At 42.2% G+C, this 72,089-nt stretch overlaps 1 protein-coding gene and 1 pseudogene across 2 annotated transcripts; one reads left to right on the top strand and one right to left on the bottom strand.

Moving 5' to 3' along the window:
- Positions 1 to 15,764: 15,764 nt before the first annotated feature.
- On the bottom strand, positions 15,765 to 17,256 carry LOC136513081 (uncharacterized; annotated as a pseudogene).
- An 836-nt stretch (positions 17,257 to 18,092) lies between these two features.
- Positions 18,093 to 29,275, top strand: LOC136511887 (sec1 family domain-containing protein MIP3-like). 2 transcript variants are annotated; one of them, XM_066505906.1, is made up of 7 exons: positions 18,093 to 18,465; positions 18,914 to 19,057; positions 19,751 to 19,903; positions 20,458 to 20,967; positions 21,064 to 22,596; positions 22,666 to 22,734; positions 28,728 to 29,275. In XM_066505906.1, the coding sequence occupies exons 1-7, from the start codon at positions 18,418 to 18,420 to the stop codon at positions 28,854 to 28,856; spliced, it is 2,586 nt and encodes an 861-aa protein (XP_066362003.1). In that variant the 5' UTR covers positions 18,093 to 18,417; the 3' UTR covers positions 28,857 to 29,275. The 2 variants fall into 2 exon arrangements, with proteins under 2 accessions (XP_066362003.1, XP_066362004.1); XM_066505907.1 differs by lacking the exons at positions 18,093 to 18,465; positions 18,914 to 19,057 and having other exon boundaries at positions 19,771 to 19,903; positions 20,433 to 20,967.
- The last annotated feature ends 42,814 nt before the right edge of the window (positions 29,276 to 72,089 follow it).

Here is a 72,089-nt window from a genome sequence, read left to right as displayed (position 1 = left end):
TCAGAACTTGAGGAATAAACTAAGCCCAAGATTGACCATCATCTGTTGGAGTCCGAAGAAGATCGGCTACTGACCGAAATGATTTCCACAAAGCATTCCAGTTCTCAGTAGCCATCTCCAACTTGCAGTCAAGACTTCAACAGTTTTTTGGACCTGCACAAGATCTCTATCAGCTCCACGCCTAATCAACTTGGCAAACGCGAGTTCTTTTTCAGCACGAGTAATTACCTCCTCAGCCCTGTTGTGACTATTGTGAACAAGTATCTTTATTTCCTCAATACCCTCCGAGAGCTTCTGCTTTTCAACTCGGAGAGCTAGACCAGGCACCAAAAAACAAGTTAGTTGAAAGGGAAATTTGAATACAAAAGGAAACAAAAGGAACACGCAATACCATTGCACTCATTCTTCATGGCCTCCACATTCTTCAAGGCCTCCTAGACAGCAGCATCCCTCCGCTTTTTTGCCTCAACCACCCAGGCATGGAGAGCATGTTCCTCCCTTTGGTGTGTTTGACGCTCGGTCTCCATCTCAGCTCGACAGAGGTCAAGCTCTGTTTTTAGGGCACTAACCTCAGAAGACAACTTTTTCTCAGTTTCAGACGATAAAAAGAAGCCGGTATGATCCCGAGAAAAAGACTAAATAAAAAGAGAGAGAGAGAATAAGAACAGAAGAAAGACGAACATCCAAAGAAAGAACTTCAGAAAAACTAACCTGGAGTTTTTCCCCAAAAGAAGTCACAAAGGTTCCCTAGGTAGCGGTCAGCTCTAACAACCGATAAGTGGCATCGAATTGTTGCAACACATCATCATCTAAACGCTGACCGCTAGTAGCAAGAGGAGCAGAGGGAGAAGCCAGCCGATGCAAAGAAGGCAAGACCAGGGCTGTATCCTAGGAAGCCCTGGCTACCTCCTCAGATGGATCCACCGCCATGGCCACGGTCACCCTCACAGCCACCTCGCCGACCGTACATTCCGGGTCCTGAGACTTAGTACACAGGGGCGCACCAGAAGATTGACAAGAGGTCGACTAAGTTGTTAAGGGAAGGCAAGGGTCTGCAAGATGATAAAAAAAACTCGACGATAAGAATATGAATTAGAAAAGGGGGGAAAACAGAAGCAAAGAAACATAACCAGGATTCATTCACTTAGCTATCTTCTTCTTCATAAAACCCCCAAGACCAGAGGGGGAACTATAGCAGCAAAAATATTACCACCACTCTACGACAGGAGTGGCATGGTCGGTACCGGAGTCCCAGAAGAACTCGAGCTCGACGACCGCTTACTACAAGAGAACAAGGCCAAAGTTAGAACAAAAAGAGGTGTTCAACAACAGAAAAACAAGAAAACAACTCACCGACACATGACAAGGGCCGCATCATCATCCTCATCTACCTCACTCTCAAACAAGCCAACCACAGCGCCATCTGAAAAAGGAGAAAAGTACTCGGTTAAAGGCACAAACAAACAACAAAAAGATAAAACATATTAATATGCTCACCTAGGAGCACGCTACCTATAACTTGAGTACCTAGACGAGTACTCGACTGGAGAGACTTCTTGTAGCAGACAAACCAGAAGAAGAACAATCCGCTCGCCCCCTTTTTCTGACACTACGAGGAGCTCGAGGAACTGGACGAGGAACATACTCTACATATGCATCAAGAACTGTGGAAGAAACACCAGGAAACATCGTGGTGGTTTGAAACTTACTGGTTAAAGATGCCCCAGCAAGATTCTCCCCAGTCTCCACCATGGCAGGGCGGTCATCAAGGGGGATCGGATCAACAAAGTTACACCCTAATTCCTATAAAAGAGTAAAACAACCAGACAAGAAAGATTAAGCAAAAAGTGGAGACAGCAAAGGAAATACAAAAAGTACCCGCATAAGAAAAAACAACTCACAGTAGGAGGTGGGTTGTTAGCACAATACTCAGGGATAGCATACGGGATGATGCTTACTCCTTTCAACATCTTCTCAAGGCGCTCGAGCACCTCCTCATCAGTCAACTCAAGGGTAGGGACCATACGAGAAGGGTCCTCCGCCCCAGAGTACTCAAAACCATAATTCTCTTGCTCCTTCAGAGGTTGAACACGACAGCGAAGAAAACTAGAAACGATCCCGAAGCCGGTCAAGCCTTGCTGTTTCAGAGTACATATCCTCTCAAGAAATAGCTTGATCACCTAGAGCTCATCCATCGTTAGGATATTTTTATCCCATCGGTCATTAACCATGGGACCAGAACTGGAATGAACAGCAAGAGGAGGAATCATATTGGCGGCATAAAATCAGTCGGCACGCCAATCCCTCATAGAATCAACCAAGTCATAATCAAAGAATTTACTCTTATGACCCTAACAAAACTGAATCCCGCAGCCACCAAGAACATAGATGTCATCGCTACGGGGTTGGGGCTTCAGACGGAAGAAGTAACGAAAGAGAGAAAGAGAAGGAGGAATTTCAAGAAAAGTTTCACAAAGATGAACAAAAATAGAAAGATGAAGGACATCATTGGGAGCAAGATGGTTCAAGCTAATCCCAAAATAACTGAGAAATTGATGAAGAAAAGCAAAAGCAGGAAGGTAGAGTCCAACACGGATAAAGGAGACAAAAAGAACAATCTCACCAGGGCCTGGAGTTGGGACCCGATGCTGGCCTAGAGCTTTCCAATCAGCAAGCTCCTTGCCCTGGATCAGACCATCATTGACAAGCTCGCGCAATTGATCCTCAGTCATAGTCGGAGCCGGCCAGATATTCTGAGCAGCCCTCATGGCCATGAATTGTTGATTTTCAATCACAGAAAGCGATGCCTCCTCGTCTACAAAGGTTGCCTGGGACTTGCTCGCTGATTTCTTCCTACCCATATACTAGCGAAAGCAATAAAGCACTAAGAAACGATGATGCTCTGATGGCGGCGCTCAGATGACAGCAACAATGGCGATGGCGGAGTTTTGAAGACTAGGGTTTCAAGGCAAAAGCAGGGCAACAAAGAAAAAGAAGAAGAAAGTCCTTTAAATAGATTTTTACAGCAATAAAAATACGGCCCACTAGGCCCATTTAAACATGGCATGAGAACGCAACGATCCATTTCTTAACACAACTGACACAGCTGAAATGATGAACGGCACACTTCTACACAAAGGTACAGTTCAATGGGCAGATTTCAGACTTATCCATCCAGCACCATGGCAGAGTTATCATATTGCTACAAAAAGAACTCATCAACCATGAAGCAACGAAGGGTTACCTCACAAGGAACACAAGAACTCGGTTCTTATAGAAAGAACTCGGGATTCTCATAAACAACTAGGACATCAGCAGAAAAAAGAATGATAACTCAGAAGACAAGATTCTTTCCATTATAAATGGCTTAAAAAATACAAGATTACACATCTTATAAGACCCAACGAACTCGATACTATGACAAGCAAGGTAGCAAAAAGAAACCCAGACACAACTGAGCTCTAGAACGACTACATGTTCCAAATTGCTACTCGGTAGAACAAATCACACTTGGCTACACTATTTTCTTCAAAGGACGAACGTAGTACATCCAAGGCGGAAATCAGCAGCATGGCAGGACAACATAGACCAGGAAAGGCCTATAGGCATCTGTCTACCCAAGTTCAATGTGATGTCGGATCAGGCGTTGATCTGCACCAGGTAGTCGTAGGGTAGGCAAGGAGGATCAACCCAGAACTGCTGGATGAAGGAACGTATCCCACATCACAAGACTTCCTCCAACTACCGCCATGTACTTCCAGGTACAATACCACTGTGAGATTAGTCTACCTCTAATCCCTATCATAAGATTCCCTCCAGCTATGACAAGATATACAAGAACTACAAAATACGCCTAGGGGCTGCTCTACTTCAGAAACTATCATATTCATGACTACAGAGATTTCAGACCACGCAACAAAATGCTCGATGAATCAAAATAGCACACTAGGAGGGTATTTATAGACTAAAGAAGCAGTGCACATGGACTGGGAGCACCAATGGAACAAACCTAACAAAGGACACAGTGAAAAGACATAATTCAATGAAAGAGGACTCAGGCATAAAGGAACATTACTCAAGAACAAGCATATTCGGAAGAATATACCAACACTGTACAACTCGTGAATAAACAGCATTTACACTCAACCACCATGAAACAACTACATCTAACAACAGCAGACTACTAGAGAATATGCCAAGATCCAGTTCTTTTTGAATAAAAGAACCCAGATATATGCTCGGGGGCTACAACAGGAGAGGTTTTCAGTTCTTTGAACAACTCAGATTCAAGACCCTCCAACTCTTTGTTCCAAATAGCAAGAGGCTCGAGGGGCTACACCCAGTGAGTGCACTTTTTCTTCAAAAAAGCACACATCACTCAGAAGAATTCTTCAAGACAGGAGTTTTCAAAAAACATAAGATTCAAGACCCTCCAACTTTTTGTTCCAAATAGCAAGAGGCTCGGGGGCTACACTCAGTGAGTGCACTTTTTTTTTGAAAAAGCACACGTCACTAAGAAGACTTCTTCAAGATAGACCACTTCAAGGCCTCAAGACAAAAAGAACCCGGACTGAGCTATATCTGAGTTCTTTTTAATAAAGAACCTGGGTATATGCTCGGTAGCCTTTCGACAAAGAATCAGAGCAATTTCAAGATAAGACCCTCCAGCTCCTTGTTCCAAATAGCAAGAGGCTCGGGGGCTACACCCAGATGGGACTACTTTTTCTTCAAAAAAAAGGTACACACCATCTGAAGATCTCATGAAGCGCTACACGGTTTTGCTCAAGAAAGCACTCGGATGATGCATGTTCCTACTCGGCAAGACCTGAAGGAACAAGACGAGGCTTCTAGAGCTCAACCATGAAGTGCTCGGGGGCTTGTCGATGTGGGACCCATGGGATACCTCTCAAAGAAGGGAGAAGATCTAGTCTAACTAGGATTCTTTCCCTGTAATCTTAGTAGTAGTATTATTCTGTAATCCTACAAGGAACTCTCATTGTAAACTGACTAGGACTCTGGCCTCCTGACTATATATAGGAGGGTGGAGTTCCTGGAGAAGGGAGTTAGAGATAACACTTGACAATCAATCCAATACAAAGGCTAACGCCGACTGGACGTAGGGCTATTATTCGATCACGGTCGAGGGCCCGAACTAGGATAAATCGACTCTCTTGCGTTTATCGTTGAGTTCTGCATACACTAAAGCCCGAACAAACTGCCTCGGGTACCCCCAAGGTAGGCTATCGGTGGTTATACATCGATAAATATGTAGCATTTACAACCAAAAACCTGAAAGTATACTATGTTAGGCTTTCTTCCATTCAAAAGCTCATAAGGTGTCTTCTCCATCATGGGGTGACAATAGAGTCGGTTGCTATAATAGCAAGCCGTGTTGATTGCTTCGGCTCAAAATAAATGACTCACATTGTACTCACTCAACATTGATCTTGCCATGTCAATCAAAGTTCTATTCTTCATTTCAACTAAGCCATTTGATTGAGGAGTGTACTTGGCCGAGAATTGATATCTAATTCCAAATTCATCACACAACTAATCAATTCTAGTGTTCTTGAATTTACTACCATTGTCACTTCTAACTTTCTTGATGGTTGTTTCAAACTCATTGTGAATGCCCTTGATAAAAGATTTGAATGTTGCAAACATACTACTCTTGTCAACAAGAAAGAACACCCATGTGTATCTAGTGAAATCATCTATAATCACAAATCCATATTTGTTTCCACCAATGCTTGTGTATGTGGTTGGACCAAACAAGTCCATGTGCATCAACTCAAATGCCTTAGATGTGCTCATCATGCTCTTCTTAGGATGTGTGTTACCAACTTGTTTTCCGGCTTGACATGCACTACATAGCTTATCCTTCTCAAATGTGACATCCTTCAAGCCTCTAACTAAGTCATGCTTGATCAACTTGTTTAATTATTTCATTCCAACATGACCAAGCCTTCTATGCCATAACCAACCCATGCTAGACTTATTGATCAAACATGTTGACAATTGAGCTTCTCTAGCATTGAAATCAACTAAGTATAGATTCTCATATCTAAATCCTTTGAATATCAAGTTAGAGCCATCTACACTTATGATCTCTACATCATCCACACCAAATATGCACTTAAAACCAAGATCACATAATTGAGCTACCGATAATAGGTTAAAGTTCAAGCTCTCTACTAGTAGCACATTGGAGATGCTCAAATCATTAGATATTGCAATCTTACCAAGCCCTTTGACCTTGTCTTTGCCATTGTCACCAAATATGATACTATCAATCCCATTGCTCTTGTTTTCATTGATTGAATTGAACATTCTTGGATCACCGGTCATGTGTTGTGTGCACCCACTATCGAGCACCCAATGCCTTCCTCTAGCTTTATAATTGACCTACAAAAGAAGATCAATTCTTTTTAGGTACCCAAACTTGCTTGGGTCCTTGAAGGTTAGTTACCAAGGTCTTTGGTACCCAAATGACCTTCTTCTTTAGGCCCACAATTGGTGTACCAATGAACTTAGCCTTCATACCATTGGCACCCTTAACAAGCATGTAACAAGAATCAAATTTAATTGAGAATACATTAGGTAGCTTATTCTTGTTAGTCTTGCAATATTGCTCTATATGCCCAACTTGCTTACATCTATTGCAAAACCGGCCATTGCCCTTCACAAAGCTAACTTTGGGAGTGACAAAGGCCGCTTTGCCTTTCTTGGAGGTATAGCCTAATCCCTCTTTGTTGAGAGAAAACCTTTGGCTACCCAAGCACTTGAGCAAGCGGGCATCTCCACCATAGGCATTGCCTAAAGCACGAGTGAGCTCATTCACCTCTTTCTTGAGGGTATCATTTTCCACCATTAGTGAGGCATCATAAGTGAGACCATCACTCAAAGGTGAAGTAGAAGTAGTAGTGCTATAAGAAGTGTTAGTGGGAGCAACTACAATGGGCTTATAAAAGGATTCATCAATAAGATTACATGTTAGTCCCACATCACAAGACACGATCACTTGCTCCTTCTTGGCCTCCTCCTTCTTGACTTACTCGATGAGAGAGGAGTGAGCTTTTTCAAGCTTAGAGTGAGCTTTGCCAAGCTTCTCATGGGCTTCCACTAGCCTCTCATGAGTGGCATTGAGCTCATCAAGAGATTGCTCAAGAAATTTGACTTTCTTGTTTAATTCTTTGCACTCCTTTCTCTTCATCTCAAAGCAAGTGTGCACTTGCTCACACATGTCCATGAGCTCCTCCTTGGAGTACTCCTCATCATCATCATCACTCCTACAAGCATCACTTTCACATTCATCATCATCACTCATATCATATTTTACCTTGGTGGGTTTTGCCATGAGGCATGTCGAAGGAGTGTCGAAGATGGAGGGCTTGTTGTTGATGGCTATGCTTGCTAGTGCTTTCTTGATAGATTTCTTGCCATCATCACTAGAGTCATCACTATCCGAAGAGCCATCACTATTCCAAGTGACCACATAGCCTCCACCCTTCTTCTTTTGGAAGGTCATTCTCTTCTCATTCTTCTTCTTCTTTTCTTTCTTATCCTTCTTGTGCTTCTTCTTCTTCTTCTCATCCTCATCATTGTCACTATTGTAGGGACAATTTGCTACAACATGATCGAGACTCTTACAATTGTAGCATCTTCTCACATATTCTTTGTTTTTGGTGTGATCTCTTCTCTTTCTTGCACCATAGCCCTTTTTCTTCATGAATTTTCCCATCATACGTACAAAGAGGGCCATAGCTTCATCATCAATATCACTAAGATCATCATCATCATCATTTGATTCTTTCTTGGACTTGCCCTTGTTCTTGGATGATGATGAGCTAGCCTTGAATGCTATACTCTTCTTCTTCTTGTCTTGTTCTTCCTTTTTGTCATCCTTGTCATCCCTCTCCCTTTTCACACAGTATGTCTCTTGGGTCATGACATCACCTAGTACTTGATTGGGGGTAATCTCCTTCAATCCTCCTCTTATGATGAGCAATCTCAACATCTCAAATCTTGGAGGTAGGCACATCAAGAACCGATGAGAGACATCATCATCCTTGATCTTTTCTCTCAATGCCTTAAAATCATTGACAATCACTTGTAAATGATAGAACATCTCCGGAATGCTCTCATCTTCCTTCATCTTGAAGCTTGTCAATTTATCCTTGAGGATATACAACTTGGCACTCTTCACCGCTGGTGTGCCCTCATATGTTTCCTCCAATCTCTTCCACACCTCATTTGCTCTTTCACAATCCTTGATTTGCTCAAACACCTTGGAATCAATGGCATTGTATATAGTGTTGAGAGCCATTGTATTGCATTGCTTGTTGATCTTATCTTGGTTGGTCGGATCATCGGGATCAATGATAGCATAGTCATTCTCAGTCATTTCCCAAACTTGATCATTGATTGAACCAAGATACATCCTCATCTTTCTCTTCCAATAATCATAGCATGTGCCATCAAAGAACGGTGGTTTGCCCCCCACATGGTTGAACACAACTTGAGCCATAATTTGACACCAAGGTTGTTAAGCCTTCAATTAAACGGTGACCATAGCTCCAATACCACTTGAAAGGTCCTAATATGGCTAGAGGGGGGTGAATAGCCTATTTAAAAATCTACAAATCAACTAGAGCAATTTGATTAGTATGACAAATAGCGAAATGCAAACTTGCTCTAGCTCTACAAGGGTTGTAAGCCACCTATCCAACAATTCTAGTTGCAATGATTACTAGTCACACAACTTGCAATGTTATACTCACTAAGAGCTCTCAAACTTGCTACTCTAAAGAGCTCCACTAGATGAACTTAAAATAACAAAGCAAGCTCTCAATTCTAATTACACTAAAGAGCTTGCCACAACTAGTTTGCAAGAATATAAATGAGTGAGTAGGGTGATTATACCGCCGTGTAGAGGAGTGAACCAATCACAAAATGAATACTAAATCAATCATCGGGAGAATACCAAAGGGCAAGAGACAACCAATTTTTCTCTCAAGGTTCACGTGCTTGCCGGCACGCTAGTCCCCATTGTGTCGACCAACACTTGGTGGTTCGGCGGCTAAGAGATGTTGCACGAACCTCGTCCACACAATTGAACACCACAAGAACCTACCCACAAGTGAGTTAACTCAATGACACGAGCAATCCACTAGAGTTACCTTTAGGCTCTCCGCCGGAGAAGGCACAAGACCCCTCACAATCACCACGATCGGAGCTAGAGACAATCACCAACCTCCGCTCAATGATCCTCGCTGCTCCAAGCCGTCTAGGTGGCGGCAACCATCAAGAGTAACAAGTGAATCCCGCAGCGAAACACGAATGACAAGTGCCACTAGATGCAATCACTCAAGCAATGCACTTGGATTCTCTCCCAATCTCACATTGATGATGAATCAATGATGGAGATGAGTGGGAGGGCTTTGGCTAAGCTCATAAGGTTGCTATGTCAATGCAAATGGCCAAGAGAGTGAGCTTGAGCCGGCCATAGGGCTTAAATAGAAGCCCCCACGAAATAGAGCCGTTGGACTACTCACTGCACTGAACACGGGCCGACCGAACGTTCCGATCAGATTGACCGGATGCTGGACCCTAGCGTTCGGTCGCACGATACACGCCACGTGTCCCCTCTCTTCAAATAATGAGCGCCCGATCCCAACGGTTAAGTGATGACCGAACGCGCTGCTGCGAGGTGACCAGACGCTGGACCTCAGCGTTCGGTCGTTTCCAATAAGGTTCCATTCACGCAAAATCACGACCGGACTCACCCAACGTCCGATCACTCAATGTTTCCACTTTGCACCACACGTTAGTGTACGTCAGCATTGACTGAACGCACCCTGCCAGCGTCTGGTCACTCTTCGCGCCAGCGTCCGGTCACAAGACCAAGACACGTGCTCACTGCTGCTACTGACCAGACTCTAAACCCAGCGTCCGGTCACTATAGCACCTGCGTCCGGTCACACTATGAACCTCTATCTTTTCTGTCTAGGGCACCGGTGGCACCGTCGGACTGTCCGCACTCTATGGGCGGACACTCCGTCGGTAAGGTTTCTAACCCTTGCTCAAATGTACCAACCACCAAGTGTATCACCTTGTGCACATGTGTTAGCATATTTTCACAAAAGCATTTTCAAGGGTGTTAGCACTCCACTAGATCCTAAATGCATATGCAATGAGTTAGAGCATCTAGTGGCACTTTGATAACCGCATTTCAATACGAGTTTCACCCCTCTTAATAGTACGGCTATCTAACCTAAATATGATCACACTCACTAAGTGTCTTAACCACTGAAACAAAATGGCTCATACTATTTATACCTTTGCCTTGAGCCTTTTGTTTTTCTCTTTCTTCTTTTCCAAGTTCAAGCATTTGATCATCACCATACCATCACCATCGTCATGATCTTCGCCATTGCTTCATCACTTGGAGTAGTGCTACCTATCTCATAATTACTTTGATAAACTAGGATAGCACTTAGGGTTTCATCAATTAACCAAAACTAAACTAAAGCTTTCAGCGGGGCATGGGGTTCGGGGGTTTTCTCGGACTAGGTGCGAAGTCCTCTACCTTAAGCTAGCTCGAGGGTGTCTACCCTCGCAGCCTGAGTTTTTTTAATTCCCTCCTCCATCCCAACCTGCATGCTACATGATATTTTGGTCTTCTCTCATGAGCTAGGCTAAGGTGATATAGGTACGGTGTTGGGCTGCACTTGGAGCCACACAAAATAATTCATCATACACCGAACCAATCAACAACTCTCTCCATCCCGGTCCAACCCATTTACAAACCAATCAAATGCATATGTATCATGTATGCTTGTGTACTGGCCACGATGGGCCTAAATTTCATCACCATCCTGGATGCCTCATTGATTCGCAACCAACCATGCCCAAAGGAGATGATCACATGGGGCAGGCAAAAAAGACCATCGCCTTCTAGATAACTCGGTAAGCAGACATAAAGTGAATGGAACTGATCCATCAACTTTTGCAGTTGCAAGTGTCTAATGGTATAGGTTATAACAAACTTTGGGCATAAATTCCAGGAACCCCTTATAGCTGACAGTTACCATAAATTGTTTTAGGTCCTACTTGGCATGGCTCCACTTCACTAGTAAAGCCTTTTTTGGGGGTTTTAGCTCCATGAACAACTTCTTCAGTGGAGCTAAAGCCGTTTTGGTAAACCGTTTAGCAAAACGGACCCACATATAGAGTTGCTTAAAACATGCTCTCACAGAACGCCATGTAGGATGAGGTGAAGCCACTATTTTTGGCTCCATTCCACCTCAAACCTATGTGAGAGCACGATTTAAGGGGCTTCCTGGATGAAGCCGTTTTGTTTTGCCCCGTTTGGCACAAAATGGCTCCAAACGGCTCCTGAAGCCTGTGGCGAAGCCCTGTCAAACAGGACCTTAGTTTCTAAAGAAAATAGAACTACACTGAAGCATAGTTGCATTTGAACTATTGAAGCTCACTCACGACATCAAACATCAGTTTCCGGTGGTCGTTTGTTGGTATTTATTAACTTGTCACTTGTTTTAAGTAGCCACCTATTATATGCCTATATCTCTTAGCATTACTTGGACTAGGTTGTCATCCCTAATGATAGTGCAAGAGATGCTCATTGGTACTACCTAGCATTACTATTAGAATAATACTAAGTAGTGCTTTTATCATTTTATGTGTCTAGAAAGAATAATATATATATATATATATATATAAATGAAAAGGATTTGCAAGTACACAGATAATTATACCATTGTAGCATTTCACCCGAGAGTATTCTAGGCATCGTTATTTATATTTTATCACAGGGAAGGTCTGTCATGGACATGTCTTGATAACTTATAGTATCGATAGAGAAATAAACCATAACCAATATTCTACTCTCAACAGGGATAAGTCATAGGTTAAGATATGTATATGATAAGTATTGATCAATGATAAATCACTCAGAGTACACTTTTCTATGGAATTAGCATGGTTAAGTAGGATATTAGAGGAATAATTCCTAAGTCATTCTTAATTATAAGTCAAAGCATACATTGATTAGTGTAATTATACCTAGTAGTCATGGCTAAGATCATCTTTATATCTACACATAAGGGATATTACTAAGAAAGATTAAGAACATAGCTTGTTCTTCCTTCGTAACCGGACCCTAAGTGCGCCTTTATTTGGAGAGTGGACTACAAAGGACTCAACGAGAGTGTCACATCCATGATCTACCACATGACCCAAAATATGGGGTGTATCCGTAGGTAAACAACGTATAAGCACCACACTTACACAATGTCGACCACTCACCCCATGCGCGCTATACAAACTTATGCATGGACATAATAATAAACTAGCTATACTAAGCATATAATCAAAATAGACGATGAACATTATAACGAAGAACATGAATAAGATGAATACTAATATTGTCATGACAATTATAGCAAGCATATAAAAGTAATGGAGATCCAAAAGAGAGGGGGTACAAAGATTATACCAAACCATGCTCTTGACATGATCGAGAATTCAAGCGAAGCCTTCTTGCCTCTCTCTAGACCTAGCCTAACTAGCTATGTCCTATAATATGGTGGAGTTGCGAGGATGATTAGGGTTTCTGTCTTCTCAAATAACTTATTGCCTCAGGGGAGGTGGCAGAGGCTGGTATATATAGGCCGGAGCGTCCATCGTGAGCCCTTGGATTAAACCGACTTAAAGGACGGCCTAGATGCAACCTAGGAGGCGGTGTAAAACCAACATTGCGACGAGGGCTGACATGTGGGCCCTGGGGGCGGCCTATAGGTGGAGTCCTCTCGAGTCTTCTGTAACCTTCTGGTGTCTGTTTCGTTGCGGATAAGCACAATTAATTCTGACATGTACGTTCACCTTGACGGTTTTCTGAATAAACATGTAGAAAATACAGATTCACCAAAACTCGTAGAATTTGTTAGTTTAAACCCCTAGACCTTTGTTGGTGATCTTCTTTGTGCCCTTATACATGTTTCATTAACGGTTTATCGGCGTGTTCGCTGGTTGGTTTCTTAGGCTGGTTTGGGCTGGCTAGTGCTGGTTTGTTATGAGAGGAAAACACTGTTGGCTGGTTGAATAAGCCTGGCTGAAACCAACAAGCGAACAGGGTGTATAATGATTGTTAACTACCGTCAACACCGGTGCACTCTTGTGATCAGATTTTGCTCCGTTTTTAGATCTGATGGATCCATCAGGTTTACTAACCCACCCTCTGCCTTCCTTTGCTCCAACTTGGGTAAGAATCAGGGTTGACCAGATCACCAGGAGGGTCAGAGCTAGACTCTTGCTTATCATGAACCTAGGTAAAATGTGTTTGGGTTTTCTATCTCACACAAAAAAGTAATATGGCGAGCTCTTTTACGGTGGTTGGGGTACCTCTGGGTTTCTCTGGGTTTCTCTCGATGTCTACGCAAATTATTGTCCCTAGTTAATTTTATTCATTTAGGGGCAGTATGGTAATTGCTAATGTTTTCCTAAACGGTAAACGATCTTTACACTGTCGTCCTTCGTTTAGTGTTTAGGCTGTTTACACGATGTTTAAACGAAGTTAAACGGTCTAAACGGTTTTATACTTTAAAAATACATATAATTATATATGTGCATGTAAAAAATCAAGTATTCTAACATTTATACATATTTATCCGAGTAAAAATCAATTATTTTAGTATGTATATATATTTATGCTTGTGAAAAGAACCAAATATAGATATTTATGCATGTAACATATAAGTGTACATATTTATAAATATAATAAACTTAAGTATACAAATTTATCCATACAAAACTGAATTAGATTTACCTCGTCTAAACAGCTGTTTAGCCCGTTTAGACCGTTTTCCCCGTTTTTTGACCGTTTAAACGGTCAACCGTTTAAATTCCGTTTACCCCCTAAACAAAACAGTTTACCACCATTTACCGTTTAGTAGCCTTAATCGGCCGTTTAGGCCGTTTAGGCGAACACAGGTAATTGCACAGCCCCCACGCCATAGCCGAAGGGTCACCTCACGCTACGCGAGGCTGCCCTACCCTCGCCCTAGCCACGGCCCTACCCTCTCCCTCGCTCGTCGCGGCGGCCACCCTGCCCTCGCCCCCCGCCGCCGCCGCATCGTCATTCACGTTGACCTCTAGACTCCGTCGTGGCTGTCGACGTCGTCCACATCGCAAACCTCCCACCCTATGCTGCGGCTCCCAATGCCTCTCCAGTGCCTCTACCTTTCTAGTCGTCGGATCGCTTCTCGTGAGTCGTCCAATTTCCGGAACTATAGTAAAAAAAAAATACTAGATGTGTACAATAAACTGAGAATTAACTAGCAACTCACACAAAACTGAAAGTCAGAGCCAAGTCCCAATTCCAGACCAAAACGTGTCTATAGAAACGGAACTACGGAAGCACTTTTAACTCTTATCTAGCAGAAATCTAAACACCATTCTTGATTCACGTACGTAGGGACAGTAAGATCTTTTTAACACGAACGGGGGAACTTCTCTACACAGATCTACTAATCTTTACATGTCAAAGTTGTTTTTGGCCTTGTTACATTGTGTCTATATCAAGCTTAAACGCTGAAACGTGGGTGTTTCCCTTTTATGTTTTTGGTTGTTCATGAAACTTGGACCTGAAACTTGAGAGGAAATGAGAACCTCTCAGCTGAATCAAATGGCAAGTTTGAAACTGAAAGTGCCAGTCAAGTTGTTGTGTTATAGGGCTTCAAGAACTTGGTGAAGAATTCACATGTGAGCCTGATTCTCGAGGTGGCAGCAGGGCATAGTAGTGATCAAATTGTGGATCTGTAATGATGGGGTAAAAAGATGAGAGCATTGTACAGATTATGGATGTATTACAAGAATGTATGGCACCCATTTCTCGTTTAACAAGTAGATGTCCATTTATACATCTCAGTTTCAAGGTTATGTCCATTTATATTTCTCGTTTAACAAGTAGAATATGCAAAAATTGACCCTATTATGTGATTGTTTCTTTGATTATTTTTTTTTAAAAAAATCTGGATTGTGAGAGAATATGCAGACAATGACAACCAGAAACTGAAATGGTCAAATGGATACTCCTCAAATCATTCAATATAAATGAGACGATGATCGTCACCGTACCCAATTTTTTCCCCATGTAAGGAAGATATGCTTTGGAAATGCATTGATTGAATTAACTTGCAAGTTAATTGATTGATTGAGTAATACTTCACATTTGTTTGCAGCTTTCTGATTGTTACTAGCGGGTGGCTTACTCTTGTGAACCACATGTTCTGATTCTCACTAATTCACTATTGGAAATGCCACAGTTCAGAAACATTTGCCCAGATTTAGCCATCTAGAGGTACTACTAGCTCATGGCTCTCCTGAACTTATTATAGAACATTTGTGAAAAAAAATATTAATGTTGTTCATTAATTGTAAATGCAGCGCCAGATGATTAAGCAAGAGCATTTGAATGGCACCAAATTCAGGTCTAGTATATTGACAAATAATTTGTGGAATTGAGTAGTCCTTGGACAGATCCTAAACTTGATCTTTGTTCGTTCTGGGAATTGTAGTTAACATCTTCATCTCTGGCTGATGATAGCAAGAAAAAAATGCTGCTCTTCAGTTCAGTTGTGTCCTCAAGCTCTGCACGGACACGGAGCTTTCTGCTCTCTATTTCTCGATCGATATTTCCAAGTCTGGATCGTCAACGAAGAATGCTTTCGAAATGAATGCATTGATTGATTTAACTTGCAAGTTAATTGATTGATTGAGTAATTTACAAATCCATTCCTGCTGACCCACCCAGCAGTGAGGCAGCAGGCAGTTCACTACACCCTCCTCTCCCTGACGAGCCCCTGCACCTCCTCCCAGAGCCCGCCCTTGACGACGGTGGCGAGTCCCAGCAAGGCGGCGCTGCAAGCCGCGACGTGCCAGAGCCCCGCGCGCACCTCGTCGTGCAGCTGCTCGCGCTCCCACCCGCAGAAGCCGTCGAAGAACCTGAAATCCCGGAAGCCCACCACTCCGCGCTTGGCCAGCTCCGCGGCGCACCCGACGGTCTCCCGCGTCCCGTAGTGGAGCCCCGGCATCACCTCCTCGAACAGCCCCGTCCGCGCCACCACGTCGCTGCCGCCGCCGCCGGCGGGCGCCTGGGCCCGGGGCCCTAGAATGAAGAAGCACTCCTCCAGCGGCCCGCCGAAGAAGAGCGGGCGGCCCGCGAAGGCGGCGGCGATGTCGGCGTCGCCCGCGAAGATGGTCTCCGACGCCTCCTTGATGGACATGAGCGACGGCCGGTTCAGCATCACGCCGACGGGGCCCAGCTGCCGCGCGCCCGAGGAGAGGAGCAGGATCACCGTGCGCTTGAAGATGTGCGAGCCGTCCAGCTTCTCCGTCGCGATCAGGAGGCACCCCTTCTCGGGCTCCACCAGCGGGTGCGCCCACTTGTCGCCGATCTTCTTCACCGGCTGCTGCGGCGGCAACGGCATCGCGGTCGGCACTGCCGGGTTGGTGACGCTACTCTTGGCGTCGTACTGCTCGTTGAAGTAGAGCTGGGCGCGGAATGACCGCCAGTCGGGATCGATGGGCGGCGGCGCGCCGCCGTCCTCCGACGCCCCCCCGCGCGTTGATGCTGCTGCAGCCTGCGTATGTTCGTTCCGATCGATCAGCTGGTTAATGACGGTAGTGAGCAACTGAGCAAGGGAAGGAAGGAAGCAAAAGGCGCAGGACATCACTCACAAGTCGCACGGCGGCCGCCAAAGCCGGTGGGCGACAGCACCGCCATGCTCTTGGACGATGCTTCGGAGGTCAGGAAGCATGGCGTCGTTTCCATTGTAGTGAGTGACAGCAAGGTAGCAGGAGAATCCTCTCTCCTTCAACCAAAGTAAATTCAAGCCTGTGGATTATGGATAATTGGATATAGCTCGCTTTTTCGGGGTCCGATCGATCTCGACCAAAGGTTCTTGGCGACGCATCTACCGGCATGTGGACCGGTTGCGATATGTGGCTCAGAAACTGCCCTCAAGTACAAAAACTCTTGGCGGGGGACGCTTGGCGGATGAGAACACGGCACACAGCAACTGGACCATGGCATGGTGGCAGCCGGGACCATGCCCTTTGGACTGTTTCTTCTTCTTCTTCTTCTTCTTCTTCTTCTTTTCCATTTTAAATTAATAACTTTGTTATTATTTATTGTATTATCTAGGAACTAGATCCATATATTATGTACCTTTTGGAATAACTCATAATACCTTTTTGCCATTTTACAATCAAGAACACAGCAGTATGCGAGTCTGTATGCACGTAAGGTGCTTATCGCTTCAATTCAAGCTGGTGCTTCCATTTTGCAATTACGAACATGCATTCTGGGAGCAACATATCTATAAAATTGTCCAGTCATTACATCATCATACTGACATATTCAGCGTTCACAGTCCAAACAAACAAGGGTCAAATCCTGAATTGGTGTGTATTCAGTGTCCACCTTCTCAAAGACATCGTTACAATGTTCACTGTCCAACGTATATTCTGAATATTGCAATTTTCACTGTCTAAGCAACAAGCATTTGCAATCTAAAATTCTTAGATTGACAATGCTAATCAACAGTCACAAATTGACAAATGTATTCAATCATGAAATTCAATAGTGGGATACAACTCAAATTAACATTCCTTTTCCATCTTGTAAGTTTTTTAAAAAAAAACACACACCTTCCCTTATTTACAAACACTATCTCATGATGATAAAAAACGTACATGCCTGCCAGTCCTACTGTATAAGGAGCTTTTAGCAAGTCTATGCGCATCACAATTGGTTATGCGATTTTCATGAACAAACTCCACACATTCAAACAACTGTCCCCTGATTTGATCACGAACTGTTCGCTTGAACTCAGTGTTTTTCTCTCACAACGAAACAACGTCAACCGGTTTATCTGCCGCAAAAAAAAAAAAATCAGTCAAACAGCACCACGTCAATGTAGCAGGCCGTTTCGGCCCAATAGGTTAACAGCCCAATACCCAATTTTCCACGTGGGGAAACCGTACACTTCTCAAGTCTACCACCACACACCACGGGCCCATCGTTCGTTCTTGTCTGCGATTCGTCGCCGGCGTCCGTGCCAGCCACCGGGCAAGTCGCCGACTCGCTGCCAGCGAGTCCTCCGGCGAAGACCCACAGTGCGGCTCGGGGCCAGCCGAAAGGTGGAGAATCCACCGCGCGGGTTCTGCACGAGTACGGGACGAAAGCTCTTGCCCTGTCTCGGTGGTCTGCTGTCGCTTCTCTTCTCCCCCTCGCCAAGATCCCTCCGCATCGCCGACGCTGGGAGGGTGGCGCCCCGGAGATCTCTTTGAACTTTCTGGAGGATTCGAGGATAAGGGAGAGGAGGGTACGGTGCTATGGGGTCCGTGGATCTGATTGCCTCCTGCATCGACTCCATCCGCCAGGTCGGATCTCCTCTCGACTCGTTGCTGATTCCGGATTCTAGGTGATACGTTTCAATTTCTTTCAAATGATAGGGCTTGAACTTAGCTACTTTTGGTTGGAATTTTGGGGGGTTGGTTTTTTTTTCCTTGGCTCCTAGTAGTCACACTAATTTGCGTTGTTCACTGTGGCCTGGAGCAATTATCCTGTTTGGGAAAAGAGAGACCCCACACTGGTTCATTTCTCTTGTGCTATGTTTAATGTCAAAATATCTGATTACAGAACCCAGCAGTTCCGCTTTTCAAAATATCATCTTCGAGGTACTGAACTGAGAATTCGCCTTTTGTAACCGGCTCAATTCGTATGGATAATGTGACAAGGATTTGTTGTATACAGAATTGTGAATGTCAAAATGTCGTGCTTTTAGCTTCCAAGCTGGAACTTATTATTATTTCTTAATTGTGCTTGCAGATTGGAGACGAGATTGCAGATTCAATAGTGTATATTGACGCAGGCACCTTGGAGGCATTTCAGTTCATAGGAGGGTTCCCTCTGCTTCTTGAACTCGGTGCTCGTGCTGTGTGCAGCTTGGAGAATGCGTCCCCTCTCAATGCTGTGAGGTTCCCGCAACACCTTGCTACCACGAATGGAAACTGAATGGGACATCTTTACAGTAGCCGCTTTAGAGTTATCTTTGAGTGCGCTCACTTTGATGAAACTAAAAGCAGAAAACAGATAGTATATATGGTGAAATATGACGATGCAACACTTTTTTTTTTCCAGCTGTGTGCTTGTTGTATGCATGATTAATGAATGTCCTACAGCATGACAGTTGAAAGATATGCTTGATTTGTTCATTTTCCTGCTCTATGCCTGAACTCCAAGGGTTTTAATGCATAACTGATATTAAGAGGAAAATCCGTCTAAATATGGCACCTAAGATGGTATTGAAAATATTTCCTCAGTGTTAATTTCGTAGACAATAATGCATCGTAAGGTTTCTTGAATTGTACGTTATTACAGATAAATGGCATTTGCTGTTTTGTAATGTTCATTTTCTTGAACTTCCTTTTATCTGCTGCATGTTGCCCTTAATGCACAGATTTGTTTGTTTCAGTACTTGTGAATTGTGATGCATGAGAAGCCCCAAGTTTAGTACCTTCCTGTTAAAATTTGCCTGCAAATTCGTTCTCCATTTTTATATGCATAACCAGGCTTCCTCTGCTTTTGCTACGATAAAAATAAAATAAGGCAGATGGTTGTGCTTTGCTCTTTACCTGATCACCTGTTGTACCCTGTATATTGCAGGCAGCTGACTGGCAATCAATTTTTTCTAATCCACCAAGGAAGATCATAGTGCTGACATCACGCCTTCTCAGTGATGCGCATCGGTATATTTTGCAATGCCTGTGCAACCATGGAACCGTTTCACATTGTACTGTACTGACAGCTATTTCAGAGGTGCTTAATCCCTGCAAGTATATGATGTGTGTTGTCTAGATTGCTTCTAAAGTACCTGAATGCTTCCAATTAAAATTATTTTCTTTAATGAATTCTCTTCATACATATTTCCCTATAGTATATTTGGATGGCTTTAAGAGTTTTTGTTTACTTCTCTTTTGAAAAGCAGAAATATTCTTGCCAGTTCCAATTAAATTTTGTAGGCAGCACTTCCTGTATCTGAACTGTTTGATCATTATCATCTCAGTTATAGTCTTGCAGCAACTTGCATGTTCCTGGTGGATTTTGTTCACCACACGTTCTGTTTGCCTAAGGTTAGGTGTGGTAAGGTTAGACACCAACCAATCAGGCCCTATGTCTGATTCATTGTTTACTGAATGAATATGAATATGGTTTCTTTGTAATCCACAGTAACTTCAGCATTACTGACAAAAATGCTACATAACTGTTTATCATGCTATTGCTATTCATCTTGTTTTTGAAAACACTTTTGAAACTATATCGATATACTGCCTTCGTTTTTTGCAAGGAATCATTGGGGAAATTTCATGCAGATTGGACACTCAGCATATGTTGATTCTCCACTCGGGCCAGATGCGTTTCGGGAATATGAAACCTTACTTATTCAGGATCATGATGAGCTTCTTAAGGAGTATGAGAAGTTAGACAGACATAAAGAAAACATTCATGAAATGGCGAGTGATTTCACCTCTGCTGTTGATAATTATTCTAAGTGGGGTTCTGGGGTGCATTATGGCTCTAATTCTGAATCCAGCCCAACGAAAAGGGATTTTCTTGATGATGACATGGGCCAGGTAGAAGCAAGAGGGAGAAGGTTGTCTGTAGCTGTGCGTCACTTTCCGATGATTTTCTCTCCTATTTCCTCAAGGGTTTTTGTTTTGCCCTCTGAAGGCATAATTGCTGACTCAAGCTTGTCGAATCATCATGAAGATTCCCTTGGCCCTGGTTTACCCTCCATATCTACTGGTAAACCTTTTGATAGTGACGAGGTACCTCCAGGAGTTACATTGACTGCCCAGTTCCTGTACCATTTGGCCAATAAGGTAATGGTTTAAGCATCAAAACTGTTTTCTCATGACTTTTGTCTGTTCTTTAAGGTATACACTTTGTTGATCTCAATTCTTCATTGTAATGTGCAGATGGACCTAAAGCTTGATATATTTTCACTTGGTGATACATCGAAGGTCATTGGAAAGCTGATGATGGATATGTCAAGTCTATATGATGTTGGTCGCAATAAGAGATCTGCTGGTCTACTGATCATAGATCGTACAGTTGATCTCCTAACTCCTTGCTTCCATGGTGACTCATTTCTTGATAGGATGCTATCCTCGTTGCCACGCAAGGAAAGGATGTCATCCAATTCTGCAGCAAAAAATCCACAAACTCCAAACAAGCATTCTCAAGGCACCATTAAACGTTCCCCACTGAATATAAAAGTCCCTTTTGAGACAATCTTTAGCAAGGAAGAACCAAAGATTAGGAGCAGTGTGTTATCTGAAGGTTTCATGTCATTTGCGTCTGGATGGAACTCTGTTGATGTTGACTCTGAAGTTAGCTGGTTACCTGATTACGCTGATAAAGCACATGATCACGTACTTGGCTGTGAACTTGACACTATAAGTGGCTCATTCCTATCCAATTGTGCTGGAGTACACTACTTAGAAGCATTACTAGACAGAGGAGCAAAAGATGGGTTAGTGCTGATTAAAAAATGGCTTGTCGAAGCCTTGCAGCATGGGAAGCTATCCTCTGCATCTAAAGGTCGACAAGGAGCCACTTCTGTTTCAGAGATTCGCTCTATGGTGCAAATGCTTTCTCGAGACCAGTTATCATTGTTGAAAAACAGAGATGTTATCCAGTTAGCACTAGCTGCTGAAATGACTCTACGGGAGCCTCAAAGTTCTCGCTGGGACGCCTTTACAAGTGCCGAGAGAATATTAAGTGTGACATCTGCAGAGACAACTCAAAGTCTGGCCAGTGAGCTTCGTGATTTCATCAACACTAGCACTTCAGTTGAATCACACACACAAACTACTACAATGGAGTCTTCACAGGGCCTACTTAGTTTCCAGGATGTACTGCTTCTAACAATTATCGGATATATCTTAGCTGGTGAAAATTTCCCTACATCTATAGCTGGTGGTCCCTTTTCTTGGGAAGATGAGCGGTCTATTAAGGATGTTATAGTGGACTCTATCCTTGAACGACCATCATCTGTGAAGCTGCGTTTCCTTGATGGCCTGGATAGTGAACTTGAAGCTAAAGCTAGATCTAAAGATGGTAAGAGGAATAAAAACTCTAGTGAGGCAGCACTGAATACTGATGATTTTGATGACGAATGGGGCACCTGGGATGACAGTGATAATACTGATCACCAAAAGGAGGAAGCTTATGGGGACATGCAACTTAAGTTGGAAGTGCGAGATAGGGTTGATCAGCTTTTCAAATTTTTTCACAAATTATCTAGTATGAGGTTAAGAAATCAAGCCCTTGGTGAAGGTCTAGCAGCATTAAGTAGATTCGAGACTGACGGCTACTCGAGGAAAGGCTTGCTTTATAAGTTAATATTAGCTCTCATGTCTAGGTATGATGTACCTGGCCTCGAGTATCATTCATCAACTGTTGGTCGTCTATTCAAAAGTGGATTAGGTAGATTCGGGCTTGGACAGGTGAGTTTCTCAGTCTTTTTTCCTGTTTCTATTTTAATTGCTCATTTCTAAGTTTTGTTCCATTTGCAGTCTAAACCAACCTTCGGCGATCAAACTGTTCTTATCGTTTTTGTTCTGGGAGGTATTAATACTCTTGAGGTATGGTCCATTTTCTTTGGTTTCAGTTATTCATGCCAAGATAATTCTTTATTCCTCACAGAGTTAGGTTGGTGTTTACATGAATATTTGATCTATATGAAACTACAATGAACCTGTCATTAGCTTTTAATGTCAATGGAAATCCATTATCTTTGCCATTTATTATCCTATGAAGAATGATATTTTAGTTCATTGGCCATCTATGATAGTACACCCACCCACCCACACACACCATATGTACAGTTCAGTGTACTGTTTTCTAATTGTTCTGTTGGATCTGAGATTATGGCTATTGTTGGAGGTAACACAGACTTGATTAGCCAGAGGCCACACGCCCCAGGCCGTCTCCTTGATTATATATAGAGATAGACATTGCATTGATTACAAACAGCTCACTAGAGCATAGCTAAACAGATAGGTGCCTTGGCAGCCGTACACACCTCTTGGGCTACCCAAGGTCTTTAATGACTGTAATTAACTAGCATAGTTATCTAGGAAGTGCTTAGGAAGCAGGGCTTATTAACTACATTTCTCCCCCTAAGACCTGCTTCAACTAATCTTGATCTCCTTGATCCCAATCCTGCTCCTCATCTCTTCCAGCTTGGTTTTGCCCAAGGCTTTAGTCAGTATATCAGCGAGCTGATCTGCAGTGGGAATGAACTCTGTCTTGATGCTACCTTCCTCCACACAATCTCTGATGAAATGATACTTGATTCTAATATGCTTGCTCCTGTCATGGAAAACAGGATTCTTTGCCAAAGCCTTGTCTACTCTGAGTTCCACCACTTCAACTTTTCTTCCCAATAAATCTGCAAACAGTCTTGACAACCACAAAGCTTGGGTTGCAGCTGTTGTCATCGCCACATATTCAGCCTCACAGCTAGACAGAGCAACAACTCTCTGTTTGACAGACTGCTAGCTGACCAGGCTGGTTCCAAGGAAGAACAAACATCCAGTTGTGCTTTTGCTTGAATCAACATCTCCAGCCAAATCTGAATCACTGTAACCCACAAACCTTGCTTTGCCTGTTGTTCTGGTGTAGCAGAGCCCATGATCTAGAGTACCAGCCAGGTATCTCAAAATCCTCTTCACAGCCTGAAGATGTTCAGTTGTTGGCTTCTCCAGAAATCTGCTAACATACCCTACAGCAAAAGCCAAATCTGGTCTTGTGTGCACTAGGTATCTCAAACTGCCAACCAGTCTTCTGTACTGAGTTGGATTTACTTCCTTTGCTGTGCTTTCCTTGCTCAATTTCAGCCTTTCTTCCATGGGTGTGGTGGCTGGATTACAACCTGCCATACCACCAAGCTCAAGTATCTTCTTAGCATAATGGGTTTGCTTCAGAGTGATGCTCCCCTCTGATTGCCTCACCTCAACTCCCAGATAGAAAGACAGAAGACCCAAATCACTCATTTCAAAGGTTTGCTTCATCTTTGCCTTGAAAGCTTCAATCTTTCGCTGATTAACTCCTGTGGTGATCAAATCATCAACATAGACTCCAATTACCAGTAGGGAATCACCTGATCCCTTCCTGTTCATAGCAGCTTCATACACATTCTGTTCAAAACCCATCTGCTTGAGAGTCAAGTCAAGCTTGGCATTCCATGCCCGAGGAGCCTGTCTTAGGCCATTCAGAGCCTTGTGCAGCCTGTACACTTTCTTCTCCTCTCCTGATACTACAAAACCTGGAGGCTGTGTAACATAAACCTCCTCCTGGAGTTCTCCATTCAAAAATGCAGACTTTACATCCATGTGATGTACTGCCCATCCCTCTTGTGCTGCTAGGGCCAGCAAAACACGCACTGATTCCATCCTTGCAACCGGTGCAAAAGCATCTTCATAATCAACTCCTTCCTGCTGCACAAAACCACGGGCCACAAGTCTTGCCTTGTGCCTAATTACAGCTCCATGTTCATCCTTCTTCAGCTTAAACACTCATTTCAGTGAAATTGGACGGTGACCAGGACGAGGAGAAACAAGTTCCCAAGTCCCATTCCGCTCTACTGATCTCAGCTCCTCCTTCATCGCTGCTTGCCAATCTGGATCATCTTTGGCTTCTTCATAGCTTGTAGGCTCACCATAATGGGTGAGATTCAGTTCTGCAAACAGCCGCTGCGCCGGCGGAGGGGTTGGCTGATCACCAATAATGTCATGAATCTTCCGATAGCGGAGTTCTTCATCGTCGTGGTAGGCATCCACCCTTTCATCATCATCCTCCAGGGGGGTCACATGCTCAACCTGAGGACTTACTGGAGCTGGTGTAGGTGTTCTGGGCGACGCAGGCGCCTCTGCCTCCGCTGCGGGCTCCTCTGCTTCCGCTGTAGGCTCTCCTGCATTCACCGGAGAGAAACCAGGCGATGCAGGATGTGGCGGAGGAGATAGTGAAGGCGACGCTGAACTTCCTGCTTCAGGGAGTTCCTCCGCCCATGGGAATTCAACAGTAAACTCACTGCCCGCTGCTTCTGATGTGCCTGCTGCCGGTGATGCCCAGTCCCAGCCGCGGCCTTCGTCGAACACCACATCGCGGCTGACACGCACGCGCTAGGACACTGGATCATAGATACGGTATGCCTTGGCCCCTTCCGCATAACCGATAAACACGCCAGCCTCGCCGCGGTCATCGAGCTTACGAAGCTGAGTAAGCCGCCGGGTATAGGCCACACAGCCAAAGACCTTGAGATGGCCGACTGTTGGTGCCCGGCCGTGCCACGCCTCATAAGGAGTGGCATTCTTCAGCGCCTTCGTCGGGGATCGATTCAAAATGTGCACAACCGTCATCACAGCCTCCCCCCAAAACCGAGAGGGCATCCGGCGTTGCTTGAGCAAAGCTCGTGCCATGGCCACCACTGTTTGGTTCCTGTGCTCAACAACACCGTTCTGTTGCGGTGAATAAGGGGCACTGAAATGCCGTTTAATACCTTCATCAGCGCAGTATGCAACAAACTCCGCGACGGTGAATTCGCCGCCATTGTCGGTGCGCAGGACCTTCAACTTGCGCCCGCTTTCCACCTCTGCTGCCACCTTGACCTTCTTAATTGCTTCTGCTGCTGCGTCCTTGGATGGCAGCAGCACAGCCCACATAAAACGGGTAGCGTCATCGACGAGCAGCAAGATATAGCGGTTGCCCGCCGGTGTCGCTGGCGTGACCGGACCGCACAGGTCACCGTGCACCAGCTCAAGCTGATTCTGGGCACGGTATGCTGCTGCAGCCGGAAAGGAACGCCGCCTCTGCTTGGTGGTAACGCAGGTGTCACACACCTGCTCAACATGGTCGACCACCGGCATCCCGCGCGCCATCTCCTCCTTGCTGAGTCGCCGGAGTGCGTCGAAGTGCAGATGGCCGAAACGCTCGTGCCACTGCCACGCCTCATCATCCTTGCGCGCCGCGAGACAGAGAGGTTGTGCAGCCTCAAGATGCAGAATATACAATCTATTCTTCCCTCTGTGTACCTTGGCGAGCAAACGGCGGCTCTTCTCCCAAATGCGAAGCACGCCATCGTCAATCTCAACCTTGGACCCTCCTTCATCAAGCTGACCCAGACTTAGGATAGAGTTCTTCAGCGCCGGAATGAAGTAGACGCCATGAAGGACCCTCTGCTCACCGGTCTTGGCTTGGAAAACAATAGACCCGACGCCCTTGATCTCTACCTTCGACGCGTCCCCGAACCTGACCGTTCCTCGAATGCCAGTGTTCAGATCAGCAAAGAACTCTTGGCGCCCGGTCATGTGATGCGTCGCGCCGGAGTCCAGGTACCAGCCGCTGTCCACCTCTTCTTCGTGCACGCCGAGATAGGCGCGAGCACGTGGCTGGAAAAGTTCAACGTGCTGCGCCGTGTAGCTGTGCGCCGGCGTGCTCTGTTCCAAGCTGATGAAGCCATGTGCCAGATACAGAGCGCCATCTTCATCGCACTCGGCGTACTGGGCGCGCGCCTCATGCCTTCCTTGGTTCCCGCCACGCTGCCCAGTGGCCTCCACCACGGCTGCCACCGCCGCGGCCAGCACGGTTTCCACCTCTACCGCCGCGCTCTGCACCTTCACGGCGCGGCTGGGGACACTCACGTGCCCAGTGGCCCTCCTGGTTGCAGTTGAGGCAGGTGTTGGGGCCGACGCGGCCAGCAACATTGCCATCTCCTCGTCCGCCACCACGTCCACCGCCTCTGCCTCGTCCTCGTCCACCACCGCGGCTACGTCCATCACCACCGCGCTGGTTCCTGAAACCAGAACCACCGGCATCATCTCCCTTCTTCTCCTTCCTCCAACGCGCTCTCCACTGCTCCTCGGTGTACAGCAGCTTGCCGTTGATGGCCACCGGCTCGGTCAGCGCTTGTTCCTCGCGATTATCCACCGCCTTGAGCCTTCCAGTCACCTCCTCGAGAGTGAGCGCCTCGAAGTCGAGGAACTGCTCAATGGCGACAACAATCTGCGCGTACTTGGCCGGCACCGTGCGCAGAAACTTCTCCACCACTCGCTCTTCAGTGATGTCCTTGTCACCATGAATGACAAGTTGCTGGTGCAGAGTTGACAGACGCAGGGCGAAATCCTCCACTTGCTCGCCGGGGTTGACGCCGATGTTCTCCCAATCGCGGCGTAGGCGCTGCAGCGTTGCTCGATGGACCCGGTCCACGCCGATGCGAGTCGCAGCGATGGCGTCCCACGCCTCCTTCGCCGTAGCCTTGTCGAGGAGTGGGATGCCCATCTCCTTGGGCACGGCCCCGACAATCACCTCCAGTGCGCGCCTGTCATCGCGAAACTGGACAGGGACGCCCTCGATGGCGTCCCAGAGATCGCGCGCCTGCATCCTCAGCTTCATGGTCTGACTCCACTCGTAGTAGTTTGACTTGTCCAGCATCGGCCAAGACGTACTGCTACCGGAGTCGTGGTACACCACTCTGCCTTGCGGTGATTCGTAGCGACCGCCGCCGCGGCCGCGCCTCCGGTCCCGTAGTGGTGACTGCGAGCGCCTCCTGTCTCGCGACGGAGTCCGCAGCCCCCGATTCCTGCTCTCCGCCTCCTCTTCCTCCTCTGCATCCTCTTCTTCTCCCTTCTCAGCAGCAATTTCGGCCCGCAGCTCCTGCGCCGTCCTTGCTGTCGCCTCTGCAGCAGCCGCCGCCTGCTTTGCTGCCTGGACTGCCAGCGCTGCTGCTTCCTCTGCAGCCTTCAAGCGCGCGGCCCGGCTGGAGGGGTCGCCCAGCTCTCCATCGCCGGTTCCCTTGGCTTTGAGCCTGGCAGCGCGCTCAGCAGAGGTCGACATGGGGTGGAGGAGGTGAGAAGTTGGCCTCGTGGCTCTTTGGTGTCTAACAAGGCTCTGGTACCAAATGTTGGAGGTAACACAGACTTGATTAGCCAGAGACCACACGCCCCAGGCCGTCTCCTTGATTATATATAGAGATAGACATTGCATTGATTACAAACAGCTCACTAGAGCATAGCTAAACAGATAGGTGCCTTGGCAGCCGTACACACCTCTTGGGCTGCCCAAGGTCTTTAATAACTGTAATTAACTAGCATAGTTATCTAGGAAGTGCTTAGGAAGCAGGGCTTATTAACTACAGCTATGACACAAAAGGTTTTAGCTACTGCAGCTTTAAAGCATGTTTATTAATCTGCACCTTCAGTTTTGGGTTAATGATATACAGTCTCCAAAACTTCACCTTGTAGTGAACTTGAAACCATATATCTTAGTGGTAGCCTGTTAGAGAGTTCACAGAAGCTAAAAGATAAGTTTTATAGGACGGCGATTAGACCTGCTATGTTGTATGGTGCAGAATGTTGGCCTACGAAAAGACGACATGTTCAACAGTTAAGTGTCGTGGAAATGCGTACGTTGCGTTGGATTTGCGGTCATACAAGAAGGGATCGAGTTCGGAACGATGATATACGTGATAGATTAGGGGTAGCGCCAATTGAATAAAAGTTTGTCCAACACCGGAGTGCTATTACATACAAGATGGTAAACTGTGTCCTAACAAACTAAATGGTGTATTCTATGCAAGGTCCAGGAAGTCATGGCAGCAATCTCAGAGAGCAGCAGACCGGATGTGGAGCTTATTCTTGGTGGGACAACCCTTCTTACTCCAGACGACATGTTTGAGTTGATGCTGGGCTCGTCAAGCTTCGCCTAGGTTCAACTAACTCTTTGAGTCATGTGGTAGTGCACGAGTCAACTTCCGAACAAATCTCAAAAGAAAAAAAAGAGTCAACATCCAAACAAGACTTCGAAAGAACTTGGAGCATTTTTTTTTCTCCAGAATTTTTAGTTGTCTAGTGGAGCAGAAGCATTCAGACTCAGAAGAGGATACTGCTGATATTGGTACTACCAGAAGAAAGCAGTCCATTCAGACTCAAAATAGTTTGCAAGATGAACCCACAGTTGTTCATAGGATAGTGGTACCAGCAATTCTAGCTCATGCAATAATCATTGGTGAAAATGCAAGTATTGCTGGAAGGTGTAACAAACAGTGTGCTTGTTATCAGTGGCCGATATATGTTGTAAAGTAAAACATCTAGCAGAGATATGAAACAAAAGATTGTGTCTTGTATACTCTCCCTCTCAAAAAAGAATAGAAATAACAACTTTTGTATCTTCAAATATGTTTATTATGCAAAAAATATTCTATAATTAATTTAGTGATTTGGGATCGTTTGGCTTAGTTAAACAGATCCAAATTTAACTGAGTTTGTACATTCTGTTCTTTTTTGGATGAAGAGAGCATAGTACAAGCTGAGATAGAGACACCCCATTAGGCTAGGCCCATGGGCTACGGAAGGTGGTGACGTCAGCACTGCTGATGGGCTTTATTTAACACGGATTGGTAGTGTTGGTTGGCCCATGAGCTCTTTGGGACCCGATGGATGACCCGATCCACTGCGAGGGTACCAAAGAAGCAGCAGCAGCTTTGGGTGCTCTGACTTGTAAAACAGAGCCGCCGCCGCCGAGCAGCAACACAAGCTAAGTGCTGACCAAGCAACGCAAGGTTATTGGTTTCCATTTGCATTGCTTGAGCGCTGGAAATCAACCCTGGGCCTCGACGCTGTAAACAGCAGGTCGCCGACGACGACCGGACCAAGACCAACACACCGCCGCCGCCGGAACACAACACCCGATGAATCCGACGACAAAATGCCCTATGAGGCTGTGATCCTGTACCTGTTGCATGCATTGAATCACTCACCAGCCATCGGTTGGTGGTCTGGAAGGTGGAAGCCAACAAGACGTACTGACCCAGCCTGCAGCCAGCCCGTGCAGCAGCAGCATGACTATGCATGCATGGACGTCAACAGCTTAATTAGGTAGCATGACTAGGATACCGTACCCATGCATCCTCATCTCGTCGTCGTCATCTAGCTCCGATGCATGTGTATGTAGTACCTACTACGTGAAAGTCGCATAAACAGCTGTTCGTGGGTTCGATCAGCCGTTTGTGCTGGTTGGTCCGGCTGATTTATTGTAAAAGAAAAATACTGTACTATAACTGATAAGCTCTGGCTAAAACCAACAAGTGAACAGGCTGAAAGACTTTTATTAATGCTATACAGTGGTGTTTTTCCAAAACCCAAAACCATGGTATGTACTCCCTCTGTCTCGAAAAGACCATGTCTAGATTCATTTCCAGAACAACGGTCTTTTTTGACGGAGTGAGTACCTTTTGTTGGTTGCTTTGAAGTTTGAACAGTTGTGCAAGCACATGACAGGCAGCACATATATACTACCGTCCGGATCAAAAACAACTGCAGTTTGGTTCAAAAACAACTGCTACCTAACTTGAGCTGGTCGTCTTGTCTGGTTCAAAAACAACTGCAGTCTGCAGGTGCAGGTAAAACTACCAGCAGGGTAGGAGTACCTGCTTTTGGCCTGGCCTGGTGGACGGTGGTGCTGCCATCACAAAACCTGATCGATACCAGGCACTGCTAGGCTGCGGTACTCTCTCTCCCAAATTATCGATCGATGTTGTTTTCGTACCGCAAGTTTAATTTAATCTTAAAAAAATATGTGTAACATATATATCTTTAAATAAATTTATTAAAAAACTAAATTCAAAGATCTTTCGAATGATATCAATTATGTATCATAAATATTAGTACTTTTTAATATACGTTTTGTCAAAATTGTTTCTCGATGGATATTTTGGGAGCGAGCGAGTGCTTTGCTTGCGTCACTCACTTGTGCTACGAGTACCATCCGGTAGCGACCACTCGCTGGCTAGTAGCAGTAGTAGTAGTACCTGAGTGAGTGGCACAGCTTTTCCTATGATTTCTCCACCGCTCAATCAAAAGTCATACCAAATGCCTAGAAGCCTGCAGAGCCCTCTCAAAAGTACTGTTTGGTTGCTGTAGCGTTAAGCTAGAGACCAAGCTGTTTTCAACAAAATGAACTGCGGCCTTGTTTAGATTGTAATTTTTTTCACTCTCTCTTCATCACATCAAATCTTTGGACACATGCATGGAGTATTAAATATAGATAAAAAATAACTAATTACATAGTTTGATTGTAAATTACGAGACGAATCTTTTAAATCTAGTTAGGCTATGATTGGACAATAATTGACAAATACAAACGAAAATACTACAGTGCCAAATACTGATTCCTAGCCCAATCTAAGCAAGGCCTGCGTATGTGACGGAAGTCCGAGAAGCCAGCATTTCAGATCGAGCTTCATCTGGCTCTGGCTAGGGTGGCTACAATAGTGTCCAACAGTGATGAAACTGAGAAGCTCATGGAAGCAGACTCTAAACCCACAAATATATAGTATGGAATTGGACAATTGGTCATCAACTCAACTTCAAAGAGTTACGGGCAAACACTAAGTAGAATATGATTTTTAGAGGCGGCAAGGGTCTCTACAAATCATGTATTTATAGGGGCGGCTCGTATTACCAGTTGCCCCTACAAATCGATCTGTAGGGGTGGCTGTAGTACCAGCCGCCCCTATAAACAGGTATTTGTAGGGGCGGTTCAATCTAGAACCGCCCCTACAGTACGTTTTCTAGCAAAAAAAAAAATTCAAATTTACAATTTAAAATCTTGTTGCCGAACGTCCCGCGACCAACGTTTCGAACCATGTTCGCGTTGCCGAACGCCCCGCGACCAACGTTCCGAACCGCGTTCGCGTTGCCGAACGCCCCGCGACCAACGTTCCGAACCGCGTTCGTATTGCCGAACGCCCCGCGACCGCGACCAACGTTCCAAGAGTTCATGTACTCCATCTTTTACAACAACAACAAAACAAACATTAAAGGACTACTTATTCAGATATATATAAAAATAAAATAAATTAATAATTACTTGAGAATAATTGTATATACTTCAGATATATATGAATATAAATCTAATATAATTACATGAAGCATACAAACACACCATGGTAAAGGAAAATTAATTAATGACCCATTTATCCATAAATAATTAAAATACATATTTATTGATTACAATAAACAATTTCAAAGACAACAATTAGCAATAATTATACTTTACCCAATATCTTTCATACAAACCCTAGTCCAATTTCATCAAACATAAATTTACAAAAACAAAATTAATAAAAAAACCAAACCATAGATCTAGATCCACATGCACATGAAACATCCATAAAACTAACTAATTGTTCACTAAAATCAAGAAACATGGACCAAATAAGGGTATGATCTTGTTCCCCTCCCTAATTTACCCTAGTACATTTAAAACTTGGGTCTAATTTGCTTCATAAGTAGCTCAAGCACCATAGAAGAGAGAGAAAAATAAAACTCTAATTACTCACTAACCAACCATTAAAACTACAAAAAAGTGTGGAATATCATTTTCTTACCTTCTACAACCTCTCCACCAAAGGATTTGAGACCAAAACCTTCCCCCTTTAGTAAAGCAATTTTTGGGAGGTGCCCAAGGCCTCCCCACCTTTCTTTCACGGGTTGGAGTGAGTGACTCGAGGAGGAAGAAGGTGTTGCAGCTGTTTTATATGTGGGTCATTTGTAGGGGCGGCTGGTGATTGAGCCGCCCCTATAAATTAGAGCTATTTATACGGGGACCATTTGTAGGGACGGCTAGCGATTGAGCCGCCCCTACAAATCAGAGCTATTTATATGGGGGCCATTTGTAGGGGCGGCTGGTGGTTGAGCCGCCCCTACAAATCGGAGCTATTTATACGGGGGCCATTTGTAGGGGCGGCTCAATCACCAGCCGCCCCTACAAATAGAATTGTCGGGGGCGGCTGGTGAGTGAGCCGCCCCTACAAATCAGACCCATTTGTAGGGGCGGCTTGTATCACCAGCCACCCCTACTGTTTCATTTGTAGGGGCGGCTGGTGTCTGGGCACCCGAGCACGCCATTGTAGAGACGGCTCCATCACCAGCCGCCCCTACAAAAAATCAAACCGTTGCTAAAAATCATTTTTTACATAGTGAAAAATGCTAAAACGAACTATCATTTAGAATGGAGAGATTACAATCAAGTACTTAATTTCAAATTGTAAGCCAAAGTTTTGATTTTTTTATATTCGTATTTTTTGCTACGTATCTAGCTATAGTGTAGATCTAGATGTATAACAAAAAAATTATGTATCTAGAAAAGCAAAAACAATCTATAATTTGTATTGTAATAGAGGGAGTACATTACAAGAAATACCCTTATACATGAAGGTTCACCAGTGACCTTTTAAGAAACCATCATAGAATGTTGTCATCGTGACGGTTCATTCTTGAGGTGATAGATCTATGACGATTGGTTAAGTTGTAGTCATGGTTGGACCTCACAGATTATTTAGGCAACTATGATAAATCTACGACGGACTTGTGGGTAATAAAAAAATTATAAAGGAAAGCAAATTCCTAAACCTAATCCACCGGCCTCCCTCCCACATCCACACGTATTCATGTACCGCACCCCCTTTCCATCTGCCGCCACCTACATCCACCGTTCACCCCCTTCCTCATCGGCATCGGATCTAGGTAGGAGGCCGAGCCCCAGCGGCGGAGGGTCGTGTCCCAGCAGGCTAGAGGCCGCACCCCCAACGGGTGAGGGCCGTACGTCGGTGGGCAGCAGGTCACAACCCTCCAAAACTTGACGAGCCTCGAGACACGGGCAGCCGATGCCACCGCGCGAGCAACAGGACGGTCTCGATGCGACGACGCCCTAGTGATGCGGTCGCCGGATCTCGTGGAGGATGTGGGTCGTCGTCCGCTGGGGCTGTGTCGATCTATGAACGGCGGCGGCATCAAGGTATGAGTAGTCCAGATCTCTCGGTCACTGCCTCACTTGCTTCCTCTCCGAGCCGCTGGCCGCACGCTGCGCGATGGCCATGCCGTGCTGGCCGTGCTAGGTTGTTGTGATTTTTAGGGCATAACACTAATGCATGAATCGAATTCAGGTATATTGATTTGAGATCTAGGGTTAGGGTTGCCTCTTAGATCCGTGTTAGTGTTAGGACGCTGTCATATTTGTGGTCTTCTCCTTGAATTTTTAGCTGTCGTAGTTTTGGGTATATTTATTTGGGATCTAGTTTTGCGTATACTTATAATTATTGTAGCCGTCAATTGCATGGAGCTCACCTATTTCATAAATTCATTGTTTATTCATATATGAATGTTTGACCAAAGTACTTATGGGAGGTGCTTGTTACTATCTTGTCCAGCTATCGGCTCCATTATGCATCTGATCTCTAGCTTTAGATGAATTATTACTGCTGCTGCCTATGTGGCTATGTGCCAACTGCCAAGTACTAACATGCCTACAGGTTGTAGTCCTTTATATGATCTATTTTCCTTACCAAAGTTTGGATTCTGCAAGAATTATAGCTATGATTCAACTCATCATACTGCATATATAGATGTTTTTCTCAAAGCTTTGGCCTATGTGGCTATGTGCCAACTGCCAAGTACTAACATGCCTACAGGTTGTAGTTCTTAAAAGTTAAAACTCTGTACTAAGCAAAATTCACCATCCAAGCTCGTTGACACTTAACAATTATGATCCATGTTGAAACTTGCCCTGCTCATTTTTATCAGAATGATTGGAGTTATGCTTACGCCTACCATATGTTAAATATGTGCCTAGCCATAACTTGCAACATTGTGTTTTCCCAGAGAATCTTGGAAAATCCTGAAGATATAGTTAGTTATTTGAATAAGAAGGGTGTCTCCGTGATATTTCTGTTCAGGAGGAACACACTGCACAGGCTTATATCTGTGTTAGTCAACGACTATGACAAAGATGCAAAGCAGTTGAATGGAACTCACAAGTCTCATGTTCACTCAAAAGAAGAGGTATCTTCGATGCACAAACAATTTCAATCAGAGTTTACTGATATAGCTTTGTCCTGTTAGTCCCAAATGTTATTTTGAGCATATGCTGTCCACAGCTCATTTTACATGAGTTGTGGCTTACATACTCGTATATCACTTATTTTATGGTAGCTTTGTGATTTTGATTAGACACTGGTGGGGATAAGAGAAACTACATCTAAGCTAACATTATACTGCAACTTCCTATCTGATTAGTAATTTTGGACAGGCTGAGATATTAGCAAAGTTCAAACCACATCTGGATATGTTGACTCTAATTACAGACATCAGAAATATTGAGAAGGCCATTAGAGATTGCTTGGACCACTTTAACAGCGCACTGACCCAACCATCAGTTTTATTAGTTAGCACATATTTTGACTAGTGCAATCCTAAAAGCTACAACCATCAGTTTTATTAGTTAACACAGATTTTGATGAGTGCAATCCTAGAACAGTCTACTTTGATTGTTTATGTCTTCCACTAGGATCCTAATAAATAGATGGCATTTGTTTTTAGAATCTTTGCTCAAAACTAACTCATTTCATATTCATATTGATTTTCAGGAAGCTTCTGAAGTTTGCTTGGTAGCACATCATATGGACAGCAAGGCAATTGAAGTACTCGTAGAATTATGAATACTACTGTTTGTTTATTTTAGACTCCCTAGAGATGAAATCTTAGTTCAGACGTACTTGTTAGTTTGGCTGTGAATTGATTGTACTTAAACTATATGTGACAATAGTGGACATGCCAATAAATGAAAGAATCAATGTTTGCTTGTATGATTGGTGTATTATAAGATGTGCTGATGTTAATGCAGTGATGATTTTGCACTAATCTGTGATGTTCTTTTTCATTATGGTGAGTTAACTGTGACGTATTTTCGCTTGTCTGTGACCAAAGTAATCCGTCATGTATAAGGATATTTTTTTGTAGTGGTAATACGGTACTTATATACTCCTTCCGTACAGGAAGAATATACTTACGTACTAGTAGAACTCTAGAAGTACCAAGAGATCAATACAGACTGCTCCACGTACTGTACTAAGTAGTACGTACTATCTAGCTAAATCAGGCATTAAAACGAACCAGGGAATCGTCATTTGTGACAGGCCAAGCCGGCTCGATCGAACTCGAAGTCTCGAACCAATGCAATACCAACACGTGATTCATGCCCAGCCTAAAACATTTGCAGGAAACACCCCAAATGTACCTTCATACCGATCACCACCATAGAATAATACTCCATCCGTTCTAAATTATAGTTTGTTTGACTTTTTTTGACTCCAAATTTGACCACTCGTCTTATTTAAAAAAAATTGTGCCAACATAGTAAAATTTAAGTCATTCTTGAAGAACTTTTGTTAATAAAGCAAACCGCAACAAAAGAAGTGATATTTTGCATAAATTTTTGAATAAGACGAGTGGTCAAACTTGAGGTCAAAAAATCAAACGAACTATAATTTGAAACGGTTTTAGTACGTTTTGTTTCAAATACCCATCCCCACCGCACTTTGTTGCAAAAAACCACCCTATACTACACATATGTTTGTTCACTCTTGCATATATTATATATATTGATGCTCATCGTTATAATTATAATTAGGGGTGAAAATGAAACCATGCCAGGAATTCCCATACCGCTCTGAATCGTTTTCGTATTTACGATATATACTTTCCGGCCATTGTATTTTATATTTTAGCAAAACATAAACTTAATTATCACTTTCAGTCAATTTTGCAATAAAACCACAACTACGACTTCACAGTTCCTTTCTGAACATTTTTTGTATTCATCATATATACAGTTTTCAATCGTTTTCATCTCTGCTTAGCAAAACACCTTCAGGAGATAGCAAGAGCATATGTCCATGTTCCTGCCTTAGCTTAGTTAACCGCATGCTGCATGCACATGGCGCATCCACTCCCTCCGCCTCCTGGTCTCGTGGACACGCTCTCGTTCACATATATAGGCGAACCTGGTGTCAAGGACGACTCTCAAACTCCAAAGGTACTAACGAAAGATGGTTAAATTTTGATGACACACTTATTCATCACTTTTGCGCGATGGTACATTTCATTCAGGCCACAGATCTGTCGTGAAGTGAATGGGGCAGAGCATGCAATGCAGCAGGAGCCGTAGGAGCAGTATAGGGTGGTTTGTGATGAGCACACTTAGCTTACAGAGGACCATGCAACATGCATGCATTCAAATTGCAAAAATTGAAATTGGCAAATCGCAATGCTAGCTTCAGGTGGCCCGGCCCCCGGCCTCATTCAATTCATGCCTCCATCTATCATCAGACAATAATCTCTCGTTCTGTCCAATTATTGTGAAATCAATATAATGGCGGTCGTTAAGCGTTTTGGCCTTAATTTCTCTGCCCTACTTTATATTACAGCTTTTTAGTGCACTGAATATGACAGCTTCTTTTCTCTAACTAAAAAACCAAGCTGCCGATATTTTCTGTTCTATCTACCTAGCCTTTTCATGATAACTGCATGTTCAACAAATTAAATCCTTTTTATCTCTGAAAATGTCGTCTTAGTTTTCTCTGCCACGGATTAAACTGATAAAACATACTACTACTCTCTTCAGAGTCTTTTAAATAGCATAATGGTTCTGTTTCATCATCGATTCGTCGCTTTGGGTTCACATATACAGAAAGATTTTGTGGTAGTTGAGAAGAGAATAGGCCAGTACGGGGGTGTTTGGGACCGCTCCACAAACTCCATCATGGAGCAGCTCTACAAAAAATTGGAGTTCGTGGAGCACCTCTTTGGTGCTCTCACAACTCCATCCATTTTCCCCGAACAGAGTGCGTGGAGCCGGTGGCTAAAATACGTGGAGCAGAACAGTCTCAATCCCAAACACCCCCACGTTTTTTATGACTTCAGTTGGTAGTGCATGCAGTGTTTTATTATACCATTTCAGTTGAAATGCTAGCTACCTTTCACAATCTAGCTATACTACCTTCAAATAAACCATGATTAAAGTGAAACATGGAACGCGTTTAGTTAGTTTCACCAGCAAAGATCTCCAAAAAGTGATCGACATCTTGGCCTTGTTTGCACTAGCTCTATCTAAGCAGTCCTTTCTTGAACGATTCTTGGAAAGAGAACGAAGGATCATATCATAGTGCACACGATGCAGGTGCTGCATGCGCAAGAACAAACTGACGACGGATGTATGCCGCCGTTACAATCTTCAGGGGGTTTGGTATGGTAATGATGGACCATGACTGACCACGATCCGAGTGGCACATCAGTCACTTCTCTCCTGGTCAGCGTTAGGTTGTCCCCAGCAACTGCAGCTTTAGAGAAAAAAATGCTCTGTTGCGTCACTGGCCTCTCTTGTGTGATTGGGTCTTATCAGTATCTTTTTTTTGAAACAAAGTCTTATCAGTATCTCGGCCGTGAGAAACTGAGAACCAAACCAAGGCCTCGTTTAGATGCTGAAAAAATTTCAAACCGATGAATAGTACCACTTTCGTCTTATTTGACAAATATTGTCCAATCGTGAACCAACTAGGCTCAAAAGATTCATCTTGTGATTTCCAACTAAACTGTGTAATTAGTTATTTTTTTTACCTACATTTAATACTCCATGCAAGCGGCTAAAAATTGATGTGATGGAGAGAGAGTGAAAAAACTTGGAATTTTGGTGGCATCTAAACAAGGCCCAATTATGTTTGCTTTGAACAAACCTCAAAAGCTATCAGAGGATTATTCTAGTATCAATGCCATCACGAGGTCATATCTCTCTCTCAACATGCACATGGATAAATATCGCTTTATCGCTACTCTCTCTGTAAAAAAAATGTAATGCTAGCATAATATCAAATTAAAGCATCTTACGTGTAATTATAAGATCAAATAAGTATCATTAGATTTATCATGAGATATATTTTCTATATATAGCTAGTAAAATTTACCTATATATCTGGTGTTATAATTGTCAATATTTTTACCTATATATCTAGTAAAATTTAGACACTTTAACAAAAAATGCACCTAATATTGTATCCTTTTTTTTTTATCAGAGGTAGTAGTTAACAATGGCCACATTTGAGTACTACTAGTGAGTACTCCCTCCACCCCCTAAAAAAATCGCTTCTTGAGTGCTCAAACAATTTAAAAAAACATATAAAAATACTAATATTTATGCTATTTAATAAATATTATTAGATTAATCATAAAATATATATTTATAATAATAACCCTATTTATTAAAGATAAAAATGTTAATACTATTTTCTAATCTAGTTAAAATTGAAATCGTCTGACTTCTCGAGAAGCGAGATTTCCATTTTTTTACTGGAATTGAGGGAATATATAAGGTTCACACCGCCTACGTTTGCTAGACCAATTGGTCAAGCCTCTGGTGGCGTCCCCCGTGACCAGAGTTCGAATCCTTGGTCAGACGAATTTCTGGTTAGCGGTGTGGAAAAAAACCCCATCGTCTGTCCCACGTTCCCAAAGCATAGGTAAAATGGATCGGCCCTCTTACCAGGTAACGGGCCCTGTGTGCGGGCGGGACATGGGGTTCGGGGGTTTTCTCGGGCTAGGTGAGAAATCCTCTACCCTTAAGCTAAAATAGCTCGGAGGTGTCTACCCCGCGGCCCTAGTTTTTTTAAGGTTCACACTGTGTATATGTATGTTGCCAACGTGTTACACGCACATGTTTTTAACAGGAGCGCGCGAGAGTGTGTGTGTGTGGTGGTGGAGAGGTTGACCGAAACTGATTGATAACCAAAGGAAAGACACCTGCACGAGTTACCACGGGACACACACCGTGACCGCGTAGACGACCCAGCCCCTAGCTAAGATAAACCAAAATACAAAAAAAAAAGAGTATTCTTCCTTGGAATCTGCTATTAACAAAGAGTGTATTTTGCAGTATATGTTAAAAAGAGATACGGGCAATCAGCACCAACAACCCTAGCTTGTTTGGTTGCTTGTTTAGTTGGTGAATTTTTTGACGAAATGACACTGTAGCACTTTCGTTGTTATTTGGCAATTAATGTTCAATCATAGTCTAATTAGGCTTAAAAGATTCGTCTCGTGAATTTCGTCTAAACTGTGTAATTAGTTTTATTTTTTATTTATATTTAATGCTTCACGCATGCGTCTAAAGATTGACGGGAAATCTTTAAAATTTTTGGAAACTAAACACTACCTTAGTGTACTCTACTGAACACGGCGACCTCATGTACCTTGCCCCGCTACGAGTGTGTGCATGGGGATTTGACAAGTGACAAGAGCCAGCGTGTTGCGGTTTGTCGTCAGATAGAGTTGCAGAAGATAGCACTAGCTGGTAGCAGCATGTGGAACGTAACAGACAAGGGCGATGACACCGATGTTTTGTCAGACAACACGTATTTCCTCTATTTTATTTTGTATAATGAATGTTAGTATTTTATATAAATTTGGTCAAATTTGAAAGCATTTGATTTTTTGAAATACGAGAATTACATTCTTTTATATGGATGGAGTACTCCCTTTATCAAAAAAAAAGAAAGAAATTGTCACTTCTGGATGAATCAGACAATCTAAAGGCCTGTTTGGATGGACGTTTATTAGAAGGCCTAAAACTAACCATGGTCTAACAGAAACTGATTGAGGCTAATTGATGAGTAGAACTTTCCTCATTTTTTTTTTGATGAGTAGAACTCATTAGAAATTTTTTTTAAAGTAGTCCATATATAGCCTAAGTCTAACTAAATATATATAAAAAATACTACTACCTCTGTTCTCAAATACAATGCATTCTAAAAATTTTAAGACAACTTAAGGAGTACTCAAATAACGCATGTACCCATCGATTATACACAGTTAAAGAGTTTCTCCTTAAATTATGGTTTTATTCTTAAAAAAATTTGTCAAATCTAGGCATAGTCATCACATAGAATGCATTATATTTCAGTCTAAATTTTAGAAGTCACGCACTATATTTTAGGATGGAATGAGTAATGCTTATGATACGTAATAAGTATAACTAGATACTAATAGAATATATTTTTTATCATGAACTTATTCGAAGATACAAATATTGATGCTATTTTTCTATAAATCTAGTTAAATTATAAGTGTTTGACTTATCGGGATGTGTGAGTTTCATTCTTTTGGGACGGAGAAAGTATATTTTATGATTGATATCAGTCAAACATACGTTTTTGGTTTGAGCCATCAATATAAAAAATTAGAAAAATGACAATGTAAAATTGGTGTTGGAAATAAGATTTGGTAGGAAGAATATATACTTTTATAAGATACACATGATCCTTTTTTCTTATTTTGGAAATCACATTTACAAAATAAAACTGGTGATTAATTTCATCAAGAAAAAATGGCTTCCTCGGAAATGCTCGGCACACATGAACTGAGAACACTAATATCAATTTTTTTCTTCTACTAGATTTACTCTTAGATGACAAATTAATAAAAGTCATTTTGTGCATCGACACAGTATATAAGACAAAACTTTATTTACATGATTTTATTTAAAAATACGGTATATATTCCTCAAAATATTAGCAAACTACTTCATGGAAATTACAGTTACATCCAGTTGGAACCAAAATTCCCTTCAAAATTATTAGTTTGCCATAAATCTCTTGTAAATAAACCTTTCAGTATATATACATCAGCATTGTTATAATTAGAAGATGGCATGTTTGTTGTAGTTGCCAAATGAAACCAAACATGCCCTACAAATTGTAAGAAACCACATCCTAATATATTGTTACAATTCAACAATCTATCTCTCCATTTCTCCATAATCATGCATAAAGTAATTTATTATAATCTGTAAGCTAAAACAAACAGAGCTTTAGATTATTCATGATCATGTTTGCCTTGTGGACCATGCGATTGATCTAGGCCCTGTTCGGTTAGTCTGGATTCCCCCAGGAATTGTTCCAGATGATGAAAGCTTATACAAATTAGAGAAGCAAATCTAGCCATGAATTATTCCAGGGAGCAGATCCGTGATAACCAAATGAGCCATGAAAGTAAAGGCTACTCCTTCCACCCCCAAAAAACTTGGTGTTTTAGGATTTTTATTTAGGACAAATTAGTGCTCAACGAAAATCACTCATCAACCCCTCACTAAAAGGAATGCATGGAGAGGCATATATATGTGCATGTATCGCACTGTGTATATCTAAGTTGCCAACGTGTTACACGCACAAGTTTTTAACAAGAACCAGATCTCGAGAGAGAGTGTGTGTGGTGGAGAGGTTGACTGAAACTGATGGATAACCGAAGGAAAGACACATGCACGAGGCACCGCAGGACACACACAAGTGACCGCGTAAACATTCCCGGGAGGGGTGATGGCTCCCCCTGCTGAAGTTAGAGCCAGAGTCCGACCCGGCCCCTCCGTGAGGAGGCAATGGAGGGATTCTGTGACGCTTTCGATCATCCCCACGAACTCGTTGTTCACGGGGGACGGGATCATGCGCTGTGCCACAAGGTGGCTTACGGTTGCCGTGGCGTTGCAGAGACCGAACGGAAGCGCCGTCGGGGTGCTCCGTGTGGAGTGTTTCAGAGAGAGGGTGAGGTGGCGCGGGTCCTCCCTGGACGGCTAGGGTCCAAGGGAGACATCGGGCTGGCGCTCAAGCTTCTCGTAGTTGAAGCCGATGGAGGAGAGAGACTGGATGGCGGCGTGGGCCAACGCCAACTCTCCTCCCACCACGACGATAAAGTCCAGGTCACCGAAATGCACGTGTGTGCCTAGGACCCAGCTAATTGCGTGGCCAGCCATCCGAGGCTTGATTTGGAACACGCAAAGGCCCCTACCTGGCGCGCCAACTATCGGTGTTTCGAACAAACATCAACTAGTAAATTTATATTTATTGTGCGTTAGGCTTGGATGGTGTACTAAAGGACATAAGGTTTGTACTGGTTCAGGCAGAATGTCTCTACGTCCAGTTTGTTGCTACTCATGTTATTAGTACTGAAAAAGGTTCATAGTAGGGGGTACAAACGGCCGAGAGAGGGACATGTCCCAAGTCTCTGATGGAAAGGTCGAAAGGATGTCAAGAGCTCGATTGCTGCTTGGCTGTGTATTGCGTGTGGAATTGAGCCCGCCCTCGGACGTCGGGCAGGGCGGAGCCAGCCCTCAGCCGTCGGGCGAGGCGGAGTCTAGCCCTCGGGGGTCAAGCGAGGCGGAACCAATCTTCCGTCGTTCGGACAAGAAGCGTAGTAGCGTTCTTGTCTGACCGAAAGCGTCAACGTTCGATGGTTATTAGTTCCATCTCATTGGGTACCCCGGTATTGGGTCCTCGACACATACATATACACTCCCTCTATCTCATAATAGTAGACTTTTAAGATCTATATATGCATGACAGATATTAATGCTCAAGGTAAATGACTTTAGTACCCTTAGAATTAGAGATAGAAATGTATTGAAAAAAAGAAAAGGTATATTTAGAGAAGAGAAAGATACATTGAGATGTGCGAATGATAACTATTTATTTTGAGACAAAATTAAAATTTGAACTCTATAAGGTCAAGTATTTTGGGACGGAGGGAGTACGTACATACACACATATATATGAAGAATTAGAAAGATGACAATGTAAAACTAGTGTTGGAAGATTTATCAGGAAGAATATATATATACTTTTGTAAGATATGTGGTCATTTTTCTCTTATTTTGGAAATCACATTGACGAATAAAGAGTGATTAATTTCATTTAGGGACCGTTTGGATCCTTTCATTTTGGAGGAATTAGAATTTACTTAATATATTAGGTTATTTGGCTTGGAATTTGATATTTCATAATTTTCCCAAGTTCACATATAAGTCTATCTCAAATTCATAGGGTGGGAGATGAAATTGATTCTATAGACCATCATGCTATATTTCTACTCTACAACTGATAGCACACTCTTCAATTTACTTTCTCTATAGTAGAAATGCAACATATACGTATCTCCCTTGTATGGCTAATAATAATATACAAATATATTCCATATACAACCATATTAACTTAATTAATCTATGCCTAAATTATAACTATTAGATTTAATTAAACTTCAAGGATCCAAACAGGACCTTAGAAAAATGGCATCCTCGGAAATGCTAGGCGTATATGAATTGAGAAGACTAATAACAAATGTTTTTTCTTCTTCTAGATTTACTCTCAGATCACAAATTGATATAAGTAATTTTTTCCATCGACATGGTATACAAGATAGAACATAAACAGGTTTTTCTTTGAAAATATTAAAAAAATCAGCAAACTAATTCCACATGGAAATTAAGGTTACATCCAGTTGAAACCAAAATTCCCTCAGAATTAGTTTGTCACAAATTTCATGTAAAATAAACTTTTCACTATATATACATTGACATTGTTATAATTAGAAGATGGCATGTCTGTTGTAGTTGCAAACCAACAAACATGCCTTACAGATTGTAAGAAACCAGATCCTAATATAAATTGTTACAATGCAACAATCTATTTCCCCATTTCCCATCAACATATGCATATTGTAATTTATTATAATCTGTAAGCTAAAACAAACAAAGCCTTAGATTATTCATGATCATGTTTGCCTTGTGGACCATGCGATTCATCTAGTAAAATTAATTAATTAAATACCGGTGATTTTTATAAATATTGGTTGAGTGTATATATAACTTATGCTGATATTAGAATAGAACTTCCTTCTTTTTCTAATAAAAATATATACGTATATTATTGCAAAAATGATAAATTCAAAGTGTTTTTGTATCTATTGCCTATATAAAGAGAACGCACTCACGGAATACTTGCTTTGTTCCTTGAGCAACTGGATCTCATGGGTTGGACGCCGTACGGGCCTCGATGGCCACGCTTATGATTGTTAATATTGCATCGTTGAAGTCACGAATAAATAATCTAGCTAATGACGACGCTTTAGATAGGAAGTACTTACTTTGTACTAAAAAAATAAAGTCGTTTTGACAAGACTTAAGTCAAATATTGAAAATATAAATCATGAATAACTTTTAAGTCGTTAAGTTTGGAAATGTGAAAATCGTATGTATAGATTTGTCTTGAAAAATACTTTCACAAAAATTTACATATATCACTTTTTGATAAATATCTTTATAAAAATAAGTAGTCAAAGTTATGCTTTGAAGACTGTGTCACTGTCCAAAAGGACTTTATTTTTTAGTATGAAGGGAGTATATTATAATATATAATAAATAAACCATAATTAAATAAAAACACTTTTGTTTTGATTGGACTTTGACTTTTTGTCGCGTGTTGGATTATTATTATTATTAGTCGCTGCTGCTTTCTACATCTTTACATCTGCGAAAAGTACAAGGCTTGGTTGAATGGTAACTGATGATATGATTGACTAGCGCTATCTGAAGACACCAAAAGATACATATATAAATAAAAAAAGGTTTATATTTAAGTTGCGGATAATTTGGGACAATACAATGATCTCAGGGACATGTGTATATACGTGTGAGATGATCTCAATGATTGGTGCAGGTGGCTAACGAGTTTTCTATGCGAACAAATATATATGACAGTCTAATCTGCGGATAGAGTGTTATTTGTGTGTATATGAGCTTTTTAAAATTTTTGTAAGGCTATGGATTAAGTGTCATTTGTGCGTCTGAGATTTTTAAATCTTTTTAAAGGGCATGTGTATCCTGAGGCTACGAGTGTTTCAAGATCTTTATATCATCTAGATGCAACCATCTTAAAATTAATAAAGCTTCTCTTATCGAAAGAAATACATATACTCTCTCCGTTCTAAATATCTATCGTTTTCGTTTTCCGAGAAATAACTTTGATAAAATATATATTAAAAATATTAATATTTATGATATAAAATTGATATCATTGGAAAGATCTTTGAATCTAGTTTTTTTAATAAATTTATTTGAGGATACAAATATTACACGTACTTTCTATAAATCAAGTTAAACTTACGATACAAAAATTAAAAGCGTCAAATAATTTAGAATAGATGGAGTATATATTCGAGACCTTGAATGGGACTGCTAGCTAGCCGGCCGTGTTGATCTCTACTGAAGCAACTTCGTATAGAGAGACGGTACGGTAACCTGGTTGTCGAGCCAAGAACACGCAAAAAGCTAATGGAATGGAGGAGAGGACACAACTAACAAGTAGCGGGATGGACCACATCCATCTATTTTTAGGCATATACACATAGTCAGCATGTTCGCTTTTTGGTTTCAGCCAATAAATCAGCACGAGCCAGATTTATCAGCTCAGAAACCAACCAGCGAATAAGCTGAGCGAAAGGTTTGAAGTCGACGTTGCTGGGCTACGCATATCAAAAGTTGATCATACAAATTGAGAGCACGAGAGCGCCTACTTTAATTTTGTGCAAAACTAGAATATATAAATCAACCTTCGACGACTCCACATATCTATATGTATATGTAACTCCAATTCCCTCCGTAAAAAAAAAAGAAAAACAAAAAAACCTCAGATGTTTTATTTGTACTAGCAAATATGCACATGCGACACGCGCGTGTTTCTAAAAATTATTTGAAATGCAATGGAAATGTTAATTGAATTATCGATGTACAATAAAGGTAGATGGCAAGCGCTTGATCAATTTGATCGAATTGTGTAGAACAAGGTTCAGATAGTTTTTGTTAGGATGCCTCAGCTGCATATATCGCGACACTTTGACTTGACATCTTTTTGAATGGCTCGTGTTGCCCCTGTCTTATCCTTTATCCATAGTTCTTTCGACCTATCCTCTTATGGGTGGAGAACCTCTACCCTTGTATGGGTGGAAAACCCGTCGTAGTCTTAGTTGTGCTACCGGAGGGTGTAGAGAGGTTGGAGATGAGAGCACTCATCTTGGAGTGAGCTTACTACTTATATATTTCAACAGTTATCCTTACATACTTGGCTACCCAATGTTTACTGTAGGGACATACAAACAATGTGAGGGATTATGACTTTATTAAATGAACATATATAAATAAAGAAGCATCTTTAGATGCAAAATAATTATGACTTAAATAATACAGCATTAATTTATTTAGCAGGTCCATCTAAACATAACTTTATGTTTTCTACTTTTTGTCCTCGTAAACAACATAACCTTATGTTTTTTTCCTTTTTGTTTGATCTTTTTTCCCATTATTTCTTACAAACATGTTTAGATTTTTGTTTTTCACCTTTTTTTGTCATACATTATTTTGATTTAGGGGGTTGTATGTCCTCACGTGTGAATTGTGTTGTTTTGCGTGCCTTGGTTTTATTTCCACCTCCATGTTGCAGCTGCTGTTCATTCACAATATGGTACTATAAGTAATGCAAGGTGTAGAAGGAGCAGTGCTCTATTGGGCTGCTTAATGTGACTGGCCTATTAACCAAGGAATTCAATTTGTAATTTCTAATTATTTGATTGAGAAAACGGATCCAGGAAAGGTCAATCCGTTATTCCTGGATCTGGAGAACCGTTGGAAGAGGCTCGGTAGTCAGCATCTTCCTCACGTGTTAGTTTTTTCTTCCTTTTTTGTCATATAACAAACAAAATAACGTGCATTTAGATTTTTATTATTTTTCGTTTAATTAATCTATTTATTAGTTGCATTAGGAAAAGAAAAAGAAAACATTATCAAGACGAACGATGGCTCCTTTTTTTCATGCACAACCTTCCTTTTTCTTTCCTTTCCGTGTCTCCTTGTTTTCCGATTGTATCCTATCCTTTCTTTTCCTTTTATAAATTTTAATTAATTATGTTATCTTTTAAGTTTCTTTGAACCTAATCTCTGCGTGCATAAGTATGGTCCTCCTAAAATAGTCGATATATCAGAATACAAATTGATACTAGACACGTACATACGTTGGTGTATCCTTTCTTTTCCTTTTATAAATTTTAATTAATTATGTTATCTTTTGAGTTTCTTTAAACCAAATCTCTGCGTGCATAAGTATGGTCCTCCTACTAAAATAGTTGATATACCAGAATACGAATTGATACTGGACACGTACATACGTTGGGAACATATGTACGTTAATTGGGCACCTATACATGTGTGGCACATATATGTCTACAAAAACTTGTATTTAGGATTGAATAGGAGTCTTAAATATTACATGTAAGATCACGGATGATGAAGGGCTTATATAACACGATGTGTAGATCGAATGGTTCTTACAGAGAAAGAGTAAGATCACGTATGATGAAGAGCTCATATAGCAAGGTGTATAGATCGAACGATTATTATAGAGGAAGAGCCCCCTCACAAAAACTCGCTCTTTAATAGTTTGACTACAAGACGCCAGCCTTATTAAGGTTCCTTAGTTACGTACTTCGTCATTGAAAAACTAGGGGGTTGTACCCCAACTAGTACAATTCAAAAGTTAAATATCGTAAAGTTTGACCAGCATTAGTAAAATATATGGATGTACCTATAGTGTACAGAAGACGCGTCGATGTATAGCTTGGTTCATACTAATTGACATGGCCTTTTAATTTGGTCATCAAATAATATAAATGTTGGTTGTAGTAGTTTTTTTAAACAAAAAGACTGTGGAGGAGATCCCTAGGGTGCCTCAAAATTTTATAAAATCTATATCTATATCTCGGCCATTTTTTCATCAATCTATTTTTTTCGTCCACCTCCTTCTAACTAACTCTGTGTTGTCTATAGCTCTCCTGATTTATATGATAGGTTTGGGATAGCTACAAATCCAAATCCAAATACAACTCTGCGATATCAAATAAGCTGAATAGGAATCCTAATCTCTATCTAATATCTATATATATCTATACCTACTCTACTATATCTTCCATATATATTATTATAATCTATTTTTTCTTTCTTATCATAATTCTTTTTCATCCAACCTGTTCGCCGAGACCCGCGTCTGTTTTTTTCAGTGGAAAGTGTTGCTGTCCGTGACCGGTTGTTTTTTCTCTCGTTCTTTTTTTTTCCGTTTTCGCTTTTCCCTCCGTGATCTTTTTGTTTCTTCTTTTTATCTTTTTTTATTTATATAAATAGAAAAATAAATAATAAAGATAGTATTGCTCGTCATCGTCTCTTTCTCATTTCCTAATAAATAGATATTTTCGTCACTAATCAATCTAGATCAACCGATGCTCCAGCTAATCAACCTTAATAAATATAATAGTTTGTCATCCAGTCTAATATATATCTATATAACTATACTTGTATACCTAATATAAAATAGCTAAACGTTTATTCTTTTTTATCCACCTCCTCTAACTATCCAGATAGCAAAGAGTTCCTTCCGCCCATTTTTTTATTTGATTCGGACTTATGACCTATACTTCTATACTGATACGAGTTAGAACAACTCGCATGGTCCATTTCCAATATGTATTGGGGGTGTCCTCCGTATCTCGTACTTGACCCAGACGCATGACTCCCGCTAACAACTCTCATCTAGCAATGATATGGAGTTCAATTCGTATATGCATTGGATCCCGTTGCAACGCACAGACAATTTTGCTCGTTAACGATAATGATTAGAATAGGGTGTCCGTCCTCCCCATCCGCCCGGACGCACCCGTTGACCCATTCCTGTCCGCTCGCTCAGAAGGCCTTATCCATCGTGCTATCAAACCCTCTGCGTTCGACTCCATCGCGCCGCCCACTGCTCACCTTCTCCAGCGCAGGGTCGCTCGCCGCAAGCAGTGCATGTGCTCGCTGCGGGCAGCGCTGCCTCCTCCACCACAGGGGTGCCTCGCCGTGGTCCTCGCAAGCAGCGCATGTGATTGCCGCGGGCAGCGTGCCACCTCCACCGCAGGGGCACCTCGCTCCGAGGGACCACACTCACCCACCCTATCGCTGGAGCCGCGCAGCTACCTGCTTGCTAGCATCCCCCCTCATCCCTCCGCAGCATCGAGCTTTGCACCGGCGTCGAGCTACGCGTCGATGAGCCTCCATTTCATCCAAGCAGCAAGTAGATGTCACGCTTGAAAGGGTGTTGCGAGCGTATTTTTTAAGTGTTTTAGATATTTTATAGGTATGTTGCAAAAGTAGATCGGGATGTTGCAAGCTTCTGTTCCCAATGTTTCATCTGTTTTTTCAGATGTATGTTGCAAGTGTGTTTATCTGGATGTTGTTTATGTTTGATGTTTCACACATATGTTTGCTAGTGTTTTATCTAGATGTTTCGTATGTTTACAATGGTTTCAAGTGTTTTTTAGGTGTGTTTTGCAAGTGTTTTATATGCATGTTTCAAGTGTTTCATCTGTCTTCATACGTATGTTGCAAGTGTTGCATCTGGATGTTTCAAAAGTAGATCAGGTGTTGTATCTTCCTCCTCGCCTTGTGTTGCCTCGTCTCGGTGTGTCCTCATCCCAGCGTCGGTTAGGCATCCATACGACGTCGCGGCCATGTTCTTCCGAACCAGAGGCATCGTCCCCTCCCTCTCTTCTAGCTCGGGTGACGTGGGCCCCGCGTGGAGCATGCGAAATGGAGTGCAGGTCGGGGTGTCGGGACGCGGGCGTCAGTCCGGACGTCCGGGCGCTAGCACTGCCGTAAAAATAAAAGACCGTGGTTGTAATACTCCATTTCTCGATGAGAAAATAATGGTAAAAATTGTGTCTTGAAAATAATGGTAAAATTGGGTCTTGAAAGATTTTCTGAAATGTTGAGAAATGCAAGGAGTATTGTTGCTTTGTTTGACTTGGTATTTTTATATACTAGAACTAGAATGGTTTAAAATGGTTTAAATAATCCAATAAATTCGTCTAAATTATTTATGATATAACTCCAGTATATAGATGTTCATCTGTCTATAAATTAAACTAAAGCATTATCGATCGATAGTCAAATTAAGTTTCAAGACCTTGACCTGATGATTGTTAATAAAAAAACTTAAGCATTATGATCTGTACGTATGGCAATTACTGCAATTTAGTGGGGATTTCGGCGAACCGTACCAGAGAGCTGAAGTCAACCTCAAGTACAACTATACATGCATCAAGTGTTACACGTACGTTGGGCAAATAAAAGTTTACTACGTATTATTCTCATCTCAGCAGAAGCATTGTTACGTACGTACACACTGCACTAGGAGCGGTCGGAAAAATAGAATAAAAACCGCATAACATGTACATATATATATATATATATATATATATATATATATATATATATATATAAATTACGACAACTAGTGATGAAAAGAGTGACGTGGACGATGATGCACGGCTGCTCGGCAGAGGGGCAATTCCTGAAATAATTTCGCTCTCTCCTCTCTAAATTATAAGACGTTTTGATTGTTTTTATATATATATATATATATATATATATATATTTTACTATATATCTAAACACATAGTATATGTCTAGTTAAGTGCATATATAGCAAAGAAAATATGTACCGTGGTGGCAGTAGTACGTGGCATGCATATCCTAGATGTACGCAATATTGCAAAAGAAAATATGTACAAGGACGTGACATGCGAGGCACCCGGCCGCTTCACTACACGACACAAGTCAGAAGAGACAGACAGCAGCTAGGGCTGCTCTCTGGCTGCAGCTGGCCGTCGTCGTTGACGATACGGTGTTCATCGATCGATCGAGGCTAGCTAGCTACCGATGGTAGTGTTCATGGCCGACATGTATGCATGCATGATTCGCCGACGAGAGGATCGGATCGGAGGCGACGACGACGACTTACGCCAGTCGGACGCCGCCACCGGTTGGCACTATGCCAATGAAACCCGAGCACATCACTGTAGGGGCTGCTTCATCGTAAGGCGTTCCTTAAAAAAAAAACTCCGTTGCTAAACTATTTTTCACATAGTGTGGTTCACTTAGGCCGGCTCTCCCGGGCCCCGGCCAGTGCAATCGGCACCTGCTGGTGGTGGTGTCCGTTTGTGACTAGTACATGCACATATCTATTTGGCCGGCAACGACGGCGACGCGTACATAGGTGGCATGACCTCGACCTGGACATACTACTCTCCATCCACAAACATATAGGCATCACAATAACCACACAGGTGATGGTAACAGCATCAGTGCAGGTGCCGCTAGCGGAAAAAACAATATGCTCGCTCACTAGCTTCGTCCCATTCCAAATTATCAGTATCGCTCTCGCTTTTCTTGGTGTATAATATTTTTTTGTTATACGTTTAGCTATATCTATGTCTAGTAAACGCAAAAAAAGCTATATCTATGTCTATATATCTAGAAAACCTCTACCTTTTCTTGTTATATAATAATTTTTGTTATACATTTAGCTATGTCCATGTCTAGTAATCACAAAGAAAAGCTATATCTATGTCTATATATCTAGGAAACCCAAAATAATTTATAATTTAAAACCGAGGAAGCATAGACATACGAATATACGTTGAAACCGAGGATATAGGAACTCATCTAAGGTGACATGCAGCAGCCGTCTCAGCTCATGGTTTTTTCCTGCTTTAATTAGTTTTGCTGGAATGAGGGATGCAATACGGATTAGAGGTGCCAAGGATATAAATGGAAACAAATTGGGTGGAGACATACCCTACAGATCGATTGGAGGCACTACACCTTTGGTATGTACTGTAGATACATAATAGGTGATTAAATTGATTAATTAATTATGTTAATGTTGGTTTATCACACACACCTAATCTCTGTGGCATATACATGCACACATAGTTTTCAACCGACGTACCTGCTGCACACTGGCAGCCATTTGGCAAAGTGGGCATGTTTTAATTGATTTTTCCACAAGTAATCGTCCAAGGCAAAGGAACATGTCACTGTCTATTATTTCGGTTTGGTGGTCGCCATTCATATACACGGGTGCATGAAATGGACTGCTGCCTGCTTCTACTTCCGTGTGTATGCATGTTGCTCTAGTGCTTGGTCGACTGTATATGCATTTTTTTTTGGCCTGGTCGACTACCTAAGGAGAAATCAGACCATGCGAGTGGATCCTTTATTTCCTATATATGTCTATATATAACCAAACCAACATTGTAAAATTTAACGTACGAACAGGGCAAGTTGCCAATTGCAGGTGGTTTGGCATACCAAACGCCCAATAACTTCGGTAGAAAGGAACAACATACCGTGATTCTTCCCAAATGGGTAAAATTAAAGGTGTGCTTTAGTTCACGTATAGACCTTGCAGTTATCGTATCATATGGTATTCTCATTCCACTTTCTTCAGTAGAAGTCACCACACGCGACTCACGCAAGTAGAACGACCAGAGGCAAAGCCACGTGATATTTCCCTGATGCACGGGCATGCATCAGGGCGCACAAACTTTTGTTAGTAAATTGACTAATGTTCATCATACATGACAAGTAAATTTGGTATTTTGCTTTAGTGGCGCACCATCTTCACTTTTATGCTAGCTTTGCCCTAGCACAGGCCTAAGGAACTATTGGGGGGGGGGGGGGGGGGGGGGGCAAAGCAAGCGAACCCAACTGAAACGACAATACGTCTACAACACGCCTTTTGCTTTATGTTTCTCATAAAAGTTTTGTTTTGAGAGATTTTGCTATTTCTTGACATCTCTTTTATAGCATATCGCATATCATAAAAGTTATGAAGGATTAAACCTTAAGACATAAGAAAATATGGCACCAGAAATGCATGACTCGTACATGTTAGTCATAAATCTTAACAAAAACAAAATTTGGTGGAAACAAGTCATTAGAGTTGTGATGAGATAACATCTATATACCTATCAATTTGTAAGGAGGAAACAATGAACAACACTTCATTCAGATATCATGCATGAGAGTACCTTGATGAACATGCCCCCTACACATGCCAATGCAATTATGTACCTGGACGTTCAAAGCCAAAATGCAGATATGGCACACAAAAATACTATAAAAATAGATAAAAATTAATTGATTAATTAATATAGGCTCTTTATTTGGCGTAGGCATCCCTCGGTTGCACCCTATAAAATGGCAGGAAGCGGAGGAGGCGCAAAGCTTCTTCCATCCCATTCATTGCCACACACACCCACACAGCAATACTATAACACCCTAAAATTTGCATGTTTTTAAAATAGGAGAAAATGGTTTAATTTCGCATTTTGTGAGCGTTTAAATTTAGAAAAAAAATATAATAACTTTGTTAAAAATAAAATCAAATATAAGGTCTATATACATGTATGTGCATTCATGTTGCTGCACGGTATTTTTTTTTGTATTGTGTGATTCGAAATCAAACTTCAAATTGAGTTGAATTTGTGTTTGAAAACTGGTTTGGAAAATTTAAAAAAGAAGAAGAAAAACTCTCTCCCTCTCCCCTTTCGGCCTGTTGGCCCAGCCCGCTCGGCCTTACCTCTCCCGCAGCCCATCTCTCTCTTCCTCCGCAGGCCTAGTTCTTCCGCACCCCACGGCCCAGCAAGCAAGCCGCGCAGGCCGTCTTCCTAGCCCAGCCGAAGGCCCACGCAGTTGCCCCTGCGCTCCTTCTCTCGCTAGCACCGCTGACCCGCCTCCTATCTCGCTGACGCGTCGGGCCCACACGTCGGTCGTCTTCTACCTCGAGTCGGCTTCGAGCCAGACTCCTTCAGGAGGAAATCTCCGCGCCCGGCCCGATTTCCTTGGGATTTGGCGTGCGCGTCTCGCCGAGGCCCCCATAAATAGCAGCCTTGAGTCCGCCGCCTTCCCAATCTAGCCCTAGAGCAAGCCGCCACCTCCAATCGAGCCACGAGAGCCGCTGCAACCCTAAGCGCTGCCCGAGCTCAAGCTTCGCCGTTTCGCCGCATCGTTGCCTCCGTAAGTTTTCACTGAGCTTCGCGTTGAGTTTGCAAAACCGCCAAGACCCTTATTTCTCTTTTTTCCGTGTTGGTTCGCTTACCCTGCGTCGCCGACGTTGCAGATCGACGTCGTCTGCCTCGCCGAGCCACACTCCACCGTGGATCCGCCCTCGTCTACGGAAAGCTTCTAGGTGAGTTCGTCGTCATCTCCTCTCTCTCTCTCTCTCTCCCCGTGGTCTTCCCGTGTCCGTTTGTGGCCAGAATCATCGTATCGACGAACTCCGGTGAGGTCTCGTCGTTATTCATGGAGCACCGCCGCGCACAGTGACGCCGGCCAGCCGCGCGCCTCTATTTCCCCTTCCGATCTAATCTGCTCTGTCCGTTTGTGATCTGACGGTGGAAATCAACCCGTACCCCTTCACCCGGCTATTTTGCAAAAGAGTCCCTGAAGTTTTCTAGTATAGAACCCGCCGTCCCTACACTTATTCTAAAGAGCCCCTATCTTTTCTTTAAATTATATCCGCAGTCCTTAAGCAGATTTAAAATCAGATTTTAATTATTTTAAATTCGGAAATTAAGTTTCATCTATTTACAAAATTGCCACTACCTTCTGTAGGCCATAAAATCTTCGTTTTAACTCCGATTTGATCCGTTCAAGTTGAGTTAGGTTTGTAATTAAGTAATCTACATGTTCATATTACTGTTAAGTATGTTTTCAACTTTTAAAATTTGAGGTTAGATTTAATCCATTATTTTAATAAAGGAAATCTTGTTAGTCCATAACTTCTTCGTTTTACCTCCGATTTTTGTGATCTTCGCGTCTGTGTGTTCGTAGCAAGACGTAGATTTGTTTTATAGACTTTTCATCTTGATTTTAGGCTGATTGGTGTAATGTTCTAATTTATAGCTTTTATTTGCTATGCATGATTGCTTCTGGATGCTTGTATGTTGCTGTGATTATCGAGTATAGACGGTGAGCAATTCGTGGGCGAACAAGAGTACTGCTTTGAGGAGCAGGATCAGCAGGAGCACTTTGTTCAAGGCAAGTATAGCATGAGATTATCCTTGTTTTCTATCAATTTTAATACATTTAATTCATGTTGCATGTGTCACCTTGATAGGGATTCCCTAGAATTGTACTTACACCTTATCTCCTATGGGATATGCATTGGGTAGCTTTGCTAGTGCTCAACTAAACCATGATCTTGTAACTTGACTAATGGTATCTGCAATAAACATTAAAACATGACTTTTTAGCAACTTGGAAATAGGGGGCTGGGGTATTTAGCTACTTTCTAAATGCTTCAGATTACTCTCCCTAAGAACTTATCTGTAAGTGATCATCCGAGACTTACAGTACAGCTGTGAGAGCTACATGGCTCTGGCTTTAGGTCAGTATGAGGATCTTTTCTAGCTTGTTAGAGGTTACCTTTATGGCATAAGAATGGCTTGTCGAATCGGGTATATGACATCCTCTACTCTTATGTGTATAGCTGTAATGGAATTGTGCCATTCGATAGGGGGTTCCTATATCTATTTGCCGAGTGAATCTAATGGCCCTAACTTGTTAGATGAACCTTTGAAAGGCTTCATAGTGAATCCTGCCTGCTCACTTTGGAAGTGTTTTGAGAGTAATTAACCCGAGCATATGGGTATTACGACTCATAGTAAAAGTGTACAGCCTTTGTAGAGTGTAAAACTGGTATATCAGTCGTGCTCACGGTCACGAGCGGCCTTGGAACCTTTATGGAATAGTAGATCACTAAGAATTATCCATTTATGCTATTCATTATTCATGTTTACATTGATCATGTGTTTTAATTTGGGATTAAAACAACTTATTGCTACTCTTATGCTAAAATTATGACAATTAAAAGCTGAATGCTGTTAAACCTGTGTGAAGCCTTTTGAGCCTCATGAACCCCATGTTACACTTGTTGAGTACGACACGTACTTACGCTTGTTTATTTTCATTATTTGGATAATAATCCCGGATGGGTAACAGATGGCTATGGTAATAACTACTTTTCCGAGGATTACTAGACTTGTGGTCAACCAGTTGACGTCCCTGTGATATGTAGCTTCCATGAGAGATTTTTCTTTATACTTCCGCTACATTTATGTGAAGACTATGTCTTATTATTCGTGATGTAATAAACACTTGTGATGATACTATTTATAATTTATCGGCTTATGTGTGCGACTGATCTCTGAGCGCACATAAGATATGCATCACATTTTATCCTTAAAATCGGATGTGACAGATTGGTATTGGAGCTGTGTTGACTGTAGGACGCAAGCCTAGTTAGCAATGGTCGTTTTAGCTTCTTTTGCTTCACTCATTTCATGCTTCCCATCTCACCCTTGATATTTGCTAAATTTTATGTTTCTTTTGCCTCACTCTATTATAATTTTTTTGCTTCTATTCTAACTAAATCTAATTCTGTAGATGCCTCGTGCCAATAAGACCACTCGTATCAGCACCGGAGGCTACTACCTGCCTCGTGGCTTGTACGAGTCCATAGAGCCATGTGAGGAGGAACCCTAGGAGCAAGAAGTTGACTTGCTACCACCTGCACCTTTGCCTGAGCCATTCAAGGAAGAGCCCGAAGAAGAAGAATCTGAAGAAGTGGAGGTTGTTGTATTGTCTGATGATGAGGAGGAGGATGCCGTTCAAGAAGATCAGCCTACCCCTACCCTAGGATGGACTACGAAGGTCTGGTACAAGCCGGGGTGTGAATCCTTCGTCTTGCACCACCGACTTATGGGGATTCTTCAGACCTACTATGCTGATTGGGACGCAGCTGTGGAGTACGTCTGTAATGAGCGTACGCATCCTCTGGAGGACACTTATTGGAAGAGCAGGGTGTGCATCTCCATCCGGGATGAACAGAAGGAAGCATACCAGCTGAACTCAAACTATGCGCATCACGCTCACTGTGCCACCATGGAAGATAGTATAGAAGATGCAGCCGTTGTAGCCTTCATGGGTCTATGTGGTCGTCGTTTTGATGATATAAAGGAAGACCAATATCGATTCCTCCCTCGCCAACACCCTGACTTGGGATGGGCAATAATGGACCCTGAAGGCACGAATCGCACTACTCAAGTGATGGTGCACTATGCCTATGAATTAGTAGACAAGAATCGATGGCTGGAAGATCAGTTGAAGGCACAGGAGGCAACCCTTAAGAGACACCGACAAGTGATAGATGAGTAAAGGGTGTGTCTCAACCTGCCAAGGATCTACGAGGAGCTTTCCCATGAATTTTGCCATAGGTGTTGGAGTCCCTTCTATGTAATAAGACGTTAGTAGCACGGGTCAAGTTGAGTCAAGTCGAGTTTAGTAGTGTGGTGTGAACTTTGGTGTGCCTAGTTGATTTATTATTATGTTTATGTGTGAGTTGAATTTTTGTAATGAGTGCTGGAACTTTGTGGGTATGTCCGTAAGTTTCATACTTAAGAATATTAAAGTTTGAGTCAATAAATAAATAGTTGGGTTCGGTACATCTTGTTCTCTCGGATCTATTTTTTGGAGCAATCTGCACTTATCGCAATGCCAATCTAAATATACTAGACCAAAAATTATGAAATTTTTATGGGAGCAACTAGACTTAAGTATCTTTCTAATGCCTCTAGAATTACCCCTATACCTGATTTGGTTTGAGATATATAGCTGTTTTAAGTTGAAGTTTCTGCGCAGTCTGGAATCTGGAACTGTTTCAGTTGTGCCCTGTTTTTGAGTCATCTAACGACAGAATCTGGGCATGTGGTCTGAATAAAAGTTGTATATAATTTATTAATCTTTCCAACCATGTAAAGCACATCTCTTTTGGATATCTGGAACTCAAGATATGACTGTTTTACCGAGCTACTGATGTTTGAACTCGTCCAGAAAATTTTCAGAATATATTTTATCTCTCTATAAGTGCATATAACTTGGAAATCTCTAAATTTTGAATATTTTTGTTGGATGTCAGATGTATGGAAGAGGAAGAGGCCGAGGTCATGGAGGTGTTCCCCCACATCCACTACCACCGTCACCTACTATTGAGCAGCTTCTGGCAGTGCAGACACAGCTTATGCAAGCCCTGGTGTAGAATCAGCAGAATCATCCAATTGGTGGAGCACCACGTGACAAGCGTGGTGAATTCTTGAAGGTCCACCCCCCAGTGTTTTCTCATGCCACTGATCCACTGGAAGCATATGATTGGCTTCGTGCAGTGGAAAAGCAACTCAACATAGCGCAGTGCGATGACCAGTAGAAGGTGTTGTACGCGTCAAGACAACTCCAGGGAGAAGCTCAAGACTAGTGGGAGGCATTCGAGTATGGACGTCCCACTAATGCTCCTCCTATCACCTGGTAGGAGTTTAGAGAGAATTTCAGATCCTACCACATACCTAAAGGATTGATAGAGCTCAAGCAGGAGGAATTCAGAGCTCTGAAATAGGGATATATGTCTATAGCTGAGTATCATGACAAATTTGCTCAGTTGTCACGTTATGCTCCGAATGAGGTGGCTGATGATGCTGATAAGCAATGCCGCTTTCTCAAGGGTCTGTATGATGGTATGCAACTCTAGCTTATGTCCAATACATACCCCAATTTCTAGATGCTGGTGAATCACGCTATTGTTATTGACAATAAGCGCAAAGAGATGGAGGCCAAGAAGAGGAGGCTTCAGGGACAAGCCTCTAGAAGTAATACTCGTCCACACACCAACCCTTAGCAAGGCTTCCTAGCAGAGGTACCAGGGATCACCCAATCAGTGGAATCATGATCAGTACCCTTAGCGCAACCCGAACCAGCAGCGTCCACCGTATCAGCAGCAGAGTGGCCAGCAGACACCATGATAGGGAACACCCAACAACACTCCCATGAAGACTAGTGCACCTAGCACCCCCAACGTATGCTATCGTTGTGGAGAACTTGGGCATTATGCTAACTATTGTCCCAGGAAGTAGAATCAGCTAACGTCCCAGGGTCAGCACAGTAATCCAAAAGGAACGCCTCAGAAGCTAGCATCCAAAACAGGAAAGGTGAATCATGTGTCTACAGAGATGATGCTTATGGAACCAGAAGTCATGCTCGGTACGTTTGATGCTAATTCCACTCCTGCCACTATCCTTTTTGATTCTGGAGCTTCACATTCTTTCATATCACAAGCATTTGTTAGAACGCATAGCATACCCTTATGTGCCATGAAAGATCCTATATTAGTAAACTCACCAGGAGGTAGTATGCAAGCTTCTTATCATTGTCTTCCAACTAGTCTATCTTTAAGGGGGGTATAGTTCAAAGTGAGCCCCATTGTGTTGAGAACATCTAGCATCGATGTGATTCTGGGTATGGATTGGATGATGCAACAACAAGCAGTGATTCAGTGTAAGGAGAAGGTAGTTGTTGTGACCACACCTAATGGGGATAGGATCAGTGTCGATGTTGTAGTGCAAAAGCAGCTGACAGCCATAGTGAACTAGCTTGATGATCACGTCAACAAGGAGGACCCAGTAGTGGATTAGTTTCTGGATGTGTTCCCCGATGACTTGCCAGGTATGCCACCTGATCGTGATATTGAGTTTATTATTGAATTATTACCTAGAACTGCACCTATAGCTAAGCATCCATATAGAGTGGGGGTTAATGAACTAGAGGAACTTAAGAAACAAATAAAGGAGTTATAGGAGAAAGGTTTCATTCGTCCTAGTTCGTCACCTTGGGGAGCACCGGTTATATTTGTGAACAAGAAGGATGGTACCTAGAGGATGTGTGTCGATTATCGTTCACTCAATAAGGTTACTATCAAGAACAAGTACCTGCTACCTAGAATTGATGACTTGTTTGATCAGTTGAGAGGTGCTTATATTTTCTCTAAGATTGATCTTTGTTCTGGTTATCATCAGTTGAAGATTCATGCAACTGACATACCCAAGACAGCTTTTACTATGAGGTATGGTTTGTATGAGTACACTGTTATGTCCTTTGGTTTGACCAATGCACCTACATACTTTATGTACTTAATGAATAAGGTGTTCATGGAGTTTTTGGATAAGTTTGTGGTGGTATTTATCGATGATATATTGGTATTCTCCAAAATGGAAGAAGAGCACGCTGAACATCTATGGTTGGTCTTGCAAAAGCTCAGAGAACACAAGTTGTATGCTAAGCAAAGCAAGTGTAAGTTTTGGTTGAAGGAAGTTTCTTTCCTAGGCCATGTTGTTTCTAATGGTGGAATAGCAGTAGATCCAAGCAAGGTGAGAGATGTGTTGAATTGGAAACCACCAACCAATGTGGGAGAGATTCGTAGTTTTTTGGGATTGGCTGAATACTACAGGAGGTTCATAGAGGGGTTTTCTAAGCTTGCCAAGCCTATGACATCTCTATTGGAGAAAAATACTAAGTTTGTGTGGTCCGAGAAGTGCTAGGTTAACTTTGAGGAATTGAAGAAAAGATTGACTACAGCCCCAGTGTTGGTTTTGCCAGATTTGAGCCAGAATTTTTCTATCTATTGTGATGCATCTTGTCAAGGTCTCAGATGTGTTCTTATGCAAGAAGGAAGAGTAGTGGCCTATGCATCCCGACAGTTGAGAAAGCATGAGCTAAACTATCCTACTCATGATTTGGAGTTAGGAGTAGTGGTTCATGCTTTGAAAATATGGAGACACTATCTTATTGGTCATAAGAGTGATATTTACACGGATCACAAGAGTTTGAAGTACATATTCACCTAGATAGATATGAACTTGAGGTAGCGTCGATGGTTGGAGTTGATTAAGGATTATGATCTGGAAGTACACTATCATCCTAGAAAGGTAAACGTTGTTGCCGTTGTTCTTAGCAGAAAGAGTTACGCTAAGGAGGTTCAAGTGGCAGCTATGTCAAGTGAGTTGCGTGCTAAATTTGAGCAACTAAACTTGGGCTTTGTCACTAATGCAGTGGAGTTGGTGATAGAACCTACACTAGAGCAAGAAATACGTAAGGGCCAGTTACATGATGTGAAGTTGAAAGAGATAGCAGAGAACATAGTGATTGGTAAGGTACCAGGTTTCCGTATGGATGATAATGGAACTCTATGGTTTGGGAAAAGACTATGTGTGCCTAAGAATAAGGTTATACGAGATGTGATTCTTCGTGAGGCACATGAGTCTACTTATTCTATACATCCCGGGAGTACTAAGATGTACTTGGATCTGAAGGAGAAGTATTGGTGGTATGGACTTAAGAGGGATGTGGCTGAATATGTTGCTATATGTGATACCTATCAAAGAGTCAAAGCTAAACATCAAAGACCTGCAGGATTATTACAACCAATGAAAATACCTAAGTGGAAGTGAGAAGAAGTTGGTATGGATTTCATTATTGGGTTACCACGCACTCAGGGAGGTTATGATTCAATATGGGTGATAGTGGATCGATTAACTAAAGTTGCTCACTTTATACCGGTCAAGACTACTTATAATGGACCGAGGTTGGCCCAATTATATATGGAGAAGATAGTGTGTCTACATGGAGTTCCCAAAAAAATTGTGTTTGATCGGGGTACTCAATTTACATCTCTTTTTTGTCAGTAAGTACATAGTTCATTGGGAACAAAGTTGAATTTTAGTACAACATATCATCTTTAGACAGATGGACAAACTGAGAGAACTAATCAGATTTTAGAGGACATGTTGAGAGCTGGTGCATTGCAGTACGGTACAAGTTGGGACAAGAGTTTGCCTTATGCAGAGTTCTCGTATAACAACAGTTATCAGAAGAGTCTCAATACGGCACCTTTCGAAGCTTTGTATGGATGAAAATGTAGAACCCTATTGTTTTGGAATCAAACAAGAGAAACTCAAGTGTTCGGACTGGATGTTTTAAGAGATGCAGAAGAGCAAGTAAGTATGATTAGAGATAACTTGAGAGTGGTACAATCTCGATAGAAGAGTTATACTGACACTCGGAAAAAAGAATTAGTTTTTGAAATAGGGGATTATGTTTACCTAAAGTATCACCTATGAGAAGTGTGATAAGATTTAACATGAAAGGAAAGTTAGCACAAGGTATATTAGGCCTTTCAAGGTTTTAGAGAGATGTAGAGAAGTAGCTTATCAGTTGGAATTGCCTGAGAGCTTGTCAGGTGTACATGATGTGTTTCATGTGTCTCAATTAAAGAAGTGTTTGCGTATACCTGAGGAGCAGATACCATTAAAGGAGCTTACAATTAAGGAAGATCTCACCTATGAGGAATTTCTAGTAAAAATTTTGGAGACGGCAAAAAGGGTTATAAGGAGCCGAGTTATAAAGATGTGTAAGGTTCAATGGAATCGATATACAGAAGATGAGGCTACTTGGGAAAGAGAAGATGATCTGAGGAAAACATACCCATAGCTTTTTGAGTAAGCATCGTTCGAATCTCGGGGACGAGATTCATTTTAAGGGGGTAGAATTGTAACACCCTAAAATTTGCATGTTTTTAAATAGGAGAAAATGGTTTAATTTCGCATTTTGTGAGCATTTAAATTTAGAAAAAAATATAATAACTTTGTTAAAAATAAAATCAAATATAAGGTCTATATACATGTATGTGCATTCATGCTGTTGCACGGTATTTTTTTTGTATTGTGTGATTCGAAATCAAACTTCAAATTGAGTTGAATTTGTATTTGAAAACTGGTTTGGAAAATTAAAAGAAAGGAAGAAAAACTCTCTCCCTCTCCCCTTTCGACCTGTTGGCCCAGCCCGCTTGGCCTTACCTCTCCCGCAGCCCATCTCTCACTTCCTCCGCAGGGCCAGTTCTTCCGCGCCCCGCGGCCCAGCAAGCAAGCCGCGTAGGCCGTCTTCCTAGCCCAGCCGAAGGCCTGCGTAGCTGCCCCTGTGCTCCTTTTCTCGCTAGCATCGTGGACCCACCTCCTATCTCGCTGAAGCGCTAGGCCCATGCGTCTGTCATCTTCTACCTCGAGTCGGCATCGAGCCGGACTCCTTCCGAAGGAAATCTCCGCACTCAACCTGATTTCCTTGGGATTTGGCGTGCACGTCTCGCCGAGGCCCCCATAAATAGCAGCCTTGAGTCCACTGCCTTCCCAATCTAGCCCTAGAGCAAGCCACCACCTCCAATCGAGCCGCGAGAGCTGCCGCAACCCTAAGCGCCGCCCGAGCTTGAGCTTCGATGTTTCGCTGCATCGCTGCCTCCGTAAGTTTTCATTGAGCTTTGCGTCGAATTTGCAAAGCCGCTGAGACCCTTATTTCTCATTTTTCTATGTTGGTCCGCTTACCCCACGTCGCCAACATTACAGATCGATGCCGTCCGCCTCGCTGAGCCACACTCCACCGCAGATCCACCCTCATCTGCGGAAAGCTCCTAGGTGAGTTCACCGTCATCTCCTCTCTCTCCCCGTGTCCATTGATGGCCAGAATTGTCGTATCGATGAACTCCAGCAAGGTCTCGCTGTTATTCATGGAGCACCACCGTGCACAGTGACATTGGCCAGCCGCGCGCCTTTATTTCCCCTTCCAATCTAATCTGCTCCTTCCGTTTGTGATCCGACGGTGGAAATCAACCCGTACCCCTTCGCCCGGCTATTTTGCAAAAGAGTCCCTGAAGTTTTCTAGTATAGACCCGCCGTCCCTGCACTTATTCTAAAGAGCCCCTATCTTTTCTTTAAATTGTATCCACAGTCCTTAGGCAGATTTAAAATCAGATTTTAATTATTTTAAATTTGAAAATTAAGTTTCATCTATTTACAAAATTGACACTACCTTCTGTAGGCCATAAAATCTTCGTTTTAACTCCGATTTGATCCGTTCAAGTTACGTTAGGTTCGTAATTGAGTAATCTTCATGTTCATATTACTGTTAAGTATGTTCTCAACTTTTGAAATTCAAGGTTAGATTTAATCCATTATTTTAATAAAGGAAATCTTGTTAGTCCATAACTTTTTTATTTTAGCTCTGATTTTTGTGATCTTCGCGTCTGTGTGTTCGTAGCAAGACGTAGATTTGTTTTATAAACTTTTCATCTTGATTTTATGCTGATTGGTATACTATTCTAATTTATAGCTTTTATTTGCTATGCATGATTGCTTCTGGATGCTTGTTTGTTGCTGTGATTATCGAGTATAGACGGTGAGCAATTTGTGGGTGAACAAGAGTACTGCTTTGACGAGCAGGATCAGCAGGAGCACTTTGTTAAAGGCAAGTATAGCATGGGATGATCTTTGTTTCCTATCAACTTTAATACATTTAATTCATGTTGCATGTGTCACCTTGATAGGGATTCCCTAGAATTGTACTTACACCTTGTCTCCTATGGGATATGCATTGGGTAGCTTTGTTAGTGCTCAACTAAACTATGATCTTGTAACTTGACTAATGGTATATGTAATAAACATTAAAACATGACTTTTTTGCAACTTGGAAATAGGGGGCTGGGGTATTTAGCTACTTTCTAAATACTTCAGATTTCTCTCCCTAAGGACTTATCTGTAAGTGATCATCTGAGACTTACAATATAGCTGTGAGAGCTACATGGCTCTGGCTTTAGCTCAGTATGAGGACCTTTTCTAGCTTGTTAGAGGTCACCTTTATGGCATAAGAATGGCTTGCTGAATCGGGTATAGAACAACCTCTACTCTTATGTATATAGCCGTGATGGAATTATGCCATTCGATAGGGGGGTTCCTATATCTGTTTACCGAGTGAATCTAATGGCCCTAACTTGTTAGACGAACCTTTAAAAGGCTTCATAGTGAACCCTGCCTGCTCACCTTGGAAGTGTTTTGGGAGTAATTAACCTGGGCATATGGGTATCATGACTCACAGTGAAAGTGTACAACTTCTGCAGAGTGTTAAACTAGTATATTAGCCATGCTCACGGTCACGAGCGGCCTTGGAACCCTTATGGAATAGTGGATCACTAAGAATTATCCGTTTATGCTATTCATTATTCATGTTTACATTGATTATGTGTTTTACTTTGGGATTAAAACAACTTGTTGCTACTCTTATGCTAAAATTGTGACAATTAAAAGCTAAATGTTGTTAAACCTGTGGCAAGCCTTTTGAGCCTTATGAACCCCATGTTACACTTGTTGAGTACGATAAGTACTTACGCTTGTTTATTTTCATTATTTGGATAAAAATCCCGGATGGGTAACAAATGGCTGTGGTAATGATGACTTTCCTGAGGATTACTAGACTTATGGTCAACCAGTTGACGTCCCTGTGATATGGAGCTTCTGCGAGAGATTTTTCTTTATACTTCCGCTATATTTATATGAAGACTATGTCTTATTATTCATGATGTAATAAACACTTGTGATGATACTATTTATAATTTGTTGCCTTATGTGTGTGACTGATCTCTGGACGCACATAAGATCATGCATCCCATTTTATCCTTAAAATCGTGTGTAACAAATACCACTTCCAATATGTTTCTGATTGTTAGTGCTATTTCATCCACTACATACCAAGCCTTGTATCTTTCCTTCATCCGGCAAGAGAAAAGCCCAATCACTCATCAAACAAACCAGTTGACGACGACACCAACCATTTGGTGTTGGTTACATGCTTGAACTGATCGGCGTTGAGTGATTTTATTTTACTTTTTTATGATTAATTACAAAGGGTTGTATGGGGCCATGTTTTCTTATATTCTTAACCTATGAAGTTTAAACAATTACATGACATGAGTTTACTCTAAGAACTTACCATACTGGCATTAATACTCTTACTACTATAGATAGGCTTTGTAGGGGCGGCTCATGGGCATTTGTAGGGGTGGTTTGGCTAGCCGCCCCTACCAAAACGTGGCTACAAATCACCGATTTGTAGGGGCGGTTCTGCCCCTACAAAATCGATTTATAGGGGAGGCTGTAGTACCAACCGCCCCTACAATACCTATTTGTAGAGGCAGTTCAGTCTAGAACCGCCCCTACAGTACATTTTTCGCTAAAAAAAATTAAATTTACAATTCAAATTCGACCAGAACATATATATATATATATATATATATATATATATATATATATATATATATAAAATTCAAATCTGACCACAAGCACAAGAGTATTATATAAACCATAATTACAAGTCCAATTCACAAGAATATATACAATCCATCATTAACTAGACATAATTCACAAGTCTAATTCGTTCCATTTCTCCCTCCCGTCTCTCTGGCACATGGTGCACTGGGTGAACGGGGCAACAGTGGCGCAGCAACTCTCTCTCCTCTCTGTCTCATGGCGGCGCTCCTCGTCGGTGGTGAGCTCGCGTGTTCTCACGCTAGGGTGGATAGGCAGGGCTGCTAGGAGGCTATACGGCTTCGTGCGCTCACGGCGAGTTCACCAGTGGGCCAAGGGTGGCACCTTGGTGGCTATGGCGCTCGGCGTAGGTGTCGTGGCGGACGACGGCGGCGTGGGTCGACGGCAGTGACCTAGAGGCGTGGTGGAGTCCGCACCGCAGCGAGGTGCACGGCGGAGCTCCCACAAGGTAAGACCAATGTCAAATTCCATACACATTGTTATTAACGGTCTAGAGCTAGCCTTTCAGTCTCATGAATGTGTTGGTATTGAGGATTTCTACCTAAGTCAGAATCTCGGTCATGGTAGGTGCCTTTAACATGTACAATCTGGTCCAATATGAAGTTGCAAAGGTCGCCGACGAGCTCTAAGAGTTGGTCATCCTTGTATGGGTCTCTTTTTATTTCTTTCACTTCTTTCCACTACAAGAGAACAAGTTTCAGTTTAGTATTTCATACCATGTGCGAAGTTTTTATACTACGAGTGAAGATGTTCAAACTTACCCTTAAGGGGTGTCTCCTGTAGGCATCGGTGTTACTCATCATAGAACATACATAATATCCACAATGTACACTCCCAGGCTTCTGCTTGGGGCACTGTGTGTTTTACATATGGAAATGTTAAGTAATGCTTTTGATAGCCATGTAATAGAGTACTAAAGTAAGTTACACTTACCACACATAGTGTTTTTATAGCCAGCCTTTCCTTTCTTACTGAATCATGCCTTCTGTGATGTTGATTGGCATAGAACCTGAATACCCTGTTCGAATTATTTTAGCAAATGCATCTTGTTAGTATCCAAAAGTGAACGTTACAAGTATATATACAAACATATAAGCTAATGAGGATTGTCGATATGTATACGTCTTGAGAATCGATATGAAGTCTTTGTACCGCCTCCTCTCACAAATTTGGAGCGAGTTGTTGAGGACGGGGAGATATTTTCACCATCTCGTGACCACCACATTTCTGAGATGTCACATTCCTCCCCGCCTCCTAGCGAGCATGTGCCTAATAAGCCACAACCTTCTCTAGCTTATACCGAGCAAGTGCATGATGAGATGCCACAGTCTTCTCAACAAGCGCAGTCGATACATGAACAACGAGTGCCTCCTGAAGAAGGTGATGCACAAGAAGATGAGGACGTGCCTGAATGGGAACTTTGAAAGAAGCATCCAATCACCATAAGACCAATTTATGTTTCGATGAAAGACGTCTCATCGGTGCACAAGAGGTATGCCCATGACCAGTTCAAGCCTGAGAACCAAGTTAAAAAAAGTCCCAACACGAGCTTCTGAGGAGGCCGTCACTAGCAAAGTCCACCAAATAGCAAAGCAGTATCCAAATGTTGATGCCATCAAATGGTCAAAGGATTGCCCGAAAACATATGAAAGAGGCAAGCCCTTCCTACCAAATCGAGACATCCAGCGCCTATCACTTGAAATGAGAAGGTTCCATGATTGGTACTTACGTGTTCTCCTAAAAAGAATAGACCTTGTACAAGCATGCTTCCCCACCGGCACATTTGGAAGCCTAGCCGGGAAAATTATCTTTGACTTCAATGACATGCAGACATGCTTTCACCTCAGAGCAATGGAAATGAATCTAATTCGTACATGGTGCATGTAAGTCCTTGCCCTCCCGATATGATATGAATGTAATCTTTGGATTTTGTTGTAACTAACCCACGTTGTGATTTGTAGAATGCAAGTGCACATTATAAAACAAATACCAAGTGTGAAAGCTAGGTATATATACCCTCAAGCTATAGCACAAACAAATTTTAATTACCCTAGACAGTGGAAACTGGATGCCAAAGAGCTGGCTGCTGGAAAGACTCTTTGGGAGAAAGAGGACATCCGTGCAAAGAAACTAAGGCAAGAGTCCCTTAAGGTTTCGGCATACATTGCCCTGACTTTTAAAAATCTCCAACAACACTCTACTATATGGCTACCAAACAACTTCGAATAAGTTCAACTCTATACTTAAAGCTTTGTTCTATATATTTTATTCAATGCAAAAGAGCTTATCTAGTTTTATGATTAAATTCATGCAGCAACCACTGGATTTGTATAGGCGTCGCCAGCCCCTCAGGAGTTGCATAGTCTATCCTCCACTGCATGAACTCAGGCTTCACGGTATGCATCTCGACCCTAGTGTAGTCCGACGGTATCTTATTATTGTGGTGTAAGCCACCGGGAGGATGTGCCACACCCATTGCCACCTCCATCACAATGTTCTGTCGGCCACTGAGAAACACCAAGGTGCAACTAGTTGGTTCCCGTATGCGATCGACGGGGGTTGTGGCTGTAGTGGAACCTTGGCTGCTAGGAACTTTCAGAAGGCTGCCAACTAATGCCAGTTCTTCCAGCGGCGTCATTAATGTCTGTAGCTCCGTAGATAGTCCTTGCTCCTCCAGCGCCTTCGCAACTAGAGCCTTCACTTGAAGCTCAAGATTAGCCTCCCAGTCTATGCCATGTTTCTTGTATATTCTGTACACGTGTTCTCTGTTATGACGTCTCTCCGGAGGGGGTTCAATCTCTGAGGTGTTGTCATAAAATCTAAAGAATAATTTGCTACTGTACTTGTGACTTGTCTTTAAGAAGTGCCGGTTCCTTAGGTAAACTATCTTCTTGGATGCATCCAGGAACACCCATGTAGTACCATCCAAGCAAACTAAGCATCCCATCTTTCCTTCGATCTGTCCAGACAAAGCAAACAACGCAGGGTAATCATTGGTAGTAACAAATATTATTGCTCTACATATGAAGTCCTCTTTTCGGAACGCATCGTACATTGGCTCCCTATGCCTCTATAGCCTCTCCATTTCTTGCATCAAAGGCTCGAGGAATACGTTTATATCAATGCCTGGTTGTTTAGGGCCAGAAATAAGAATAGTAAGGAGAAGGTACTTTCTCTTCTAACACAACCACATTGGGATATTGTACATGGTCAAGATCACTGGCCAAGTGCTGTGGTCGCTCATCCTCTCATTGAAGGGATTCATTCCATCGGTGCTCAAGCCAAACCGTACATTTCTTAGGTCATCGCTGAATTCTTTGTGCTTCTCATCAATCCTTTGTCACTGACTACAATCAGCCGGGTGTGTAATCTTATGACCACCCACCTTGTGCTCATCATCGCACCATGTCATGAGTGTGGCTTCTTTAGGGTTTAGGAAGATATGTCTCAAGCGATCGGTCACTGGTAGGTACCACATTACCAAGGCATGAATTCTTCTCTACTTTGCATCGTTGCCTAATGGAGTGTCCTCTAGGGGCTGAGATTATTGTATCATCTTTTTCGTACCCTTCTTATTCCTCTTTTTTTCTGTGGAGGTTTCATCCCCACCTTAAAGGTCATTGTTCTTGTATCGGCTGGCCCCACACCGGAGATATTTATCCAGTGACTTGAATGTTTCACCATGAAAAAGAATACAGTGGTTGGGGCATGCATGGATTTTTTCAATCCCCATTGTCAATGGACTTATGACCTTCTTTGCTTGGTATGTGTTGGCGGGAACTGAGTTTGGTTGTGGCAGCACCCATGACAGGAGACACAATAGATCATTGAAACTACAGTCTGACCAGCCGTACTTAGCCTTCGGGATGAGTAGCTCAAGCACAAAACATAGCAATGTCCAATATGTCGGACAACTCTTTTCAACACCATACACAGTCTCATTCGATGCTTTTATCACCCTTTCTAAATTTTTTAGACCTTTTGGGCTCTTTAGTAAAATCTCTAGTCCAAGGGCTCGAATCATATTCTCCAAATCATTTTCATCCCTGACACATGCTCCACCATCATTATTGGCACCACCTTCGTCGTTACCATCCCAACCACCAGCATCACCACCTTGTTCACTGCCAAACTCGGAATCCATTCGTGTATCAAGCTCTGTTGAATATTGTGACAAGGATTCTAGGGTTTCGTCGTCGTATTCCTCCTCATCCTCATCGTTAACAATAACCGTTTCAACATGATAAATCCACACTGTGTAGTCCTCAACAAATCATCGCATAATCAAACGTGATATGATGATAGTCACATCTGTCAATGTCATACTGTTCTTGCAATCTTTACAGGGATAAATAATTGTATCCTTATTCTCTGTCAGCATCGTTGCATGCTTCTCTACGGCTTCAATAAATTTATCCACCTCTTCACGGAAACCTGCCTTGAACCTTAACGAACCATACAATCATGAGTTCCTGTACTCCATTTTTACAACAACAACAAAATAAACATTAAAGGACTACTTATTCAGATATATATAAAAATGAATCAAATTAATAATTATTTGAGAATAATTGTATATACTTCAGATATATATGAATATAAATCAAATATAATTACATGAAACATACAAACATACCATGGTAGAGCAAAATTAATTAATGGCATATTTATCCATAAATAATTAAAATATATATTTGTTGATTACAATAAATAATTTCAAATACAATAGTTAGCAACAATTAATATTTTACTCAATATCTTTCATGCAAACCCTAATCTAATTTCATCAAACATAAATTTATAAAAACAAAATTAATAAAAAAACCAAACCCTAACTACTCTCGAGAGTATATAAAATGCACCATATATATACACACACGTGCGTGCTAAGCTTTGATTTACTAATATATAGAATTAAATGAGCCGTTGGGATCATGCGTATTCCAGGAACAATCGTTATATTATATTGGGAGATATAGACAAGGCCAGAGGTCTTTTAGCTGCTCGTTGTGCATGAGGTTACAAAGAACAGGAGTGTCCTTTAGCTAGCTTCGCGTTGGAGGCTCAGAAAATCATTTTTGTTTCCAACAGATCTTTCACACGTACACGGTACTGTTTTCCCAAAAACAAAATTTCGAAAAAAAATGCATGGTACTCAGTACGTGGTACCACGAGTATTTTTCCTTGAGAAATTTGTTGGCCATGAACTATGTTATTATTATCATATATGGAGTACATACTACTTATCTGTCTATACTATACTAAGTCTCTCTTTGGTACGGCTCCGGCCGGCTCCGGCTACACTACTGTAGCGCTACTGTAGCACAGAGCCGGAGGAG

The sequence above is a fragment of the Miscanthus floridulus genome, chromosome 16, assembly GCF_019320115.1.
Source record: "Miscanthus floridulus cultivar M001 chromosome 16, ASM1932011v1, whole genome shotgun sequence".
NCBI lineage: Eukaryota > Viridiplantae > Streptophyta > Magnoliopsida > Poales > Poaceae > Miscanthus > Miscanthus floridulus.
Note: the sequence above shows the minus strand (reverse complement) of the source record. Positions and strands in the feature narration are given on the sequence as shown.

What these genes read in the sequence shown, in the direction of transcription:
- LOC136511887 (XM_066505906.1), top strand. Translation starts at nt 18,418, where the DNA reads ATGGGGTCCGTGGATCTGATTGCCTCCTGCATCGACTCCATCCGCCAG. An exon ending in TACTGACAGCTATTTCAGAG is followed by an intron (nt 19,904 to 20,457) that starts GTGCTTAATCCC and finishes AATTTCATGCAG; the next exon opens with ATTGGACACTCAGCATATGT. An exon ending in GAGGTATTAATACTCTTGAG is followed by an intron (nt 22,735 to 28,727) that starts GTATGGTCCATT and finishes ATTCTATGCAAG; the next exon opens with GTCCAGGAAGTCATGGCAGC.